This window comes from Nicotiana tabacum, chromosome 6, assembly GCF_000715075.1.
Source record: "Nicotiana tabacum cultivar K326 chromosome 6, ASM71507v2, whole genome shotgun sequence".
NCBI classification, from domain to species: Eukaryota; Viridiplantae; Streptophyta; class Magnoliopsida; order Solanales; family Solanaceae; genus Nicotiana; species Nicotiana tabacum.
In genome coordinates, this window is record NC_134085.1 from 184,069,207 (window position 1) to 184,141,295 (window position 72,089).

At 39.9% G+C, this 72,089-nt stretch overlaps 1 long non-coding RNA gene across 1 annotated transcript; it reads right to left on the reverse strand.

Moving 5' to 3' along the window:
* Positions 1 to 19,140: 19,140 nt before the first annotated feature.
* On the reverse strand, positions 19,141 to 34,539 carry LOC142182135 (uncharacterized). The gene is made up of 2 exons (XR_012711047.1): positions 34,011 to 34,539; positions 19,141 to 19,315 (listed from the first exon to the last, which is right to left on the reverse strand). It is a non-coding gene; the product is annotated as an uncharacterized LOC142182135 (long non-coding RNA).
* Between the last annotated feature and the right edge of the window lie 37,550 nt (positions 34,540 to 72,089).

Sequence of the window (72,089 nt, forward strand, 5' to 3'; positions counted from 1 at the left end):
CTTATTTAAAATTAAACTAAGCTAAATGAAACTATATTCTTTTTTTTTTTAAACGTTTCTTTCTTTGTAAAATGAAAAATAAAACTAATACTTTAAAAATATGTAACTCTTTTTTTTCTAATTTTTAAATTATCTAAAATAAACCTATAAAAAGGTGAAATAAAACTACAATATTAAAATTAAACTTAAAATCTATTCAAATACTAAAAAGTGAGTGGAAAAATCAAATATGGTAAAAAATTAGGTGTTCATAGTTGTCCCTCTTTGCTTGGAAACATGAAGAGTTTTCAGGCAAAGACAAAGTGAGCCGTGTGAATAATTTTTGACCATATCATTATTCAAAAGACAAAGAAAATAAAAGAAAAAGGTGCAACCGAGTCCTAGTTTTGGACAACCTACATATCCTGGGTTATAAGGGAATCAGGTCGCGTGTAGTTCAAAAAGAATAATGGAGTGATGAGTTCGAGAGTCGAGTGAGATCGATGCTCCGGTCCTTGGTCCTGTTATTATATCAAAATCAAAATCTAAAAGAACTAAACAAGCCTATTAGTTACGAGTTACAAGATTCCTATCTATAAGTCTTTTGAAGCTTGATCTTAAGTCTTGAACGATTCTTCATGCAGACATTGATTTGAACCTTGATGCTTGCTAGCTGCAGGTGTTGGTTCATTCCTTTTTCAACTTCTCGGATCAAGGCAGGACATGCAAAGCTTGTGACTTCAATCGCGTCTTGAGCAGTCCACATCTTTTCTCTGCTTCTGCACTTTGAGTTCATTTCTTTTTCTTTTTTCTTCTTTTTTTTATTCTGGATTTAGACTCTTTCTTTTGATCGTCTTGAACCCTATGCCACGAGGTATAACCTGCTCAGGCACCAAAATAAATGAACGCACAAAATTTTTCTGCCCCAGTTTTTACTAGGAAAATTTTGTGAGTTATTTGTAACCAAAACTCTATACTACTTCATTATTGAAAGCAATAAAAATCAGGATTGTGTATCCTTGGGAAAAAGAGATTAGGGAGTGGAGACCCTTTATCTAAAATGAAATCAACTAGGGATTGGAGATCCCATTGTTGGAAAATTATCAACCTGGGATTGGTGACCCTATGTTGACATCAACTAAAGAGTGGTGACCCTATGTTGGCATCAGGTTATGTTGGCATCAACTAGGGAGTGAAGACCCTATGTTGGCATCAACTAGGGAGTGGTGACCCTATGTTGGCATCACCCTACGTTGGCATCAACTAGGGAGTGGTGACCCTATGTTGGCATCAGGTTATGCTAGCATCAACTAGGGAGTGGAGACCCTATGTTGGCATCAACTAGGGAGTGTTGACCCTATGTTGGCATTAGGTTATATGACATCAACTAGGGAGTGGAGATCCTGTATTGATATCAACTAGGGAGTGGTGACCCTATGTTGGAAAAGGAGACTAGGGAATTGCGTACTTTATGCTAAAACGAACCAAGAAGAATTTTTTTCCCAAAGGCATGACCGAAAAAATGCAGACATTTTTTTTAATTATCCTAAGAGAAAATTCATCAGACTAGGTTTTCTAATTTATTATATTAGGAGAAAGATTCATCAGACTAAGATTTTTATCCTAGGAGAAAAATTCATCAGACTAGGGTTCCTTATCTTAGGAGAAAGATTCATCAGACTAAGATTTTTATCCTAGGAGAAAAATTCATCAGACTAGGTCTTCTATCTTAGGAGAAAGATTCATCAGACTAAGACGTTTATCCTAGGAGAAAATTCATCAGACTAGGTCTTCTATCTTAGGAGAAAGATTCATCAGACTAAGGCTTTGTATCCTAGAAGAAAATTCATCAGACTAGGTCTTCTATCTTAGGAGAAGGATTTATCAGACTAAGTCTTCTATTTTAGGAGAAATATTCATCAGATTAAGATTTCGATCATAGGAGAAAATTCATCGGACTAGGTCCTTTTTTTGTTATTTTAGGAGAAAGATTCATTAGACTAAGATTTCTATCCTAGGAGAAAATTCATCAGACTAGGTTTTCTTATCTTAGGAGAAAAATTCATCAGACTAAGACTTCGATCCTACGAGAAAGTTCATCAGACTAGGTCTTTTTTTTGTTATCTTAGGAGAAAGATTCATCAGACTAAGATGTTTATCCTAGGAGAAAGATTCATCAGACTAGGTTTTCTTATCTTAGGATAAAGATTCATCATACTAAGATTTCTATCCTAGGAGAAAGTTCATCAGACTAGGTATTTTTATTATCTTACTAGAAAGATTCATCAGACTAAGATTTCGATCCTAGGAGAAAATTCATCAGACTAGGTCTTTTTTTAGTTATCTTCGGAGAAAGATTCATCAGACTAAGATTTGTATCCTAGGAGAAAGATTCATCAGACTAGGTTTTCTTATCTTAGGAGAAAAATTCATCAGACTAAGACTTCTATCCTAGGAGAATATTCATCAGACTAGGGGTTCTAATTTTTATCTTAGGAGAAAAATTCATCAGACTAAAATTTCTTATTAGGAGAAAAACCCATCAGACTGGAATGTATTACCTTAGGAGGAAAATGTAAAGAGCAATGGCATAATTTTATGCGTACTAATAAGACAAATAAATGCAAAAATTTGAGAAACTTCCCTTCGACGGCTCTTCTCTTCTTCTTTTTTTGAACCACTTTCTTTGCACTGCTTTGTTCCTATTTCAACAAAGAAAATTTTGTCAGTTTTGAAAGTGGTGGTCGGTTTGTGGCCTCGAGTCTTGGGCAGCTTGGCTTCTGCTCAACCAGCTTGAGTCGATTTCAAGAGACTTTTGCTTTGCATCAACCCTGATTGTTTCACACTCGGTACCATTTGTATTTGTACTTAATCAGCCTTATCCAAACTGGAGATCTTTGCTTAGGTGACCTTTTCTGATCTTGAATGACTTCCTGCTCTTTGAGAGATTTGTCTGTCAGAGAGAATCACCAATTATTTTTGCTTGTGTCAAGTAGGCTGACAAGAGTCTTTTTTGGGGGGAGGGAACCATTTTCATGAACCCTCGAGGCTTGTTAACTGTAACAGCTGAGTGTGCAGGCCAAATTTACTTTGTACGACTGAAAAGATGGTAGCATATTTTAAAATCTTTTCTTGCTTGTTTTGACAAGGAACAACTCAGAGTGAAGGACACAATGACACAAAGAAACAATATTAACAAGAAATTGCCCATGTCGAGAAGAATAGAAGATAAAGTTTTTCTTTATTTTTTTAATTTATTTTTGTAATGACTCGACCGGTCGTTTTGAGCTCTAGCGCGTCGTGTTCCGCAGTTTGAGGCTAGGTGCAGCTTCACTTAAGGTATTATGACTTGTATACGTGGTCAGAATTGAATTTCAGGAAGCTCATAGTTGATTTGGAAAGAGAATTCTCATTTCAAAAACTTTAAGTTGGAAGAACTGACCAAGATTGGATTTTTGAGTAAATGGCCTCGGAATCGAGATTCGAAGGTTCCAATAGGTTTGAATGATGATTTTGGACTTGGGCGTATGTCCGGATCGAGTTTTTGGAAGACCTAGGAACGTTTCAGCACCTATTGTGGGAGTTAGAATTTTTTGAAAGAATTTTGTAAGGTTGGGTTGAAGTGCTTTTCAGTATTATCGATGTGCGTTTGGGATTCTGAGTCTGGGAATAGCTCTGTATATTGATTCTGGTGTTGGGAGCGCGATCGGAAGTGAATTCAGAGATCTGTGGGTCATTTTGAAGTCAATTTGCTGAAGATAGAAATTTGAAGTTTTTTGAGGAATTTGACCGGAAGTGGACTTTTTAATATTGGGGTTAGAATCCGATTCCGAAAGTTGGACTAGGTCTGTAATGTCAAATACGACTTGTGTGCAAAATTTGAGGTTAATCGAACGTGATTTGATAGCTTTCGGCATCGAATGTAGAAGTTTGAAATTCTAAAGTTCTTTAAGCTTGAATTGGAGTGCTGTCACACCTCCTTTTTCCGCACCCGCGAGGGTGCAAGGGAGTTTTTCCAATTAAAGGACAATCGAGACGGGATTGGTTTATTTATTTCAGAGTCGCCACTTGGGAGATTTAGGGTGTCCCAAGTCACCAATTTTAATCCCGAATCGAGGAAAAGAATGACTCCATATTACAGTCTGCGTACCAGAAATCCGGATAAGGAATTCTGTTAACTCGGGAGAAGGTGTTAGGCATTCCCGAGTTCCGTGGTTCTAGCACGGTCGCTCAACTGTTATATTCGGCTTGATTGTCTGATTTTATACAAATATGAACTTATGTGCAAATTTTATCTTTTAACCGCTTTATTATTATTGTTTTTAAAAGAAATATGAACATCGCTTAAAACACGTCTTTGGACTGCGTTACATGAAATGCACCCACAATCCGGAACACGTTTTATTTGATGTTTTGGGATTTGGATTCGGGTCACATGAAATGCACACCCAGGCTTAAGAAAGTAAAATATTAAACACGCGCCTAAAGAGACTATCGCGTTATTATTTTGGGGAAGACCGTGAAATTCGCTAAACGGTCCTTCCGAATTCTAATTAAACCATACATTTTGTGAGGGCCCCGCAATCTATACGTTTTATTTGGCGAGGCTCGTCTCATTTTTATTTTTACAGGATAAACCTACAATGACTATATTTTCTATTAAGTTCGTCTCTAAGCTAAAAGAAAATCTCTTAATTATTTACATGCTGAAAAACGTAACTTATTAGTTATTAGTTTACGGCTAATGCGAATGGAAAATTGCGATCGAGTTTGTACAAAGAAAAACTGCTTTCATTTTATATTCTGTTATTCAATAATACTAGAATATGAGATTGACCATAATATCAAAACAGATTAATTATTCTCCGTAATTTAAACTAACATTATTAGATGAAGAAAGTATATATATGCAACCTCATTATTCATTAATCATTCAACTACATCTTTATACGAAGAAAGAAAAATTATATTCAACCACAAATCTAAACAGGAGGAATTCAACAGGAACAAAGCCTGATTAATATTTCATTTTTTGCTTCAAGCCGAGATTGTACAAATGTGTACCTGGAAACAGCAGTACAAGAACAAAAGAAGGAGAAGTCAGCAGCAGTAATAACACAGCAACAGCAGATTCAGCAACATCGCAAACCAGTACAGTAGGAATAGCAGAAAACCCAGGAGACTATAAACGACTCCAAGTATAGTGAAGAAGTAAAAGGCAGGAAGGTTCTGACTATTTCAGATCTTAAGCGAGGCAATGAAGCAGTAACTATTTTTTTCAACTTCAAAACTCTCCAAAATGAATTCTGCCCCTGTATATTCAGTGTATACAGAATGTATATCGGGTGTATACTTCTCACTCCGCCCCCTCTTTTTTTCTTCTCTCTATCTAGTTTTTCCTCTCTTTTTTTCCACCCTTCTTCCTAAATTTTCTCTTCTATTTATAGCAAAATTTTCGAAATTTTCAGATTTGTTTTTTATTATTTTATTATTTTTTTAATTAAAAGAAATCCCACTTACAAATTGCTTTTATTTTTTTAGAAAAAGAAATCCCACCTTTATTTACTTTTATTTTTAAAATTCCAACTTTAATTACTTTATCTTATTTAAAATCCCACTTTTTATTTTTTTAAAAGAGAATCTCACTTTATTTAACTTTTCTTTAAAAAATAAACCACTATCTTTTCTTTTTCTTTTAAAAATGCTACTTTCAATTACTTTAAATTTTTTAAATTTTCAGATATCTTTATATTTATTTTTTAATTCCAACCTTCTTTTACTTTTAAATTTTTTAAAACTTTTTACTTTTTTTTTAAATTTTCTACATTCTTTTACTTTTTTTTATTTTTTTTATTTTTTATTTTTTTTAAAATCATATTTCCGAAATTACTATATATATATATTTTTTAAAATAAAAATAATAAATAAAATAAAATATTTTCGGATTTTTTTTTATATATATAAAAAAAACAAAAAATAAAACTATTAATAGTGATAATTCACTTTTTATTTTTATTTTTTTATTTTTTTGGTTTTGTTTTGTGTTGGACAAAAATGAAGAAGGGGTGTTGGGTTAATGGACTGGGTCGACCCAGTTCGAAATGGACTGGGTCGTAGGGAAGATTGGGCCATTTTTTGGGCCTATAGCTTGAAATTGAAGAAGAGGCCCCATTCCGACTTTCTTTATATTTTCGCTCTCTTTTCTTCTTTTATTTTTCTAAAACTAAATTATAAAAATACTTAAACTATTATTAAGAACTAAATTAAGTTATAAAGGCGCAAATTAACTCCCAATAACAATTAACGCACAATTAAGTATTAATTAAGCATAAAATTGTATATTTGGACATTAAATGCTAAAAATGCAAACGATGCCTATTTTTGTAATTTTTAATTTTTGTAAAACAATTTTAATTACTAACAATTGTAGAATTAAATCATACATGCAAAATGCGACTTATTTTTGTATTTTTTATTAATTTAGCGAATAAACACGCACAGACAAATACAAATAATTCTTCCAAATATCACAAAATATCACAAAATTGCACACCAAAGAAAAATCATTTTATTTTTGAATTTTTTGGGAGTAATTCTCATATAGGGAAAAAATCACGTGCTTACAGCTGTCCCTCTTTGCCCGGAGACACGAAGGGTTTTCGTGCAAAGATAAAGCGAGCGATTTTTGCCCATCCGAGTACTCCGTTGAAGCATTTTTTTGAAAAAGATTTGACCGAACCTTTGCTTCAAAGGTTTCCTACATATCCTGGGCTAAAAAGGAATCAGGTCAATGTAGTTCGAGAAATTTTGGTAGCTGGGACTACCGTTGGACTGCAATGTTACTGTTGTTGCATGCTATTACTACTGCTTACCGATCTCCTTGTTACACCGTGCTTAAAAAAACAAGAAGCTAGGCTAGAGTACAATTTGTTTTTGTTGCCTTGCTTCCTTGTCGCCTTGCTTCTCTTTCGGTGCTTTACTTCTTTTGACACATGTACTTGAGTTTGTACTGTGACCTCTTGTTGCAACCTTCTGTTTCCCGGTGCCGGGGAATTTTATTGTTTCCTGCTGGGGATTCCTATTGTAACCCTCTGTTTTATTGTCCTCTGACTTGATTTTGAAATGTATGCCTCTGTTATCTGGGCGGGCTCCCAATTTTAATACTTGAAAATTAAAGACTTGAAATGTATGCCTCTGTTATCTGGGCGGGCTCCCAAGTTCAATGCTTGAAAATTAAAGACTGAAATGTATGCCTCTGTTCTATGGGCGGGCTCCCAACTTCAACAACAACTTTAAAAATGAATGTCATTCCTCTCTTCAACCAATACATCGCCATTCTGTTCTTCAGGGGGGCTCCTGATTTCAACAACTTTAAAAAATAAAATCCTATTCGAGGGCGGATGAACCCGAAATATCCTATTCGAGGGCGGATGAACCCAAAATATCCTATTCGAGGGCGGATGAACCCAAATACCCTATTCGAGGGCGGATGAACCCAAAATATCCTATTCGAGGGAGGATGAACCCAAAATATCCTATTCGAGGGCGGATGAACCCAAAATATCCTATTCGAGGGCGGATGAACCCAAAATATCCTATTCGAGGGCGGATGAACCCAAAATATCCTATTCGAGGGCGGATGAACCCAAAATATCCTATTCGAGGGTGGATGAACCCATATATCCTATTCGAGGGCGGATGAACCCAAAATATCCTATTCGAGGGCGGATGAACCCAAATATCCTATTCGAGGGCGGATGAACCCAAAATATCCTGTTCGAGGGCGGATGAACCCAAAATATCCTGTTCGAGGGCGGATGAACCCAAATATCCTATTCGAGGGCGGATGAACCCAAATATCCTATTCGAGGGCGGATGAACCCAAATATCCTATTCGAGGGCGGATGAACCCAAATATCCTATTCGAGGGTGGATGAACCCAAAATATCCTATTCGAGGGCGGATGAACCCAAAATATCCTATTCGAGGGCGGATGAACCCAAAATATCCTATTCGAGGGCGGATGAACCCAAAATATCCTATTCGAGGGCGGATGAACCCAAAATATCCTATTCGAGGGCGGATGAACCCAGAATATCCTATTCGAGGGCGGATGAACCCAGAATATCCTATTCGAGGGCGGATGAACCCAGAATATCCTATTCGAGGGCGGATGAACCCAGAATATCCTATTCGAGGGCGGATGAACCCAAAATATCCTATTCGAAGGCGGATGAACCCAAAATATCCTATTCGAGGGCGGATGAACCCAAAATATCCTATTCGAGGGCGGATGAACCCAAAATATCCTATTCGAGGGCGGATGAACCCAAAATATCCTATTCGAGGGCGGATGAACCCAAAATATCCTGTTCGAGGGCGGATGAACCCAAAATATCCTGTTCGAGGGCGGATGAACCCAAAATATCCTGTTCGAGGGCGGATGAACCCAAAATATCCTGTTCGAGGGCGGATGAACCCAAAATATCCTGTTCGAGGGCGGATGAACCCAAAATATCCTATTCGAGGGCGGATGAACCCAAAATATCCTATTCGAGGGCGGATGAACCCAAAATATCCTATTCGAGGGCGAATGAACCCAAAATATCCTATTCGAGGGCGGATGAACCCAAAATATCCTATTCGAGGGCGGATGAACCCAAAATATCCTATTCGAGGGCGGATGAACCCAAAATATCCTATTCGTGGGCGGATGAACCCAAAATATCCTATTCGAGGGCGGATGAACCCAAAATATCCTATTCGAGGGCGGATGAACCCAAAATATCCTGTTCGAGGGCGGATGAACCCAAAATATCCTGTTCGAGGGCGGATGAACCCAAAATATCCTGTTCGAGGGCGGATGAACCCAAAATATCCTGTTCGAGGGCGGATGAACCCAAAATATCCTATTCGAGGGCGGATGAACCCAAAATATCCTATTCGAGGGCGGATGAACCCAAAATATCCTATTCGAGGGCGGATGAACCCAAAATATCCTATTCGAGGGCGGATGACCCCAAAATATCCTATTCGAGGGCGGATGAACCCAAAATATCCTATTCGAGGGCGGATGAACCCAAAATATCCTATTCGAGGGCGGATGAACCCAAAATATCCTATTCGAGGGTGGATGAACCCAAAATATCCTATTCGAGGGTGGATGAACCCATATATCCTATTCGAGGGCGGATGAACCCAAAATATCCTATTCGAGGGCGGATGAACCCAAATATCCTCTTCGAGGGCGGATGAACCCAAAATATCCTGTTCGAGGGCGGATGAACCCAAAATATCCTGTTCGAGGGCGGATGAACCCAAATATCCTATTCGAGGGCGGATGAACCCAAATATCCTATTCGAGGGCGGATGAACCCAAATATCCTATTCGAGGGCGGATGAACCCAAATATCCTATTCGAGGGCGGATGAACCCAAAATATCCTATTCGAGGGCGGATGAACCCAAAATATCCTATTCGAGGGCGGATGAACCCAAAATATCCTATTCGAGGGCGGATGAACCCAAATATCCTATTCGAGGGCGGATGAACCCAAATATCCTATTCGAGGGCGGATGAACCCAAATATCCTATTCGATGGCGGATGAACCCAAAATATCCTATTCGAGGGCGGATGAACCCAAAATATCCTATTCGAGGGCGGATGAACCCAAAATATCCTATTCGAGGGCGGATGAACCCAAATATCCTATTCGAGGGCGGATGAACCCAAAATATCCTATTCGAGGGCGGATGAACCCAAAATATCCTATTCGAGGGCGGATGAACCCAAAATATCCTATTCGAGGGCGGATGAACCCAGAATATCCTATTCGAGGGCGGATGAACCCAAAATATCCTATTCGAGGGCGGATGAACCTAAAATATCCTATTCGAGGGCGGATGAACCCAAATATCCTATTCGAGGGCGGATGAACCCAATATATCCTATTCGAGGGCGGATGAACCCAAAATATCCTATTCGAGGGCGGATGAACCCAGAATATCCTATTCGAGGGCGGATGAACCCAGAATATCCTATTCGAGGGCGGATGAACCCAGAATATCCTATTCGAGGGCGGATGATCCCAAAATATCCTATTCGAGGGTGGATGAACCCAAATATCCTATTCGAGGGCGGATGATCCCATTTTCAACATCTTGGAATTGTCTTACCTCCGACTGTTTTTCTCCAAATCTTGTTGTCTTGCTATCTCTTAAAACTTGAATTGATTTCCTTGTTCTTCTGAGAAAATTTTCGACCATGGTAGAAAATCTTCTGCCCCAGTTTTGATGCTTTTCCTTGTTCTCCAGGTGGACGCCTGACTTCTGATATTTCAACTGTTCTTCCTTGTTCTCCACGTGGACGCCTGACTGTTAATTCAATTCTTCATCCTTGTTCTCCAGATGATTGCTATTTCTTTTCTTCATCCTTGTTCTCCAGGTGGACGCCTGATTGTTGTTTCTTTCATTGCTCTTCCTTGTTCTCCAGGTGGACGCCTGATTTCTGATATTTCATTGCTCTTCCTTGTTCTCCAGGTGGATGCCTGATTACTAATACTTCAACTACTCATCCTTGTTCTCCAGGTGGATGCCTGATTGCTGTTTCTTTCATTGCTTTTCCTTGTTCTCCAGGTGGACGCCTGATTTCTGATATTTCATTGCTCTTCCTTGTTCTCCAGGTGGATGCCTGATTACTAATACTTCAACTACTCATCCTTGTTCTCCAGGTGGATGCCTGATTGCTGGGGATAATACCACTGGGGAGTCTCCTTTCTTTCCTTCCTTCAAATTCAATTTTTTTTTCTTTTTTTTTTCTTTTTCTTAACACTGTTGGGGATAAAAGTGTTATCTTCTTGGGATAACGTTGTTGAGGATAACGCTGCTGGGGAATTTTATCCCTTCAAATCGATGCTTCATTCTTCTGGAAGCTGCTGGGGAGGATAATGGCTCTTTGCTTTTCTGAGCACAAATGTCATCTCTTTGTTTTGTCTGCTGGGGATCAACTTCCTCCATTGGAAGTTTATTATGTTGGGGGAAACCCTGGTTCAAAGACCACTTCCTTGGTGCTATCTTTATTCTTCCCCAAATGGGTACCTGATTTCCAGAAAATTTTCTAACTGAAAAGAAAATTTTCTACCCCAGTTTGCATTTTCCCTTATGGTCTTCACTGCCATTCCATTTACCTGTTTCAAACCAAACAAAATTTGTTAGTTTAAAAACCCGGTGGTTGGTTATGATACTCCTACTGGGATGGTTTTTCCCTTTCTCCCTTCCCCACTCTATGTTGTCCAACCCTCTTGGAACTTGGTCGAAAATCTGTTGGGGATGCTCCTACATCTCGATGATCTGTCGGGGGCCCTCTTGGAATTAGGTCCACAATTTTCTCAACTGTTGTTTTCCTGTTTTTCTCCAACTTCCCCTGGAAATTTGGTCCTATTGGGATCTAGGCCCCTTTCATCATTTGGTCTTGCGACCAACTTCTTTTCTCTTTATCGCCTTATCTTTGGCGTGTCCTATTCGCATTTTGCTTTGCATCATTTTGGCAACTGGTAGTAAGCTCTGAAAATCCTTTTCAAAAACAAACTGCTGGGAAGGTAAGTCTTTTAAACCAAGAAATGAAAAAGTGATGATTTCAAAAAATAGAAAAAAGAAGAAGTCTTTCTGAACAAATGCTAAGGAAAAGGAAAGAAAAGAACTTATCTGAATGATATAACCGATTCCAACGTTCATGTCGCGCATTCCGGATTAATCAACCCAGTCTATTTGTATCAATCAACCTTCCAGACGGCCTCATGTTGCTGGGGATAAACAGGCACTCAACTCTTTGCGGATTCTTCCCGCCAATCTTGTTTTGTCGCCTCATAGTGCCCTTCGAGGGGTTTTCACTAATAAGACTCTCTCATTTCTCTCAACTCCTGTCGCCTTATGGTGCCTGTGAAGGTTTTCACCGATAAGACTCTCTCATTTTATTTTATTTTTCAGCTGGGAATTGGAGTGTTGCCGATATGACTCTCTCTGTTGGGGATTCTTTTGGCTATCAATTCAGTTCCAGCTTATGATCTTCTTCTTTGCTGGGGATCAGAGTGTTATTCCCGACTTCCATTTGCATTGACTTAGCACTTCTCAGATACTGATCGGGAGGTCTTTTTTGGACATCAATAGGGATTTTTGTGTATGGCTGAAAGGAGAAGGGGGTATCAAAAGTTCAAAAATAATTTTTAGGGGTAAAATAGTACAACTCTTGGAATCAAACTTTCTTGCCAAAATTACAAGCGCCAACTTCTGCCCCAGTTTTTCTTGCTTGGGGATTTTTATTTTGTCACAATATGTTACCTTATGCACACTATGTTACACTATGACCGAGCCGTGAGGCGCCTACGTATCCTTCTTTGAGGAATCAGGTCAAACGTAGTTCCCATTCCTTTGTTTTTTTTCTTGACTTTTCTTTTGTTCTTATTATCATTACTTTTTTCGTTTTCATTACAGATTCCAAAAGAGGGGTATGAAAGAGTAAATAAGGCTCAAAAGGGGAAGCAAAGGTCAAAGTGTTTGGATAGAGGAAAGAATTGCCTCTGTCATTTCATTCTCTGATAAATGCTAAGTACAAACAAACAACAATTACAATTACCAGAAATCATAATATCTCTTAACTGCGTCAGAATTGATAGCCATGTCGACGCATTTCCCTTCGATATCTGTGGATCATAAAGCGTCGGGCTTGCTCTGTTTAGATTGCGATGATCAACACATACCTCGGATTTTCCTTTTTTTTTTTTTGGCACCACATTAGCCCACCAATCAGGATATCGAGCGGCCCGAATAACCTTAGTATTCAGCTGTTTGGTCACTTCTTCCTTAATCTTCCCACTCACGTTGGTTTTGATCTTCCTGAATTTTGCTGGACGGGGGGTAATGCCGGGTCAGTGGGCAATTTTTGAACCACTAGATTGGTGCTTAAGCCCGGCATGTCGTCGTATGACCATGCAAAATGTTTTGAATTCAGTAAGTGCTTTGATTAGTTCTTCCCTGATATTTGGTTCCATGTGGATGCTTATCTTAGCTTCCCTGATGTCATCCGCATCCCCTAGATTGACGGCTTCCGTGTCATTTGAGTTGGGCTCTTTTTTTTTTCAACTTGGCTCAACTCTCTGTTAATTTTTCTGAAGGCTTAGTCCTCATCGTATTCCGACTTATCATCACAATCTTGTACTATAAGTTCGAAATCAGATTGATTGATTTCTTTTTTTAGACTAGGTTGAAGATCCGTCGTGCATGCCATGTCATTAGAATCAGTAGAAAGAGAACTGTTCAGAAGACAAAAATAAGAAGAAAAATTAAAACAAAATAAGGAATGAGGGAAAAAAACTTTCACTTTATTAAAATACGGGATAGCAAGGTTTCACACTTTGGCGAGCACAAGAAAGATTTGGATTACAACCCTGGAATAATCCAGACAACAAAAAAGAAAATCAGAGCCCACTACCAAGACTCCCTTCGTATAGGAAGAGGAGTAGCCATTCAATTGTTGATTTTTGCTTTCAACCCCACAAACTGTACATCTGCCTCATTGGACCCTTTTCCCAACACCATAACTGGCTTGTTATCCACCTTTTCCAACTATACCACCGTTTTCCCACTGGTTAACATTTATTTTGAACCGACACGGATCATCATCACTGTTTGTGAGGGTTTCTTTAGCTTCCCTCCTTCGTGCATTAGCTCAATCATGTGGGTTTCAAGTTGTGCCGGCAACGGGTTCTGATTGATGTTGGGTGCCTCTGGTGTCTGAACCTCAATCTTGTTGGTGTCAATAAGATTTTGTACTGCATGTTTCAACTTCCAACATTTCTTGGTATCATGACCGAGAGCCCCCGAACAATACTCACAACTTACCGAGTGGTCCATATTTTTGGGAAAGGGATTTGGCAATCTGGGCTCAACAGGACTCAACAAGCCTAACTGCCTTAATTTGTGGAACACGGCAGTATAGGTTTCCCCTAACTCAGTGAATGTTCTTTGTATTTTTTCATTTCTGAAAGCCTGATTTCCCCGGAAACCTACCCCTGGAGGGTTCTTGTAGGCTCTTGGTGGTGAATAGGTGTTTTGCAGTGGTGTATGTGTGTTCTGGGGAGCCGGTGCGCGCCATTGCGAGCGAACCGGAGGCTGAGTATATGTTTGGGCTTGGTTAATGGAAGAATGGGGCTCTGTAAGGTGATAGTAGTGTTGGGATGAATTGTGGTGGTAAGTTGATTGGCGAGGTCGTTGTTGATTATAGTAAGGCGGTGAACCTCTGGGTCCCGACCAAATTCCTGAACCAACTACCGCTGCTTCCTCTCTCTTCTTTCTTCCGATTTCTCCTACCCTGCCTTGAATAGCTTGAGTAGCTGCCTTAATTGCTGAATAGCTCATAATTTTATTTGTCTTGAGGCCTTCTTCCACCATACCTCCCATCTTCACTACCTCGTTGAATGATTTCCCTACCGCTGAAACCAAATGGGCATAGTAAGTTGGTTCCAAGGCTTGGAGGAAGTAGTCTACCATTTCACTCTCATTCATAGGAGGATCCGCTCTTGCTGCCTGTTCTCTCCACCGAAAACCATACTCTCTGAAACTTTCATTATGTTTCTTCTCAAATTTTGTCAAAGATAATCTATCTGGGATGATTTCCAGATTGTATTGGAAATGGTATGTGAATGCCTGTGCCAGGTCATCCCAGGTGTACCATCTCCCATGGTCCTGGCGTGTATACCACTCCAAAGCTGATCCGCTTAGACTTTGACTGAAGTAAGCCATCAATAATTCATCCTTTCCCCCAGCTCCTCGCATCTTGCTACAGAAACCCCTTAAGTGGGCTACTGGGTCGCCGTGCCCATCGTATAGGTCAAATTTAGGCATCTTGAAACCAACTGGTAATTGTACATTTGGGAACAAGCACAAATCCTTGTAAGCTACACTGACTTGCCCACCTAATCCCTGCATGTCTCGGAATGATTGTTCTAGACTTTTGACCTTCCTGAACATTTCTTCTTGTTCAGCATTTTTGGCTGGCTTGTCAATTTCGGTTGGGATATCAAAACGAGGAGCAGTTGAATGGATTTCGGAGGCTTTGAGGGTGGGCTCCGGGGGGTAATATTGGTTGTCCTGGGCCTGGAATGTAGGCTCACTAGGAGATTTGTGGAATGTAGCCGGGGGAGGTGCTACGAAAACAGGAGTCACAGGTGGAGGAAAGTATGAAACTGGTTTTGGAGGTGGAGACTGCGGTGTTTGAGAGGTGGTTCCTCGGTAGTGTTGGTAAATGGGGAAATTTGGGGATAATTCAGTGGTAATATTATCCTGAGTTTGGGTCATTGATGGAGCAGGGTTAGTTGGGTAAGATAGGGGTAACTGCCCTGTAGACCAAGCCTGGTACATTTCAGCCATTTGCTGTTTGAGTTTAAACATCTCTTCTTTCATTTTCCCGACATCCATCTCCTCTAGCTCAATACCTGTGTCAACATCTGGGATAGACATACTTTCGGGTATTCGTCCTTTTGATCTCGTGTGATAATGATAATATGCCAGTATACTCTTTAGAGAAACTAACTGCTTGAATTCTGGAAATGAACAAACTTGTTAGTTTTGAGAATTTAACACATATATAATTACACGTTGAGATGCAATGCTCCTAGACAAATATCCCCTTTCTATTATGCATTTGCTCGACTGCTTGTGTCGTCCCAGTTTTCTTGAAAATTTTATTCACTTATATTTTATTTTATTTTATTATATATATTTTATTGTGGTGGTCGAATCTTATAGAGATTGCCTACGTATCATGCCCCTGCATGAATCAGACCTTGCGTAGTTCGGACCAATAAAAGATAAGCAATACTAATCATTTTTTTTTCAATTTTCATATTGGGTTTCAAAGGTTTAAAAATGACTTACAAACTAGAAAATCAAACGACCCACATATTATAATCAAAAGTTTTACAAACTCCAAAACAAACGGCCAGCTTCCTTTCTCCGTTTGACAAATGCAACCAAACGGTTATTTTTGCAAATGTGGCCCCGTCCAAATTTTGAGGCCGGAGAGGATTATTTTATGACACTTTACACACTTGTCCGTTCTTTTACGAAAATAGCCTTTCGACAACTGAAAGATACTCTGAGGCTATTTCGGCAAGAACGGTTTAAGACGCGGCCGAAGCTGGCTCGGCTTATTATGACAAAATTCAAACGGTATTCACCTGACCGCCGACTATTTATTTTTTTATTTTTTTAAATTACAATAAAAACCTGGTGTTGCAAACACGGCCCTTCAGCGCCTCGGGGACGAAGATTTTTAAGGCTGTGTGGGTCAACTAGACCAAAATCCTAAACATGACCCAAAAGGTGGTTGTTTATGCAAAGTCGGCCTTCTGGCGTCCCATTCGGGAACATTCGGCTATGTCTTGATAAAACAACGTCACCCAACTTCTTTATGACTCTTAAAATTCGACATATTTTTTTTTTGGCTATTTTGTTTTAGCAAAAAGTGGAGGCTGGACACTGCCCGACTTATTTATGAAAAAAAATTAAAATTTTGACATGTTTTTTATTTATTTATTGGTTTTTGGCTATTTTAGCAAAAATGGGGGTTGGACCCGATGAGGGTTGCCTACGTATCTCACATCCGGTGAGAATCAAACCCGCGTAGTTCGGGCCGGTCATGAATAAAGTAAATAAACTGATTTTAAATTATGATTTTTTTTGTAAAAGAACTGCTTTAAAAGAAGAAAGGAAGTATTTTTATATTTTTTTTGGATTTTTGATTGATTTTCTTTTTGAAAGAAAGATTTCTAAGAATTCCTTTTCTTTTGATTTGAACTTTGAGAATTTCAAAAGTAAAAGGAAGATATTTTTTTTCTTATTCTAAGAAGAAAGAAAATATTTTTTTTTGGAATTTTACCTTTAATAAAAGAAACGCTTTCTAAAAAAAATATTTTTTGAATTTTGAATTTTCTTTTCAATTTTTAAAGAAGAAGGAAAATATTTTCGAATTTATTTTATTTTATTATATATATATATATATATATTTTTTAATAATTAAAAAGACTTTCTAAAGAAGTCAATAACGGAAAAAAAAAATTTGGATTTTTTTTTGTTTTGAAAATTGAGAGTCTAAAAAAAACTTTTCTAGACTTTTGGCACGACAAATATTTTTGCAACAAATAAAGATATATATACATTTTTTGGAAATAAAGAACAACTTTTTTGGATTTTTATATATATACATATTTGCAACAAATAATAAAACCACTTTCGACGCGACTCTTTTTATTTTATTAGTTATTTTTATTTTGGTATCTAAACAAATAAATAAATAAAAACTCATTTTAAAACAAGACTTTTTTTCATTTTCATTTTTTTTATGGCAAGACAAACTATTTTTTTTCTAATTTGTTTTTTAAAAACAAGACAGAACAACGACTCTTTTTTTTCTTTCTATTTTTCCTTTGCTTTTAATAAAACAAACTAATAAAATATTTTTTTTTTTCGTTTTCTCAAAATTTCGGCAGAGTTTTGACAGTTATTTGGGCATTGTTTTTTTTTTCCAAAAATAAACAATCAATTCCCTAACCGCTATTTTTTTCAATTTCAAAATATTATTCCTGATATTCAAAAGTCAGTCAACACAAAAGTCCGAATCAAATAAATGCGCAAATAGCAGCAAGTAAGATGCATCAGGATGGTCATTTTTATTTTTTGGTACACCTGTCCTAGACAGACCCAACCCCTGTGTTGAGCCTCCAAAGTCAAATGCACGTGATGCAAACAAACGTTCCTACTAGGGATCCGGCATGAAGCTGAGTTATTCTAAGTGAAAAAAAACCTGAGGCATATTGTTCTAGCCCTGGCTTACCCAAGTGGACAGCTTGAGCCGAAATGGGGGCAACGTACCGGGAGCACGAAAGTCTGCCCGGCCTAGTTACTTGTCCCAACTTCGTCTTATTTGGTATGACTTCTAACAGAAAGGTGGGTCACGCGCACGTGTACACCATAAATTTAGAAGACTCAGAAAGAAGAAGAGTTTCGTAGCAGTTTTATACACAATTCAGATAATATTAAAGCGGTAAAAGCATCATTTAGCATATTAAGCATAAACATGTAAAAATCAGATAATAAATAAAGCCAACTATAACAGTTATTTTAAGCTCGAATTTCTAACCCTGAACCAGTGGTTCTGGGCCAAGTCCCCAGTGGAGTCGCCAGAGCTGTCACACCTCCTTTTTCCGCACCCGCGAGGGTGCAAGGGAGTTTTTCCAATTAAAGGACAATCGAGACGGGATTGGTTTATTTATTTCAGAGTCGCCACTTGGGAGATTTAGGGTGTCCCAAGTCACCAATTTTAATCCCGAATCGAGGAAAAGAATGACTCCATATTACAGTCTGCGTACCAGAAATCCGGATAAGGAATTCTGTTAACCCGGGAGAAGGTGTTAGGCATTCCCGAGTTCCGTGGTTCTAGCACGGTCGCTCAACTGTTATATTCGGCTTGATTGTCTGATTTTATACAAATATGAACTTATGTGCAAATTTTATCTTTTAACCGCTTTATTATTATTGTTTTTAAAAGAAATATGAACATCGCTTAAAACACGTCTTTGGACTGCGTTACATGAAATGCACCCACAATCCGGAACACGTTTTATTTGATGTTTTGGGATTTGGATTCGGGTCACATGAAATGCACACCCAGGCTTAAGAAAGTAAAATATTAAACACGCGCCTAAAGAGACTATCGCGTTATTATTTTGGGGAAGACCGTGAAATTCGCTAAACGGTCCTTCCGAATTCTAATTAAACCATACATTTTGTGAGGGCCCCGCAATCTATACGTTTTATTTGGCGAGACTCGTCTCATTTTTATTTTTACAGGATAAACCTACAATGACTATATTTTTTATTAAGTTCGTCTCTAAGCTAAAAGAAAATCTCTTAATTATTTACATGCTGAAAAACGTAACTTATTAGTTATTAGTTTACGGCTAATGCGAATGGAAAATTGCGATCGAGTTTGTACAAAGAAAAACTGCTTTCATTTTATATTCTGTTATTCAATAATACTAGAATATGAGATTGACCATAATATCAAAACAGATTAATTATTCTCCGTAATTTAAACTAACATTATTAGATGAAGAAAGTATATATATGCAACCTCATTATTCATTAATCATTCAACTACATCTTTATACGAAGAAAGAAAAATTATATTCAACCACAAATCTAAACAGGAGGAATTCAACAGGAACAAAGCCTGATTAATATTTCATTTTTTGCTTCAAGCCGAGATTGTACAAATGTGTACCTGGAAACAGCAGTACAAGAACAAAAGAAGGAGAAGTCAGCAGCAGTAATAACACAGCAACAGCAGATTCAGCAACATCGCAAACCAGTACAGTAGGAATAGCAGAAAACCCAGGAGACTATAAACGACTCCAAGTATAGTGAAGAAGTAAAAGGCAGGAAGGTTCTGACTATTTCAGATCTTAAGCGAGGCAATGAAGCAGTAACTATTTTTTTTCAACTTCAAAACTCTCCAAAATGAATTCTGCCCCTGTATATTCAGTGTATACAGAATGTATATCGGGTGTATACTTCTCACTCCGCCCCCTCTTTTTTTCTTCTCTCTATCTAGTTTTTCCTCTCTTTTTTTCCACCCTTCTTCCTAAATTTTCTCTTCTATTTATAGCAAAATTTTCGAAATTTTCAGATTTGTTTTTTATTATTTTATTATTTTTTTAATTAAAAGAAATCCCACTTACAAATTGCTTTTATTTTTTTAGAAAAAGAAATCCCACCTTTATTTACTTTTATTTTTAAAATTCCAACTTTAATTACTTTATCTTATTTAAAATCCCACTTTTTATTTTTTTAAAAGAGAATCTCACTTTATTTAACTTTTCTTTAAAAAATAAACCACTATCTTTTCTTTTTCTTTTAAAAATGCTACTTTCAATTACTTTAAATTTTTTAAATTTTCAGATATCTTTATATTTATTTTTTAATTCCAACCTTCTTTTACTTTTAAATTTTTTAAAACTTTTTACTTTTTTTTTTAAATTTTCTACATTCTTTTACTTTTTTTTATTTTTTTATTTTTTATTTTTTTAAAATCATTTCCGAAATTACTATATATATATATATATATTTTAAAATAAAAATAATAAATAAAATAAAATATTTTCGGATTTTTTTTTATATATATAAAAAAAACAAAAAATAAAACTATTAATAGTGATAATTCACTTTTTATTTTTATTTTTTTATTTTTTTGGTTTTGTTTTGTGTTGGACAAAAATGAAGAAGGGGTGTTGGGTTAATGGACTGGGTCGACCCAGTTCGAAATGGACTGGGTCGTAGGGAAGATTGGGCCATTTTTTGGGCCTATAGCTTGAAATTGAAGAAGAGGCCCAATTCCGACTTTCTTTATATTTTCGCTCTCTTTTCTTCTTTTATTTTTCTAAAACTAAATTATAAAAATACTTAAACTATTATTAAGAACTAAATTAAGTTATAAAGGCGCAAATTAACTCCCAATAACAATTAACGCACAATTAAGTATTAATTAAGCATAAAATTGTATATTTGGACATTAAATGCTAAAAATGCAAACGATGCCTATTTTTGTAATTTTTAATTTTTGTAAAACAATTTTAATTACTAACAATTGTAGAATTAAATCATACATGCAAAATGCGACTTATTTTTGTATTTTTTATTAATTTAGCGAATAAACACGCACAGACAAATACAAATAATTCTTCCAAATATCACAAAATATCACAAAATTGCACACCAAAGAAAAATCATTTTATTTTTGAATTTTTTGGGAGTAATTCTCATATAGGGAAAAAATCACGTGCTTACAAGTGCGATTCATGGTTTTAGTATTGTTTGATGTGATTTGAGACCTTGAGCAGGTCCGCATTATGTTTTGGGACTGGTTGGTATGATTGGTTGGGGTCGCGGAGGCCTCGGGTGGATTCCGGATGGTTAACGGATCAAAAATTGAATTTGAAGAAGAATTGAAGCAGTTGGTATCTGGTGTAACCGCACTTGCGAGGTTTTGGCCGCAGGTGCGGAGCTGCAGAAGCAGCCATGGTGTCACAGAAGCGAAAATGGCTGGGCTTGGTTGGGGGCATAGGTGCGACGCAACTTCTGCAGAAGCGGTTCTGACCCTGCAGAAGCGGTCGTGGGCGAGTTAGCAGAGACCGCACCTGCAATGGAGATTTCTGCAGGTGCGGAGCCGCAGAAACGGCAGGTGGACCGCAGGTGCGAGAAGCGGGCTTGGCAGTGTGTTCTTTTAAAAGCGAGGGTTTGGCTCATTTTCACCATTTTCCTCTATGGGAGCCGATTTTGGAGCAACTTGGGAGTGACATTTTTATCATCAAGCATGAGGTAAGTGGTTTCTACTAGTTTTGAGTTAATACTTGGATTATATGCGGATTTGAGCATGAAAGTTTGGTAGAAATTGTGGGTTTTTGGTAGGAGACCTAAAAATTTATATTTTGGATTTTTACCAAGATTTTGGGCATGAAATTGAGAGAAAATCATATAATTGAGTTCGTGAGGTTATGGGTAAACTTTATCTTTGAAATATTTCAAAATTCGGGCACGTGGGCCCGAGGGAAATTTTGTCAACTTTCCAAGCGGAGTTGGTATTTTATATAAATTGAATTGTTATGAGTATCCAGGCATATTTTCATTGGTTTGCCCATTATTTGGTTAGTTTTGGAGCACTAGGGCATCGATTTGAGTCGTCAGAAGTGCTTGGAAGACGATTTTGGAACTTCAGAGCGAGGTGAGTCTCCTTTCTAACCTTGTAAGAGAGAATTATCCACATATGTGAGTTAATTAGTTATGTTCTCCTATTTGTGGGGGCTACGTACGCATAAGGTGATGAGAGTCCATGCGTAGCTACTATTATGCTTAAGTCCGGGTAGTCTAGGGCCCAAAAGCATGCATTACTAGTAATATTTCAATCTTGTTGTCAACTTAAAAATGCTTAAAACATATTGAACGTATAAATAAATTTCTAAAAGGCTAGACATCATTTCTTGACTTTTAAAAGAGAAGCTTGGCTTTTCCTGAATAATTGCTCCTTGATGAATTCTTGATTGACTGCTTGAATGTGTTTATTTATTTTGGAACGGTCCGAATGCCTCGGTAAATTAAATAGATGCATCTATGGTTCGCGTCATTCGACCTCTTGCAGTGCACAGTTTAAATATTATTGGATCGGGTCGTACAACCTCGGCATGATTTACGCATACTTGTATTGCTTGCCTTGAGATTTATAGATGTTGATATTTGCTCTCTCTTACTTGAGATAAATATATAAATGATGAAAAATGAAGTTGGAAATCTCCTAATAATGAAAGAATTGCTTACTTGCTTCATGCTTTTGAGTTGCAGCCATCTTTATGAAAATTCACGATTTACTATATTATTGGTATATTATTATTGGACTACTAGTAAGTGTCGAAGTCAACCTCTCATCTATACTTCTTCGAGATTAGACGGGATACTTACTGGGTACACGTTGTTTTCGTACTCATACTACACTTGCTGTGCATTTTTGTTGCACAGGTTCATGTGTGGCTAGTGGCTTAGTGGCATAGCGGCATGGTTGATGCGGAGACTTAGGTGAGCTGCATTTATTGAGATGACCCGCAGCCAGCAGAGTCTCCTTCAGAGTATTGTACTGTATTTTTATTTCTGTCCACTTTGTATTCTGGATAGTTACTGTATTTTATTTCATTCCCTAGTAAATGCTCATGCACTTGTGACACCAAATTCTGGGATGATTATGGGGTATCTTGTATTAACTTCTTAACATTTATATTTAATTTGAAATGATTACCTGTTACTAGTAAAATTGAAGGAAAATCATAGTTTTCAAAATTATTAAAATGAGAACTGAATTACGTATTTTGGTTGGCTTGCCTGACATCGGTGTCCGGCGCCATCACGACCCTTAGTGAATTTTGGATCGTGACAACGTGGTATCATAGCACTAGGTTCCCTTAGGTCTCACGAGTCATGAGCGAGTCTAGTAGAATCTCGGATCGGTACAGAGACATCTGTACTTATCTTCGAGAGGCTACAAGGCTGTTAGGAGTACTTCTCTTCTTGATTCCTCATAGTGCGATTTGATTCGTTTAAGGCTTATGCCCTTGTTTCCTTCCTACTTGATCTTACGCGACGTGAAGCGCTTATTATAAATCGAGAATTGAAGAATTTTAATGGTGCTACAGATGTGGTATGTGATGTTTCTCCCGACACAGTTGGTTAGGCTATTATCGTCGCCTTGCGGAAGGATATTCTGTCATTTCAGCTCGGTAGCTGCACTCTTGAGAGCTTTGAGGCTATGCGCATATTTCTATAATTGCTCATGATTGGTTATCGCACGGTATAGACGTGATGGTAGGATGCTTACCTATATGTTAGGGTAGTGAATGACTTGAATGGATACTCAGTGCACGATTTAGAGATTCGATATTTCATTTCCGACGGAGGAAAAGAAATTTGGCCTAGGAATGTCTAGATTTGGAGTGATGGGGTAACAAGACTTAGTGATTTCATGTGTGATGGGATTTTTATCTGCATCGTGGTGTCGTCGTCCGCGATTAAATATGTTAAGTTCGCCAGTGTATGGTTCTCTTCAATTCACCTTTGGGGCAGGGTATTGTGAAATGGTATTGGAGAAGCGACTGTCAGAGTTCGCAGGGTGTGGTGGTGTAGGATTGAATCGGTATTTCTAATGCGGATGGCTCAAGAAAAACGATCCTCAAAAAGTTAAGGTTAGTGACAATCTGTTGGTTCAAATGTTTCAGAGATAGATATTGGATTAGAGCAATAACTCAGCAACAAAGGATGAGGAAGGACGTGTGGAGAGTGTCAGGAGGTGGTTAAATTTCTAGAAGGCCAGGTATAAGAAGCGAGGGTCGAGTAGCTGATTAAAAGAGTGAGTTTCGCCAAAGTGGGAGAGTGGCGGAGTTGCATATGGGTTTTGTGGTAGGATGACTACGCACCCTTGAGGAAAGTTCTAAATGATTTGGGAATGTTAATGGGCAGTGATTGGGTCTACGGATTTAATTTGAATTATTGGCTATTATGCGGTGGGAGGTTGGATATGACAGAAGGGAGTTGCTTGATATGAAGAAGGATACAACATGACTTAGGATGAAAGGATATTGTCGTAGATTTTATTTATGTCCACGAGAAGTGAATAGACTTGTGCATCTGGCGAATGAGAACGGGCTCAGGATGGGTTATCGATGTCGTAGTAGGTAATTTCCACATGTGGGTTATCCCCTGTGAGCAGGTTAGCGGTCACGTGGTTGACGAATCTTCTGCGAAGGATTTTACTGGTCATCCGGCAAAAGGTCGAACATGTGGTTATTGATGGAGATTCAGAGTGTTCATGAAGTTCTAACGGAAGGATTTCAAGGAATCTGACGGTTTGATTTTGCTAAGTCATGTCAATAAGAGGTAAAGACATTGGTGGGTTCTAGAGTCGTGTAATGGTGGGTTCAAGCTAAGTGTGAGAGTCCCACCGCCTATGGTTGGATTGCATGATCGTCCATTGGTGAGATTTCTTGATTTTAGCATATTGGTAGGCTATATCAGCAAAGGGAAGAGGGTATAAGTGGTAATTTGAGCAAAGGAAGTGTTAAAGGCGTGCCAAGGTTGGCCTTATTGACCCATGATTAGACTTGGGGAAGGTTCGGGATTAATGCTTTGTATAGATGCGGGTTTCAAGGAAAGTGATTCAGCCGCGTGCTTCGTTGAGAGGGTATTCATGTGCTAGGAGATTTATGGAGTTGATTATATTCGGGAACCAAGTAAGAGTGGGTGGCTCTCAACAACGGTCCTAGTGAATTCAAAGGTTAAAAATGTGGTGCCTAGGGATTTAAGCCCACAGTATGGTTAAAACGAGCTTTTGTAGCAGATTATAATAAGAGGCTCGGAATGATCCAAGATGCTTTTGACTTGCAGTATAACCTCGGGAAAAATGGGAGGAAAGGAGTTTGGATTCATTGAGGGATTATCAGAATGGGTGTATCAGTTGAAGATGCGAATGTGCGTGCAAGGAGGGTATGAAATGGTTTACGGGTTTGGAGACAATGTGGTCTCGTGGAATGGGGTCACTCAAGAAGACTGCGGATTTAGATTGGTGACGTACGGAATGGAACTAATACTATCTCTAAGGCAAGTTAAGGATGAATTAGAAGAAGTTGGATTCGTTGGCCATGGTTGAATTGGCATAATGGCGGCGGTGATCAGTTCCTTTAGCATGATTAAGTTATGCATGTGATTTGTGGCGGTACGTACGAGGCTTGATGGCCTGCGTAATTGATTCCATTTGGAAATATTCAAGTATTATGGCCCGTGATGTGTAGGCGGATCCCGGGAGGATTATGGCGGTTTAGACCATTGCTTGAGGATTTGAATGTTCTAAGGTTATGAGAATTCACTTGCGTGATGCTATGGTTCTATTGGAATGAGTTAAGTAAAAAGTTTTATGTGATGAAGTGTTCACCCTATTAGTGGTACAGGAGTCAGGATGAAATTTTTTGTGCTATCACATATTAGCATGTTGGGTGCAGTGAGTGGTATGGAATTTGAAAGTGAGGATCAAAGTTGCAGTTCGGTGTTGACAAGGATGTCACGAGCTCGGATGAGCAGGAAAGGGATTTGAATGTTTAGATTAAGTTGGCATTGTCTTCAACGTTGCCTGAGATTGATGTTTTGCGAAAAAGGCTTTGCTTCCTAGTTATGGATTGTTGATTGCTTTTCCGCGCTAGTGCGGTCGGTGGTATGAATGTACCAACCTGTTATCTATTACAAAAGGTCGTAGGAGCGTGCCCCACGGGAAGGTTGTATAAGTGTGGCATGCAGTCACTTAATTGAGTGAAGAATTAAACCAAGTTTGAAGATTGTGTAGATATCGTTAATTTGAGAATTCATGCCTGGAGGGCACTCAATTTATTGGGTTGTGGACTGTGGAGGATTACTCCGGTTATGATGGTTGATCTGGTGTGTTATGGGAAAAAGAGGATTATTATGGACCCAGGAAAGATTATGGACCTAGTGCGGTACGATTAGAATCGGTTTGAAGTCTGTGAATGGATTTAAGTATTAATATGGACTCTATATCAGGTTGGAGGTGTTCATTTCAGCATAGCGCTCTTTATGGAGGAGTATTCAGACGTGGGATATTATTTCATCGTCGACTATTTCATGTAGTACTATATTGTGCCGTGTGAGTTGTGAACGGCTCGATAATTTTCTTATGTGTTGAGGTTCCGCGTAGCGATGGTGTTAAGTGAGAAGGATGACTCTTTAGTTTCAGAACATATATTGCACCTCAGTTGTGCTTGAGTTTGTTAGCTTATGGCGCTATATGTCTCCCCAGGGATGGTATTATGCACTTAGCGTGCTTGTGACCGATATTCAGTATTTTGTTCTAATGAGCAATTTAGCTCGGTGTGTATATCCTTATAAGAATTTTATGTGTGGATCGGGTGGCACGCCGCAATGGGTATGTTGTTTGGATCGGTTGCACTCCAACAGTGTGATGTTAAATACAGTTTTCATATTTTATCTTATGTGTGTTTTGATTCCCATTTTCTAAGGAAAGCTCATATCAGCTGCGTGAGTTGAGTAGTCCCTTCCAGAATCCATTTTCCTTATGTGTCACGTTTAAGTCTGTAGCCTATTGGCACATTGTGGCATCATGTGAGACTTTTTGGTCGTGTCTGGGGTGGCTTATTGCATGAGCAGTTCGTACTGGGTGAGGCGAGATTATTGGATTTAGGATCAGTGCAACCTGATTATATGAAGTATATTAAGGAGCTAATACCACTATTTGGTTCTGAATGAGGTGATGATTCTTGTTAGAGGTATAGACTCAATGATTTGTTGACTTGGTAGTTGGCTATAAATTTCTACATGTCTCTTCCATCGTGGCGGTATTGTGAGAGTCAGAGCAAGGCCTATGCATGTCATGAGGTGCAATGTGAGCATCAGATCCGTGGAAATTCGACTATTATGCTCAGAGAATGTTATGGTGGTCGTGTGAATAAAGTTGTGCAAGGTGTGAATTCAACAAACGTATGCAGTCATGTTCTGGTACATCATGTGGTGATTGATACGGTGTTCGTATGTTGGAAACAGGACTGACTGAGAATTTTGAATGTTGGAATTGGGCTCTAAGGCTTATTTGCTTAAGTGAAAAAGGATATCTCCAGATTGATAAAACTAAGATGCCCATCTGAGTTGTGGTAGCACGGCTAGGTGCTCGAGGTGTTAAATAGTGATTTCAGACAACTCCAACGCAGTTCTCAGCACTATCGAGAATGAACGTATGTTTAAGTGGGAGAGAATGTAACGACCCGACCGTTCATTTTGAGCTCTAGCACGTCGTTCCGTAGTTTGAGGACAGAAGCAGCTTCACTTCAGGTATTATGACTTGTATGCGTGGTCAGAATTGAATTTCGGGAAGTTCAGAGTCGATTTGGAAAGAGAATTGTCATTTCAAAAACTTTAAGTTGGAAGAACTGACCAAGATTGGATTTTTGAGTAAACGATCTCGGAATCGGGAAGGTTCCAGCAGGTTCGTATGATGATTTCGGACCTGGGCGTATGTCCGGATCAGATTTTTGGAAGACCTAGAAACGTTTCAGCACCTATTGTGGGAGTTAGCATTTTTTGGAAGAATTTTGTAAGTTTGGGTTGAAGTGCAATTCAGTGTTATCGATGTCCGTTTGGGATTTCGAGTCTGGGAATAGCTCTGTATGGTGATTATGGTGTTGGGAGCACGATCGGAAGTGGATTTGGAGGTCCGTGGGTCATTTTGGAGTCAATTGGCTGAAGATAGAAATTTGAAGGTTTTTGAGGAATTTGACCGAAAGTGAACTTTTTAATATCGGGGTCGGAATCCGATTCTGGAAGTTGGAGTAGGTCCGTAATGTCAAATACTACTTGTGTGCAAAATTTGAGGTCAATCGGACGTGATTTGATAGGTTTCGGCATCGAATGTAGAAGTTTGAAATTCTAAAGTTCTTTAAGATTGAATTGGAGTGTGATTCATGGTTTTAGCGTTGTTTGATGTGATTTGAGACCTCGAGCAGGTCTGCATTATGTTTTGGGACTGGTTAGTATGATTGGTTGGGGTCCCGGAGGCCTCGGGTGGGTTCCGGATGGTTAACAGATCAAAATTTGAATTTGAAGAAGAATTGAAGCAGTTGGTATCTGGTATAACCGCACCTGTTTGGTTTTGGCCGCAGGTGCGAAACCGTAGAAGCGACTATGTGCCACAAAAGCGGCCATGTTGTCGCAGAAGCGGAAATGGCTGGGCTTGGCTGGGGGCGCAGGTGCGATGCAGCTTCTGCAGAAGCGAGACCGCAGATGGAGTCTGGCCCCGCAGAAGCGGTCGAGGGCGAGTTAGCTGAGAACGCACCTACGATGGAGATTTCCATAGGTGCGGAGCTGCAGAAGTGGCAGGTGGACCGCAGGTGTGAAAAGCAGGTTGGGCAGTGTATTCTTTTAAAAGCGAGGGTTTCACTCATTTTCACCATTTTTCCTCCTTGAGAGCCGATTTTGGAGCAGCTTAGGAGTGTCATTTTCATCACCAAGCATGAGGTAAGTGGTTTCTACTAGTTTTGAGTTAATACTTGGATTATATACGGATTTGAGCATGAAGGTTTGGTAGAAATTGTGGGTTTTTGGTAGGAGACCTAGAAATTTATATTTTGGATTTTTACCAAGATTTTGGGCATGAAATTGAGAGAAAATCATATATTTGAGTTCGTGAGGCCATGGGTAAACTTTATCTTCGAACAATTTCGGAATTCGGGCACGTGGGCCCGAGGGCAATTTTGTCAACTTTTCGAGCGGAGTTGGTATTTTATATAAATTGAATTGTTATGAGTATCAGGGCATATTTTCATTGGTTTGCCCGTTATTTGGTTAGTTTTGGAGCATTGGGGCATCGATTTGAGTCGTCAGAAGTGCTTGGAAGCCGGTTTTGGAACTTCGGAGCGAGGTGAGTCTCCTTTCTAACCTTGTAAGAGGGAATTGTCCCCATAGGTGAGTTAATTGGTTATGCGCTCCTATTTTTGGGGGCTACGTACGCATGAGGCGACGAGAGTCCATGTGTAGCTACTATTATGCTTAAGTTCGGGTAGTCTAGGGCCCAAAAGCATACTTTACTTGTAATATTTGCAACCTTGTTGTCAATTTAAAAATTCTTAAACACATACGTTCAATATAATTCTTAAACTAGCGTGTAATATTTACAGTGCCCGTGAGGGTTTTCACTAGTAAGACTCTCTCATTTTTCTTTTTCTTTCCCCTTCTTTTTTGTGAGCAACTTAACAGTGTTCTATGTCGCGTGACAATCGTTGTTCATTGCATACTTCTCTTTGCATTCTTGAAGGAATATCAGGAGGTCTTTATTTGGAATGTTTTTGGATAGAGCTGGAAAGAAGGATCGGCATGAAAGCTCAAAGTAGACTCAAAATGAAGGGTTGTAGACTTACAATTCTTGGAATCGACTCTTTCAAAAGTGAAATAAAATCTTTGCCCCAGTTTCAGACACTGAGGATTTTTGTTTGGATTTTTTTGAACTCTTATTTGGTTGGACCGAACCGTGTAAGGCTGCCTACGTATCCTTTTTTTAAAGGAATCAGGTCTAACATAGTTCAAACATCTGACCTAACTATTTTTCATCTTTCTTTCTGTTTCTTTTTTTTCTTTTTTTTTCAAACCAAGTCACCCTAACTTCTATTTTCTGGGGGCATGGACCTTTGTCTGTTTTTTTTTTCTTCTATTTTTTTTCACTTGAACTTTCTAAGGGTTGTCTTAGTTTGTACTATTGGGGTATAGACTTTTCTTTTCATTTTTCATCTTTTTTTTGACTTTTATCACGAAACTTGATTCAAAAAGAGGATGGTCAAAGAAAATAACACAGACTCAAAAGGGGTAACAAAGGGTATAAAGTATTTGTGTAGCAGAAAAAAGGCTTCCTAGCCTCAAGAATGCCAATCATGTTAGCCCTTCACAAACACGGCATTGATGAACATGTTGCTTTCTGAGTCATTTTTAGTGTAAATCAATATTTTCCTCGCAGTGAATGACCCTTGTCAAATTGGGTGACTTTTTCTGGATTTTTGTCTTGATATAGAAGATGCATTTTGCCACTAAACTGATCCATTTAAGTTGAATGAGATACACCTTCTTTTGAAAAACACTTTCTATCTCTTAGTGCTAAATAGACTTCAACCCATCTGATCATCCTTAAGCCCGATCTTCTCAATGATTCAAAAGGTGGAGATTCTTAACTTCTATGAGCATAACTGCTTTGGTTCCATGTAAACTTGGCTCATGCTTATTTTTCAAATGTTTCACTTCTCTATTCATCTTCAAAAGTGTCTCTTTTTCACTTATCCAATTCGAGACTAAATCAGTTTTCTAAGATCTGGCTAAAAATTCCGCAGGCATGTCATGTCACTAGAACTAACATGAAAAGAACTATGCACAAAATGGGCACATAATGATTGACTGCCTTTTTTATTGAATAAAGGATAGCAGGGTCTGATAACACAAAAAGAAGAAGAAAAGACGACAAAATAAGCTATCATGGCTAAAGGAGGAGTGACTTTCCAGTTACTAAGTGACATCTTAGCCACAAATTTGCACATCAGCACTACTACGACATTCAACCCTTGTATTCCTTTTGATTCAGCACTCAAATTTTGGCTTTTTGATCAAGATATTCCCAATATTGGCAGTCGGATTTCAGGACTGACGACATGAAAAATTTCAGAGCAACCAACTTACTAAAGGACTTGGAAGAATTCTCACATCTCCTCATCATCAAATCATCCCGAATAGGCCATGTCCTATTGCTCAAATCTGGTAAAGTCAACCCCACATTTGCCTCAATTTTTGATTTTCACTTCCAACTTGCCTACTTGCCTTTTTGTGACCTCGGATCAACAACAGTGGTGCTTGTTCCATTAGTTGAGAAGATGTTTTTATTTCCGAGGGATCTTGGATTGTTTTTTGTAACTCGCCATTGCAAACCAACACACCGACCACCTTTAACTAGCTTTTATTTCAAAAGAACAAGCATGATAGAATAATCTCTGTTTTTTTTTTCTTTCTTTCTTTTCTCACTTTTTTTTTCCTTTTTTTTAAACCAGTCGATCGAACCTGATGTGGGTTGCCTACGTATCATGTGGGAACATGAATCAGATCTTGCGTAGTTCGGAAAGATTAGGAATAAAGTAAATAAACTAGCTTTTTTTTTGAATTATTTCTTTTTTAATTTTCGAAAGAAAGACTTATAAAGAAGAAAGAAAAATATTTTTGGATTTCGATTTGTTTTTTTTAAAGAACTTTTGAAAAGAAAGACTTCTAAAGAAGACAAGCAACATTTTTTTGAATTTCGAATTTTTTTTTTCTAGATTTTGAAAGAAAAACTTCTAAAGAAGAAAGGATATATTTTTAGATTTTTGGACTTATATTTGAATTTATGAAAGAAAGACTTCTAAAGAAAAAGAATTTTTTTTTAATCTTGAATTTTCTTTTCAATTTTCGAAAGAAGAATAAAAATATTTTTGGATTTTGAGAAGAAATTAAAAGAAAATATTTTTATATTTTTTTTAAAAAAAATTGAGGTCTAAAAGAAAGACTTTCTAAAGAAAGAAGTAAAGAAAAATATTTTTGAATTTTTTGAAAATTAAGGGTCGGAACCGATGAGGTTTGCCTACGTATCTCATATCCAGTGAGAATCAGACCCGCAAAGTTCAGTCAATTTGGCGGAACACGGGAAACATGACTTTTGAAAACAATCGTTTATTTTCTTTCTTTTTTTTTTTTAAAAATTTCGGCAGAGTTTCAGGTTACCTACCTCACTCTTGATTTAGTTCGATTCTCTTAGCTAATCAACATGCAAGCTGAAACAAACAGATACACAAGTAGCACGTAAGATGCATTAGGATAGTCTTTTGATTTGGGTACAAACTGTCCTAGACGGACTTAACCCCTGTGTTGAGCCCCCAAGATCAAATGCACGTGATGTAAACAAAACGTTCCTACTAGGAATCCGGCATGAGGCTATGTCAGTCTAAGTTTAAAACCTGGGCGTATTGTTCTAGACCTGGCTTACCCGAGCAGACAACTCGAGCCGGGAGGGAGGGGGGAGGCAGCGTACCGGGAATACATAAACTTCACCGGCTTTGCAACTTGTCCCAACCTCGTTCTAAAATTAGGATATGACTCTAACATAAAAGAAGTCACGTGAAGCGCACGCTCCCTAAAAGATTTAGAAGACTCAGAGCGAAGGAGGGTTTCGTAATAGTTTTATATACAATTCAAACAATATCAAAGCGGTAAAAAGCGGCATTTAGCATACCATGCTCAAATACGTAAAAATCAGATAATAAATAAAAGCCAACTATAAGAGTTATTCTAAGCTCAAATTCTGAACCCTGAACCAGAAGTTCTGGGTTCTTTTCCCCAGCAGAGTCACCAGAGCTGTCACACCTCCCTTTTCCCGAGGGGGATAGGGGAGTTTTTCCAATTAAAGTGACAATAATCGAAATAGGATTATTTAATTGATCAGAGTCGCCACTTGGAATAATTTATGGTGTCCCAAGTCACCAGTTTATTTTAAATCTCAAATCGAGAAAAAATGACTCTATTTTTGGTCCGCGAACACCGAAGACCGGGTAAGGAACCTTTGTAAAGCATTTTCTTCTCCGGAAAGGCAAAGATCCATGGCATGATTTTGGTCTTGCCACGCCATTTGGTGATGAAGAGTGGCTTGGATAGAATCTTTGGTTTTTAGGGCACCTTGGATTTGGACTTGAATTTTTAGTGCTTCGGTTAAGTATGGATCATAAAGGGACATGCTGAAATTTGAAAGGATAGTTATGAAGACAGTCCCAACATTCAGGGTGACTTCTGCAGTACCCAAATTTACAAGTCGAGCTATAACAGGTTGACCCAGGAGAAGGTGTTAGGAATTTCCGGGTTCCGTGGTTTTAGCATGGTCGCTCAACTATTAATAATTGACCTAATTATCTGATTTATTTCATGTTTTAAACCTATTCTGCATTTTTAACTTTTATAACCGCTTTTATTTATTTATGGAGTTATTTCTGGAACAAGTCACGATTGTTGTACACTTGTCGTTTTGGTACACATTGCAAGCCGCACCACATGAAATGCACTCGCGATTTACGACATATTTATTTTTGTTATTATTCGGAGTTATGGCTGGGTCACATGAAATGCACACCCGAAATTAGATTTATATATCGCAACTATGCCACGGGAACCGTACCCATACCCACGATGATTTATTATTAATCGCGCCTAAAGCAACTAGCGCCTTTGAATTATTTCCTAATCTTTGAGATTGTTGTAATGCCGAATTTATGGACAAGATATTATATGGGAGTAAATAGGCTAGCTAGCATGATCTATTACTTGGCCCAAATTCCTTTTGGTTCGAGACCCACCTTATGGCCCATATGAATGCGTTAAGCAACTTAGGCCCAAATTGTCTTTTAAGACGAATTGACCACTAGCAATTTGTATGGCTAAACAAATGGAGCAGTAAAACCTACATAAAACCTAGAAACAAACTATTTCTCTAAACCACACACACTTTCAAAATTAAATTGAATCTAACAAATGAGAAAACATAATGGAAACAAAAAAATTGTATCAAAAGCAGCGACAATCATGAAAGAAAAACAAAGTTATCATGCTTTCTATTTCAAGAACAAATAAGGTGAGATCTGGGAATAAAGTTCACAAATTGACAAATCAAATTAGCCTCAAAACTCAATTTATCATCAAGAATACCATAAAGTTATAACAAAGATGAAGGAAAACTGACGGGTTGCAAATTTACCATACAAATAGGCACTAACAAAGACAAGTAACACCATTAATAAGATGGAAGTTAAAGAAAGAACCTCAAATTTTGATTCTCAAACGTCAATATTGTCGGAATACAAGAATTGACGTACGAGTTGACAATCAAGACTCCGGATTGAACCTTTCACCGGCAACCTCGAACGTCGACTTAAACTCGGCTGAGCAAAATAAAGCGCCTCTGTTTTTGACATTGAAAACTAATTCGAGAAAGAGATCCGTTCTAAAGAGAAACACCATCACAGCGTAGGATATCTTTAAGGTTGCAGACAAAACCTCTTATCCCTCTTGGATTTTTGGATTATAGCAAGACTTGCTTCAAACTGGAATGAACACTTTCTGAACAAGTGAAAGAGCTTTTGGCACGGTCAGAAGGCATTGGCATCAATTTGGCAAACAATTGAATGAAACACGGGAAGTTATGGGAAATTTTGATAAAAAATGACAAGGAGAAGAGGAGGCGTTCGATTTTAGATGAGCAGCTGCTCTCTTAGCTATCCTTTTTTATTCTTAAGGTGTGTCCATGTGAGGGGTGCGGCTGCTTTCTTTTGGTGGAGGAAAATCTGATCTATTTTTTAGGTCTTTTTTGTGTGTAGATATATAGGTGTAGGTATGGGGATTAATTAGTGGAAGAGATAAGGATTGAGAGTGTGATTGTCTCGGGTAAGTGTTATTTGTAGGAATTTTCTAGGAAAGTGCATGTGAATTAGTTATAGATGATAAGAGAGAATCTTTTTCCATGTGACAATTTTCCATTGGCTCTTTTTTTCTCTTCTTGATAATTTATAAAAAAACTTTTGTCACAACCCAAAATCCACTAAGGGTAGTGATGGCACCGGACACCGCTGTCAGGCAAGCCAACAAAATACTCAATTAAATTCTCATTTTAATAATTTTTGAAAATTACGATTTTCCTTCAATTTTACTAATAAAAGGTAATCATTTCAAATTAAATATAAATGTTAAGAAGTTAATACAAGATATTGCATAATCATCCCAGAACCCGGTGTTACAAGTGCATGAGCATTTATTAGGGAATAAAATAAAATACAGTAACTGTCCGGAATAGAAAGTGGACAGAAATAAAAATACAGTACAATACTCTGAAGGAGACTCTGTTGGCTACGGGTCGTCTCGATAAATGTAGCTCACCTAAGTCTCCGTATCAATCATGCCGCTATGCCACTAAGCCACTAGCCACACATGAACCTGTGCGACAAAAATACATAGCAGGTGTAGTATGAGTTCGAAAACAACGTGTACCCAGTAAGTATCCCGTCTAATCTCGAAGAAGTAGAGATGAGATGTCAACTTCGACACTTACTAGCGGTCCGATAATAATATACCACTAATATAGTAAATCGTAGATTTTCATAAAGATTGGTGTAACTCAATAGCATGAACCAAGCAAGCAATTCTTTTATTAATAGGAGATTTCCAAATTCTTTTTTCATCATTTATACATGTATCTCAAGTCAGGAAGAGCAAATACCAACATCTATAAATCCCAAGGCAAGAAATAAGAGCATGCACAAATTATGCCGAGGACGTACGACCCGATCAAACAATATTTAAACTGTGCACTGCCAGAGGGTCAAATGGCGCGAACCATAGATGCATCTATTGCCCCGCTCGCGAATCATACATGCGACGTGGTCAAATATAAATAAACACAACAATCAGTCAATCAAAAATTCATTAGGGAACAATTATCCAAGGAAAAGCCAATTCTCTTTTAACAATTCAAGAAACTGAAGTTTAATCTTTTTATAAATTCATTTACTAATTCGATGTGATTTAAGCAATTCAAACTGTCAATACGATTACAAATATTCCAAGTATAGCATGCTTTTGGGTCCTAGACTACCCGCACATAAACATAATAATAACTACGCACAGATTCTCATCACCTCTGCGTACGTAGCCCCCACAAATAGGAACACAAATCCAATTAATTTATCTATGGGGACAATTCCCTCTTACAAGGTTAGAAAGCAGACTCACCTCGCTCTGAGGTTCCATAACCAGCTTCCAAGCCCTTCCGACGACTCAAATCGATGCGCAACACTCCAAAACTAGCCAATAAATGAGAAAATCCATAAATATAGGCTCTAATACTCACAACAATTCAATTTAGATAAATTCCTAACTCTGTTCAACAGGTTGACAAAATATCCATCGAGCCCACGTGCCCGAATTCCAAAAAAAAACTCATAAAATCCGAAAACTCATTCCGATACGAGTTCAACCATATCAATTTTATCAAATTCCGGCAACGAATCGACCTTCAAATCTAGAATTTTCTTTTTTAAACACATTACAAATTTTCTCCAATTTCTTCCATTATATTCACTAATACTTGATGAAAATAACCATGGAATCATTAAATATAATCACTTTTGGATATAGAACATTTACCTCAATCCATATGGTGAAAATCGCCTAAAAATCGCTTTAATCCGAGCTCCAAAGCGCCAAAAATGAGTAAAAATCTCGGACTACTCGATTTATACACTGCCCACCATTTTCGCACCTGCAGTTACTGTTCTCGCAGTTACGGTACTGTTCACGCATCTGCAAAAAATACAGCAACTGCCCAAAAATTTCAACAGCTTTTAATTTCATAAAAAAAAACTCTAACACCATCATACGAACTCAGAATTCGACGATTCTTGTTCCTATGAGTCACAACTCACAAATAATAATAATACGAACCTATTCCTTCAATCAAAACTCAATTCAGAGCTCATTTACTCAATGCGATACCAATTTCGCTCGTTAAATAATTAACTCATGTTTTGTGCTAAAAACTCAATCGCGACTTTCCAGATCACTCCTATAATTCATTATCAAAATCTCGGAAGTCTCGAAATCGAGTTTCGATCTCTAGAAATAAAAATGGACCTTTGGATCATTACATGCATATGCTCAAAACGCCAAACTCTTCCAAAAACTCTTCCAAAACTCATCCGAGCCCCATGGGATCCCAACCAAGTCTCATAACATGACACGAACTTAGTCGATGCATCAAATTATGTTGAACAACAATAAAATATGAATCGCACTCCAATTCAAGCTTAGTGAACTTTAGAATTTCAAACTTCTTCATTCGACGTCGAAACCTATTAGGTCACGTCCGATTGACCTCAAATTTTACATACAAGTCGTATTCGACATTACGGACCTACTCCAACTTCCAAAATTTCATTCCGACCCCGATATCAAAAAGTCCACTTCCGGTCAAACTCCTTAAAAACATTTAAATTTATATCTTTAGTCAAATGACTCCAAAATGACCTACGGACCTCCGAATTCACTTCTGATCGCGCTCCCAACACCAGAATCACCATACGGAGCTATTCCCAGACTCGAAATCCTAAGCAGACATCGATAACACTGAAATGCACTTCAACCCAAACTTATGAAATTCTTCCAAAAATGCTAATTTCCACTATAGGCGTCGAAATGTCTTGGGTCTTCCAAAACCCGATCCATACATATGCCCAAGTTCGAAATCATCATACAAACTTGTTGGAACCTTCGAATCCCGATTCCGAGGTCGTTTACTCAAAAATCTAATATTAGTCAATTCCTTCAACTTAAAGCTTCCGAAATGAGAATTCGCTTTCCAATTCAACTTCGAACTTCCCGAAATTCAATTCCGACCATGCGTACAAGTCATAATACCTGAAGTGAAGTTGCCCATTGCCTCAAACTGCTGAACAAAACGCTACATCTCAAAAAAATTGGTCGGGTCGTTACATTCTCTCCCACTTAAACATACGTTCGTCCTTGAACGTGCTAAGAATTGCGCTGGAGTTGCCTGAAACCACTATTTAACACCTCGTGCACTTATCTGTGCTACTACAACCCAGTTGAGCACATTAACTCGATGAATTATGAAGATATTAACTTTTATTCAAGCAAATAAGCTTAGAGCCCAATCCCAACATCCAGAATTCTCAGCCAGGCTTGCTTCCAATTTATGAATATCGTAACAATCACTACACGAGGTACCAGAACATGACTGCATACCTTTTCTAAATTCTCACCATGCACCACATCATTCACAGGACCATAATAACATTCTCTGATCATAATAACCAACATTCCCCGAATCTGATGCTCACAATGCACCTCAAGATATATATATATAAGTCTTGTTCCAACTCTCGTAATACCGAAGAGATGTGTAGAAATTCATAACCAACTGCCAAGCCAACAAATCATTGAGGCTACACTCTTGACAAGAACATTACTTCATTCTGAACCAAATAATGTCCTTTGCTCTTTAATATACTTCATACAATTCAATTGCACTATTCCTAGATCCAATAATCTTGTCTCACTCAGTACGAACTGCTCAGGCAACAAGCCACCCCAGACATGACCAAAAGTCTCGTATGATGCCATAATGTTCCATGGCTGCCAACTCGAACGTGATACATAAGGAAATCGAACTCTGGAAGGGACTACTCAACTCACGCATCTAATATGGACTTTCCTCAGAAAATGGAAAACAAGACACACAAAAATTAGATTACAGAAAACTATACTCAACATCAGGTTGTTGTAGCGTGCAACTCGATCCAAACAACATACCCATAGCGGCGTGCCACTCGATCCACACATAAAATTCACATAAGGAGATACACACCGAGCTAAATTGCTCATTACAACAAAATACCGAATATCGGTTCCAAGCACGCTAAGTGCATAATACCATCCCTGAGGGGACATATAACGCCATAAGCTAACAAACTCAAGCACAACTGAGGTGCAATATATGTTCTGAAGCTAAAGATCCATCCTGCTCACATATCACCATCGCTACGCGGAACCTCAATACATAAGAAAATTACCGAGCCATTCACAACTCACTTGGAACAATATAGCATAACATGAAATAGCCGATGACAAAATAACACCCCACGTCTGAATACTCCTACATAAGGAGCTCTATGCTGAAATGAACACATTCGACCTGATATAAGGCCCATATTCATACGTAAATCCATTCACAAACCTCAAGCCGATTCTGATTGCACCGAACTAAGTCTATAATCTTTCCTGGGTCCATAATAACCCTCTTTTTCCCATAACACACAGGAACAACCATCATAACCAGAGTAATCCTCCATAGTTCACAACCCAATAAATCGAGTGCCCTCCAGGCATAAATTCTCAAATTAACGATATCACCACAATCTTCATACTTGGTTTAATTCTTTAATAAATCGAGTAATTACATGCAACACTTATACAATCTTCCCATGGGGCACACTCCCACGACCTTTCGTAATAGATAACAAGTCTGCACATCCATACCACCGGCCATACTAACGCTGAAAAACGATCAAGACTCCATAACCAGGATGCAAAGCCTCTTTCACAAATCACCGACCTCAGGCGACGCTGTAGACAATACCAACTTACTCCAAATATCCAAATCCCCTTCCTGCTCATCCGAGCTCGTGACATCCTCGTCAAACACGGACCGCAACCTTGATCCTCACCTTCAAATTTCATACCGTCTACTGCACCTAACAAGCCATGCGATAAAACACAATTTTTTATCATAACTCTGGAACCACTAATAGACTAATACTTCATCAAATAGAAACTTTTCACGTAACTCAATTCAGGAGAACCATAGCAACACACAAGTGAATTCTCATAACCGTAGAACATTCAAATCCTCAAGTAGTAGCCTAAACCACCACACCCTTCCGGGACCCGCCTACACATAACATGCCATAATTCTTGAATACTTCCAAACATTATCAATTACGGTAGTCGTCGAGCCTCGCACGTACCACTATCACTATGCCAATTCAACCATGGCTAACCAATCTATCTTCTTCTAATTCATCTTTAACTTGCCTTAGAGATAATAATAGCTCCATTCCTTACATCACCAACCTAAATCTGCACTCACCTTGAGTGACCCCATCCCACGAGACCACCCTATCTCCAAACCTATGAATCGTTTCATACACTCTTTTCACGCATCTTCACATCTTCAATTGATACACCCGTTCTGATAATTCCTTTACAAATCCAAAGTAAACATTCTAAGCCTCTTATTATAAGCTACTACAAAAGCTTAATTCTTAACCATACTACAGGTTTGAACCCTTAGGCACCGCATTTTTGACCTTTGAATTCACTAGGACCGTTATTGAGAGTCACCCACTCTGACATGGTCCTGAATATAATCAACTGCAAGGCTCCGTTAGCACATGACCACCCTCTCAAAGAAGCACCCGACCGAATTACCTTCCTTGCAACTCACTTCTACGCGAAGCATAATTCCTGAGTCTTCCCAATGCCCAAACATGAATCGATGATGCCAATTATAGAACTTATTATTCAATTCCTTTGCTCAAATTACTATTGATGTTCTCTTTCTTTAGTCGCGCTAACCCATCAATATGTCGATATCTAGAAATCTCACAAATAGGCGACCAGACAATCCAACTGTAGGTGGTGGGACTCTCCCACTTAGCTTGAACCCACTATTACACAACTTTGAATCCCACCAAGATTCTTTATCTCTTATTGACATGACCTTGCGCAATTAAACCGCCAGATTCCTTGAAATCCTTCCTTTAGCAATTCATGAACACTCTGAATCTCTAGCAACATTCACACATTAGACCTCTTACTGGATAGTTAATAGAATCTTTCACCAAAGCTTTGCTAACCACACGACCGCTGATATGCTCATAGGATACATCCCCAAAATTTGGAGACTATGCCCCGACATCTTCCAATGTTGCAACACGGGGTACAATTAGTACTACACCAATAATCCATCCTGAGCTCGTGCTCATCCACCAGCTGCACAAGTCCATTCACTCCTCGTGAACATTAAATAAATGTGCGACAATATCTTCCAATTCAAAGTTATGTTGTATCCTTCTTTATATCAAGCAGCTCCTTTCTGTCATATCGGATCTCCCGCCGTTAGGCTAGCCAATATTTAAAATTAAGCTCGTAGACCCAATCACCGTCCACTAAAAATTCCCAAATCACTCCAACTTTCCTCAATGGTGTAGTTATCCTGCCACTGAATCCACGTGCTGCTCTACCACTCTCCCACTTTGGCCGGACCCTCTTCTTTAAGCAACTATTCAGCTTCCGCTTCTTACACTTCGTCTTCTAGAAATTTAACCACTGCCTGACACTTCCCACATGTCCTTTCTCATCCCTTGCAGCCCAGCTGATGCCTTAGATCAAAGTCTAATTCGGTAGCACTTGAACCAATAGACCGCTACTAACTTTTAAACCTTTCCGAAGACCATCTTTCTCGAACCGTCAGCATTAGAATTACACATTAAATCTTGAACCACCGCACCCTACAATCTCTGACAACCGCTTCTCCAATACTATCTTACAATATCTTGCCCCAAAGGCAAATTGTTGAAGGTCTTAACACCGGTGAACTTAGTACATTCAACAAGGACAACGGCACCTCATCACAGGTGAAAATTCCACCACGCTTGCAAATACCAAGCCTCGTTACTCCATCAACCCAAATCTGAACATCTTTAGCCCAATTGCCTTTCCCCCACTAGGAATAAAATACCGAATATCTAAATCATGCACTATGTAAACCTCCCTTCAGGTCGTTCACTACCCCGACACGTAGGCAAGCATCCTACTATCACATCAATACTGCGCGACAATCGTTCATAAGCATAATGGCAGCTTGTGTCTAACCTCAAAGCTCTCAGAAGTACAGTTACTAAGCTGAAACAACAGAATATTGTTCCAAAAGGCGACAACAATAGTCAAATCAACTACGCCGAGAAAAGCATCCTATACCACCTCTGTAGTACCTTTAAAATTTCTCAATTCCTGATTTATAATAAGCGCTCCACGTCGCATAAGATTGAATAAGAAGGAAATAAAGGAATAAGCCTCAAAGGAATCAAATCGCACGATGAGGAATCAAGAAGGGAAGTACTCCTAACAGCCCTGTAGCCTCCCGAGGATAAGTACAGATATCTCCATATCGATCCGCGAGACTTTACTAGACTTGCTCATGACTCGTGAGATATAAGGGAACCTAGTGCTCTGATACCATATTGTCACGACTCAAAATCCACTAAGGGTCGTGATGGCGCCTGACACCACTATCAGGCAAGCCAACCAAAATACTCAATTAAATTCTCATTTTAATAATTTTTGAAAACTATGATTTTCCTTCAATTATACTTGTAAAAGGTAATCATTTCAAATTAAATATAAATGTTAAGAAGTTAATACAAAATACCCCATAATTATCTCAGAACCCGGTGTTACAAGTGCATGAGCATTTACTAGGGAATGAAATAAAATATAATAACTATCCGAAATACAAAGTGGATAGAAATGAAAATACAGTACAATACTCGGAAGGAGACTCTGCTGGCTATGGGTCATCTCGATAAATGTTGTAACGACCCGGCAAGTCGTTTCATGAGTTGCCGCTCTGTTTCCCTCATTTCTGCTTCTTATTGCCTTGTTCAGCTGTATTTTGTGTTACCGGGTTGGTTGGTTCGGGTTCGGTGAGGCTTTGGTAAGGTTTGAGACTTAGTCTCTTTTGAGGAAGCTTAAGTTGGAAAAGTCAACCGGATGTTGACATGCATTAAAGGGCTCGGACGTGAGTTCCGATGGTTCGGATAGCTTCAAGAGGTGATTTGGGAATTAGGAGCGCTATCGGAATATGTTTTGGAGGTCGGATAGCTTCACTTAGTCTCTGAAATTCTATCAGGGTGAATTTCCTTTTAAGTACCTGGAGTACCTTTAAGTGCTAGAGGATATCTGTATCACAATGCCAACCACTGATAGAGAAAATCCTGAGTTGAATTTAGACCTGGACTTCGAAATACCTCTTATATGCAGGAAAACTGCAACTGATCAAAACTATACTACTCTCTATACAGATATTCTGGTCACCGATTTTTGTATTACCAAAGAAGATCCCAAAGAGGCTAGAAGCTACATGCAGAAGCTATCTATGGACATATGGGACAGAAAACTCAAGCAAGGTTCTATCATCATGGGAGAAGACATGTCTACCAAAAACAGCTGGAGGATTCAATATTATGAGTGTATATACTTGGAACAAGGCTGCCATCCACAAACTATTATAGAATATCAGCAAAAAGAAGGATAAGTTGTGGGTCCAGTGGTTGCATATGTATTATTGAAAACAACAGCCAATCTGGATCAAGGCATCCAAGCAAGATTTGTCACACCTCCTTTTTCTACCTACACCCGCAAGGGCGCAAAGGAGTTTTTCCAATTAAAGGACAATCAGAACGGGATTTAATTATTAATATTCAGAGTCGCCACTTGGGAGATTAATGGTGTCCCAAGTCACCGGTTGTATCCCGAACCGAGGAAACGTATGACTCTGTTAACAGTCCGCGAACCAGAAATCTGAGTAAGGAATTCTGTTAACCCGGGAGAAGGTGTTAGGCATTCCCAGGTTCCGTGGTTCTAGCACGGTCGCTCAACTATTGTATTTGATTTTATCTGATTTTAACATATGCTAACTTATTTGCCTTTTATTCGTAAACCACTTTTTATCATTATTTATTTTAAAAGAATTGCAACGTCGTGAAAATGCATTTCGAACCATGTCACAATCAATGCACCTGTGATTGTCAACTCATTTCGACTTCGTCGAGATTTAGATTTGGGTCGCATCAATGCGCACCCGAGTTTAAGGAAGTAATTTTATTAAAAACGTGCCTAAAGATTCTAACGTATTATTATGTGGGGGAAGGCCGTGAAATTCACTAGTCGGCCCTCCCAAATTCTAATTATTTTATGTAACCATTATTGAGGGTCCCGCAATTTATTTACTTTGTTTGGTGAGACTCGTATTGCTTGTTTCAAAGACAAACCAAAGGCAACTACCATTATCTACTTAATTTATCTCCCAAAAATCCTGATTAGCTAAAGCCACACCTTCCAATCCCGAGTTCAAACATAAAAAAAATGCGAAGAAAATTGGTCTTGAGACTAGAAGGCCCAAGCAGATAATGCATATGATGTGAGCTCAAACTCCCACAGCTCCAGGCATTGGGTCTAATGCAGGCCAACATTTCGAACCCACGACAGGCATCTGTGAAGCCCAGGGATCAAGCCCTTGGGGACATCTTTTATATTTAATTAGTTGTTTCAAGCTATTGAGGCACCCAGGCCCAATTCAAATTACTACTTGACCATGACAGACCTGGGCTGCCTATTAATGCATCCAGGCCCAGATGAAAAACTGGCAGCCCAGTGGACGTAGATGGCAGCTCAGGCAAATGTGATGCCAAAGTCTGGGATCAAATCCCAACCGGAATGACTACAAAAATTGGCTACGAAGCCAACGTCGAGCCCAAACCACAGCCACGAAGGGGCGTGATGGAGAGATGTTACTCCAAGTTAGGAAACTAATTAACAATTATGATCAGAATTACTAATAGCTGATATGAATACTGCCATTCTAATCCAGGGATTCAACTTCTACTGACATTTAACCAAATTAAACAATATTAACGATTGACCAGTTCAGATGCTCGAGATGAAATTTCCAGGTAATGCAACATCTTGACACATGTCCTAATTATACCTACTTGATACACAAGCTAAGCTAACAGTCCACTAAGCTTCACAAAATAGAAAATCACTAGTTCGACCGGAGTTCAACAGTTCACATTACAGACTATCAGATCCGTATCAGTTGGCAACAATAATTAAACAAATCGGAACTCAAACCAATAAATTAGAACTACATCAATTGGCTGCAACTATGAAGGTTCCATTGCATTCGAATCTAAAATGAGCATTGGTTTCACTCCAATTTTGTCATTACAACAGGGAAAGTTCGAACATGTACCTGGAATGAGAGCACAAATCAGAAAAGGAAGAGGATCAACAACAATTGTCAACCCTAGCAGATTGGCAACCACAATAAACAGCAACCGAAACACAGCCCAGGAAGAAATTTGAAACCACTGAGAAATCGACTCAAACCAAAATCAGAATGGACCAAATAACCTTGACAATTATCCTGCAAATTCCTTTTATGTCCATTCAAAACCAGATTCAATCGAAATCCAGCTCAATGAGTCTTACAACCCTTAGAAATCAGCAGATGCAACTACTAGGCCTTGAACTCAAACACTGCTGGGAGTTTAAAATGGAAATTTCAATAGAATACTAACCTATTTTTTTGGTTTTCTATCAGATTTCTACTGTATTTTTTGGGTTTTGAAATTTTGAATTTCAGCTTTCAGAACTAAAAATGAAGAGAATTTTTGTGAGGGATCATTTTTATGGCTGGAAGTTTTTTTTTCCTCAAGGCAATGGTCATGCCTTTTATAGGCAAAGATGAGGTGCAAGTCAGATTTTCAGATTTTAAATTCAGTCCCTAGTTTATTTCAGATTAATCCCTCATTTCTTGACTTGTTTCCCAAGCTAGTATCCTAAGTTGGCTGAAATCTACACTAAAGACCTATTCTAGAAGGCCCTAGGGTGTTCTTCTACCTATACAGTACCTATACTACCCTTTCATTACTTTGAAATTACTATTCCTATCAGAATTACACTTTTCCATGCCCAAACTACCCCTGAAAGCTTCTCAAAGTTACTGATTCTACCCACATTCTCAACAGCTATAACCAATCCCCTAAATTTATTCAAAACTAACTAGGACTGATTAATTAGAACTCAGAAATTAACTAATTGAACTAACCAATCCCAATTGTTCAATCATACAAACTCAAACAAACTAGGAAAACCAGAAACCAGGATCAATCAAAGCAAAGCTTAAGCCAATAGTCAACATTAAATGAAATTAAACTAACTTTTAACCAATAAGCTCACAATCGACCATTCGAACATCAAATTCAGAACTAAAAAGAAATTGAAATTAACCTGAACATCTTGCTAACATTTAATGGACAGGATGGTATCGAATCCAATCTAATCAATTATGCCGATTCTGAAATTAAAACTATGATTAACTAATAATGACACATGCATCAAACTAAAACAAAACTAAAAATGCGTAGATGCTTCACTGATTAAAACAGGTGGAACAAGGAACAAAGAAAATTTAAACTATACTAATACACAAAAATAAATCGTAAAATTAACAGAACACTTAATGAAATCAAGACTATAACTAAAACTTCAACCATGCAAGTAAAAAGAAACAGGAAAACTCACTGAAGCATGAGAAACTCCGGCCAGTCGCTAACGTCCGAATCTTTTCAGATTTTTGACACGCAACATCCCTAACCATGTGTTCTTACAAGAGAACACATGGTTAAGGATATTACGATTCGAAATCATAAAGATTTTGGTTTAGGGTCTTGGCCAGAAATTCTTAGATCTGAAATTCGAGCCGCTTCACAGAGATTTGAAGGAAAATAGTCATGGATTTGGGTTGAGGGAAGTCCGGGGATTGTGTGGTATGATTTTGGGCTGGTTTGGATGAACTTGCGACTTGGCAGGAAAACTTCAAACCGAGATTCGACGAACTCTGGCAACATTCTAGGGAAACCAATAACGGGAATGGAAAGAGGGATTCATGGGGGATCTATGGTGTTAATTTGGGTTTGAACGGTGTAAGTTGCACTCGCCGCCGGCGAGGATTTTGGGGAGGCTGGGATTAGGGTTTGCACAGAGGGGTAGGGTGAGGAAGGTGAAGGACCGGGGTGGGGGGTAAAGTTTGGACAGTTATATAGTGTGGGAGTGGGGCTTCCTAGCCGTTAGATCATGGGACCTCCACGGCTTGGATCTAACGATGCCAAACGGCGTCGTTTGGCTAAGGAACAATGGACCGGGTGGAAAATGGTTTTGGGCTGGACTGTATAGGTGTTTGGACCAGCGGATTAGGTGCAAAAGTGGTCCAAATGTGGCCTTTAATTAAAGCCACTCCCTTTGTATTTTCATTTTCTTTTTAATAATAATATTTTTTTCATTTTTCATTTTGTAATTTTGTATTTATTTTTCTAATTTTTACAAAGATGCAAAATTAAACTAACAATTAAACTAAAACCAATTAATGCCTAAAATTTACTTAATAACTATTTGCGACCGTTTCACAATTAAAATAATAAAAATGCTAAAGTGAACTATTTTTGTCATTTTCTTCATATCCTATTCTAAAACAAATTAATCCCTAATTAATACTAAAGTATGAAATTAAATCCTAAATGCAAATGCATATTTTTATGTATTTTGTATGAATTAACATGCACTAATAAAATGCAACAATTATCAGAAAATGACACCAAAATGCACAAAAAATGAAGAAAAATCATTTTGCTTGAATTTTTTGGGAATAATTCACATATAGGGCAAAAATCACGTGCTCACAGCTGCCCCTCTTTGCTTGGAAACACGAAGAGCTTTCGTGCAAAGAATAAGTGAGCAACTACGAGCGATTTTTGCCCGTTTTAATATTCCACTGTAAAGCATTTTGAAAAGTTTGACCGCATCCTGCTTCAGAGGTTGCCTACATATCCTGGGCTAAACAGGAATCATCGGGAATGTCTGGTAGCTGGGACTACCAGGAACTGTGATTTCACTGCGCTTGCTGCTGTTACTGCTTGCTGACCTCCCTTATTACACCACGTCAAAGATAAAAGAAGCTAAACTAACTATGCTCTATGAATTACAAAAATCCTATCTAAATTCTTCAAACTTGCTCTTGTACTTCCTTGCTGCCTTGTTGTCTTGTGTTTCCTTGTTGCCTCATTGTCTTGTGCTTTCTCGATAAAATTCCCTGTTGCTATTCCCCTGGTTAATTGAGATGTTATTCCCTCTCTCCAAACTGCTGAACTTGAATAAACTCGAATGTATTCCTCTGTTATCCAGGCGGGCTCCTGACTGCTGAACTTAAAATTGAAACTACTCCTCTATTATCCAGGCGGGATCCTAATTGCTAATATTAAATTGTATGTCTCTGTTCTCCAGGCGGACTCCTGACTTCTAAAATTTAAACTGTATGTCTCCGTTCTTCAGGCGGACTCCCGACATCAAACTTGAAAAGTATGTCTCTGTTCTCCAAGCGAATTCCTGATTTCTGAATTTGAAATTGAATGTCTCTATTCTCCAGGCGGACTCCTGACTTTTAAAATTTAAACTGTATGTCTCCGTTATTCAGGCGGACTCCTCACATCAAACTTGAAAAGTATGTCTCTATTCTCCAGGCGGACTCCTGACTTCAACAAAATAATCAACCGACGAAAATTTTCTGCCCCAGTTTTGAAGCTGGGTGTATGGGTGAGTGTTGAACTGAATCATATTATCACATGTTACTAAGAATTGAAAGCTAAATCCTATTATCCGGGGAGGTCCTGACAACTCCACATAATTACAAACCTAAGGTATTACCCTCACTACATCATGTTATCTACAAGGGTTTAAACTACATCCTTTTATCCAGGAAGATCCTGACAACTCCAAACAATTATGAACCTAAGGTGTTACTTCTCACTATGCCATGTTATCTTACCCGGGTATTTGAATTACGTCCTATTATCCAGGAAGGTCCTGACAACTTGCATTTACCCTAAACATGCGAACTTTGCAACCAAATTATATTCCCCTATGTTATTCATGATTATCTTGTATTTAATCAAACCGCACTTTGCGGTCAAACCTGATTACTGCTTGTTTTTCCCTCCTGGAGAATTCCTCTGCAACAGCTAACTTTTCTGCCCCTGTTTTAATCGAAGAAAATTTCATCAGTTTAAAACGGTGGTTAGTTGATGGCATTCTTGCTGAAAAATTCTTCCACTGCCTTGCTTTGTATTGACTGACTTCCACGTACTGACCCTGAACCGCTTGACTTTCTGACCAACTTTTGAATTTCCCAACATCTGGCGACCTAAATGTTTTACACCCCTACTGTTATATCATTTTTCTGACCTTTTTGTTTGAGCTTTTGCCCTTCCCACGACATTCCCCAATCATTTCACCGATGAAACTTCCGTTAATTCCCTGTATTCCACTTGGCATCAAGTTGTTTTTGACATGCTCTGACCACGTTGTGCTTTACAATTCTAGAAGCTGGTAGTGAGCTTTGAAGTCCTTTCTTCTTGCATTGAACAAAACTGACACTGAAACATCTCAGCTAGATAAAACCCTCAAAAGAAAATGAAATGCAATGATTTTTGAGTTAAGGATAAGAAGAATCCAAAACTAGATGACTGTTTGAAAAGAGAAGGAAAAGAAACTCACCTGAGCGAGACAACTGGTACCAATGGTCATGACATGCATTTTGGATTAATCAGCCCAATCTGTCCAACCAAACAACTCTCAATTGTCGTACCTCATTGCCCAGAACTTCCATCACTTGTTTGATTTACCCAGACCTTAACCTTGTCTCCTGCGGTACCACGAAACGCTTTCCATCAACAGACCTTTCTCAGTTTGCCATTTCTTACCTCACTTTCGCCTTGAGGTGCCCGTAAAAGTTTTCACCAACAAGACTCTCTCATTTATTTTTATCTCAGCTCTCGTTGTCTTACGGTGCCCGTGAGGGTTTTCACCCATAAGACTCTCTCATTTTTATCTTTTGTTCTTCTTGCTTGAACCAGAGTGTTGCCACTGCCACGAATTACCGTTACCTGCTCGACTTGGCGTTTCCTAAAAATTGATCAGAAGGCCTTTCTTTGGACCGTAATGTAGGCTTTTGGATTGGGTTAGAAAGAAAGGTATAAAAAGGCTTAAAACAATTCAAATGGGTTCGAATTACAACTTTCGGAATCCAATTTTTCACAACAATCACAACCTCTGCCCTAGTTTCTTGCTTGGGGATTTTTGGATTTTATTTTGGTATGACTGAACCTCGGAGTAAGGCTGCCTATGTACCCTTTCGGGATCAAGTCAAACGTAGTTCACTGTATCATAATTAACTTTGTTGTTGTGTTTTTCTTTCTTTCCTTTTCTTTCTTTTTCTTTTCTTCTCTTTCTCTTTTCCTTCACTTTCATTTTTCCTTTCTCTTCTTTTCTTCTTCTTTCTTTTTCTTTTTCTTTTCTTTCTTTTTCTTTTCTTCTCTTTCTGTTTTCCTTCACTTTCATTTTTCCTTTCTCTTCTTTTCTTCTTCTTTCTTTTTCTTTTTCTTTTCTTTCTTTTTCTTTTCCTTTGTTTTTCTCTTCTTTCTTTTATGTTCGGCACCTGTGTTCCCTGATAGTGCCATTGATTCCGAAAGAGGGGTATAAAAAATAAGTAAGGCTCAAAGGGGATGACAAGGGATAAGAGTGTTTGGATAGCAGGACAAAAACGTCTTCATCATTTCAATCTTTAAGATATGCCAAATACAAACAGATACATTCAGAAATAGAGAAATCATACATAATATCTCTTGACCGCATCAGAATTGATGGCCATTTTTATACATTTCCCTTCTACATCTGTCAAATACAATGCTCCGTTAGACAACAATCTGGTTACTACAAATGGTCCCTGCCAGTTTGGGGCAACTTTTCCTTTTGCTTCAGCCCAATGAGGCAAAATCCGCCTCAGTACCAACTGTCCGACTTCGAATTTCCTTGGACGCACTTTCTTGTTGTATGCTCTTGCCGTTCTTCGTTGGTACAATTGGCCATGACACACTGATGCCAATCTCTTCTCGTCAATCAAACTCAACTGCTCAAGACGGCTTTTCACCCATTCATCATCATCGATCTCAGCCTCCGCAACGATTCACAAAGACGGGATTTCCACCTCTGCGGGTATTACTTCCTCGGTGCCATACACCAATGAATAAGGAGTCGCCCCCACCGAGGCACGAACGATGGTGCGATATCCTAACAATGCAAAAGGTAATTTCTCATGCCACTGTTTAGATCCTTCAACCATCTTTCGGAGTATTTTCTTTATATTCTTATTGGCTGCTTCAACCGCACCATTAGCCTTGGGACAGTATGGAGTAGAATGCCTATGGGTAATCTTAAATTGCTCATATGTCTCCTTTATCAAATGACTATTAAGATTAGCCCCATTATCCGTGATGATTACCTTCGGGATCCCAAACCGACAGATGATATTTGAATGCACGAAGTCGACTACAGCTTTCTTAGTCACAGACTTGAACGTCTTAGCTTCCACCCATTTGGTAAAATAGTCTATAGCTACCAGAATAAACCTGTGCCCATTTGACGCTGCTGGATCAATTGGCCCAATAACATCCATGCCCCACGCAACAAAAGGCCATGGTGCGGACATCGTATGTAGTTCTGATGGTGGAGAGTGAATCAAATCTCCATGCACTTGGCACTGATGGCACTTATGCACAAAACTGATACAATCCCGCTCCATGGTGAGCCAATAATAACCTGCTCGGAGAATCTTTTTTGCTAGAACGTACCCACTCATATGCGGTCCACAAACTCCAGAATGTACCTCAGTCATAATAGATGTAGCCTGTCTCGCGTCCATGCATCTTAACAACCCGAGATCTGGAGTTCGTTTGTACAACACTCCTCCACTAAAGAAAAACCCGCTTGCCAATAGCCGAATTGTTCTTTTCTGATCACCGGTGGCCTGTATTGGATATACTTCCACTCTAATGTACTCTTTGATATCATGGAACCACGGCTCGCCGTCAATTTCCTCTTCTATCACATTACAGTAAGCATGCTGATCACGGACCTGAATCTGCAATGGATCAACATAAGCCTTATCTGGATGATGCAACATCGACGCCAAAGCGTCGGCAACCTCATTATGAATCCTTGGAATGTGCCTGAATTATATGGCCTGAAACCGTTGACAAAGCTCATGCAGACACTGCCGATATGGTATAAGCTTCAAATCCCGTGTTTCCCATTCTCCTTGAATCTGGTGTACCAGTAGGTCTGAGTCACCCATGACCAAGACTTCCCGTACACCCATATCCACAGCTAATCTCAATCCCAATATACACACCTCATATTCTGCCATGTTGTTCGTACAGTAGAAACGAAGCCGAGCTGTAACAGGGTAATGCTGACCGGTTTCAGAAATAAGTACCGCTCCTATTCCCACACCTTTCATATTTGCAGCCCCATCAAAGAAAAGTTTCCATCCCGGCTTCTCGGCTTGTTCCAATTCATCAATGTACATCACCTCTTCATCAGGGAAATAAGTTTTCAAAGGTTCATAATCTTCATCGACGGGATTCTCAACCAAATGATCGGCTAGTGCCTGTGCTTTCATCGCAGTCCGTGTCACATAGATAATGTCGAACTCTGTAAGCAGGATCTGCCACTTTGCAAGCCTCTCTGTGGGCATGGGCTTCTGAATAATATACTTCAACGGGTCCAAGCGAGATATGAGGTAAGTAGTGTAGGATTACAAATAATGTTTCAACTTCTGTGCCACCCAAGTTAGAGCGCAACATGTCCTTTCCAGATGAGTATACTTAACCTCGTAAGATGTGAACTTCTTGCTGAGATAGTAGATAGCATGCTCCTTTCTACCCGTAACATCGTGCTGCCCCAGTACACAGCCGAATGAATTATCCAAAACCGTCAGATATAGAATTAAGGGCCTCCCTGGTTCTGGCAGGACCAACACGGGTGGTTTCGACAAATACCCCTTTATCTTATCAAAAGCCTCCTGACACTCATCAGTCTATTTGACCGCATCGTCTTTTTTCAACAATTTGAAAATCAACTCACAAGTTGTCGTGAGCTGAGCAATGAACCTGTTGATATAGTTCAATCTTCCCAACAAACTCATCACCTCGGTTTTGTTTCTTGGAGGTGGCAGTTCCTGAATAGCTTTGATCTTCGACGGGTCTAATTCAATACCCCGCCGGCTGACTATAAACCCCAGCAACTTCCCAGATGGCACCCCCAGCGCACTTTGTAGGATTGAGCTTAAGATTGTACCTGCGAAGCCTTTGAAAGAACTTTCTCAAATCTCTGACATGGTCGGATTGCTTTCTAGATTTCACGATCACATCATCCACATACACCTCGATTTCTTTGTGTATCATATCGTGGAATATGGTTGTCATGGCCCTCATATAAGTTGCCCCAGCATTTTTCAAACCAAACGGCATGACCCGATAACAATACGTTCCCCACGGCATGATGAATGCCGTCTTTTCTGCATCTTTCTCGTCCATTAGAATCTGATGATAACCCGCGTAACAATCCACAAAAGAGCCAATATCATGTTTGGCACAATTGTCAATCAGTATATGGATGTTGGGCAGTGGGAAATTATCTTTTGGACTCGCCTTGTTAAGATCTCGATAACCGACACACACCCTGGTCTTGCCGTCTTTCTTCAGCACAGGCACAACATTAGCTAACCAAGTGGGGAACCGTGTAACCTGAATGACCTTTGTCTCAAAATGATTTGTAATCTCTTCTTTGATCTTCACACTTATGTCCGTTTTGAACTTTCTCAACTTCTGCTTGACAGGGAGGAGTGCCAGATCAGTGGGTAATTTATGAAAAACCAAATCGGTGCTTAGACCTGGCATATCATCATATGACCATGCAAAAACATCTTTGTACTCATGTATTACTTTAATTATCTCCTCCTTGAGTTGTGGCTCCAGATGAACTTACTTTAGTTTCCCGTACATTGTCTTGGTCCCCTAGATTAACTGCTTTTGTGTCCTTTAGGTTAGGTTTGGGTTTTTCTTCAAAAGGACTTAATTCTTTACTAATTTCCTCATAAGCTTCATCGTTGTTACAATCTACCCCATCATTACACTAGATTTCTTGTATTATTACTTCCGAGCTAGATTGGCTTTTAAAACTGGGCCGAAGATTCCTCATGCATGTCATATCATTGATATCAGCATAAAAAGAACTGTACAAAAGAAAAGAAAAAATGGAAAGAAAATTAGGAACGAAGAAAATTGCATTTCATTGAATGTAAAGATAACAAGGTTTTAACTCATCCAAACAGACGGAACATAGCAACTGGATTACAAATCCTAGAATAATCCAGGTGACAAAAGGAAAACAAAACCCACTATCACGACTCCCTCCGAATTGGAAGAGGAGTAGCTTCCCAATTGTTGATGTTAGCATGTGGTCCGATGTACTGTATATCTGCTCCGCTTGACCCTTCCCCGGCCTCAACCATGTTCACTTCAGCAAATACTCTCTCGAACACCTTATCCAAATTCCCCTCTGCCCCAATCAGTGAACCTGACACCTTTGCCAATGACTGTTTCTTGCTATCCGGCCTGACGAAGGACCTGGACAAGCGTGGAATTGGTTTGGGAAGAACCCAAGCTTTCTTTTTCAATTTACGGGCCCTTCTAACATCTGACGTTGTTGGTTTGAACCCCAATCCGAAGGTGTCCAGATTTTTGGGAAGAGAAATAGGTTGAACAATGCCCTGAAGTTCAGCCCCCAGACCTTTTCCTAGCACGAACCCGTTACTCAGCATTTTTGATACTACCATGACGGTCACAGCTGCCATCCTGGGACATGGAATGCTTTTACCCTCGGGCACTCTGCTCACCGGGACCGTGTCGAAGACCTGATAAACCCATGGTCCCTTATCATCTTCGGTTTCTATAAAGGGCACAATGGCATCACTCATGGCGCATGTGGGATCTTCCCTATATAACATAATTTCTTGTTTGTCCCACTCGAATTTGACCATTTGGTGCAGTGTGGAAGGCACTACTTTGGCCGCGTGGATCCATGGTCGACCCAACAAAAGATTGTAGGACACTGCAACATCCAACACCTGAAATTCCATAGTGAACTCGACCGGGCCAATAGTCAATTCGAGTATAATATCCCCTACTGTGTTTGTTCCCCCTCCGTCGAACCCTCGAACACAAATGCTATTTTTGCGAATTCTATCATCATCAATCTTCAACTTGTTCAATGTGGACAACGTGAAAATATTAGCACTCGACCCGTTATCGATCAGTGCCCGAGTAACCATTGAACCTTCACACTTGACCGTCAAATAGAGAGCTTTATTGTGTTCTGTGCCTTCCACAGGCAATTCATCATCAGAAAATGCTACCATGTTCACTTCAAAGATCTTGTTGGCAATTGTCTCCAGATGGTTCATTGAAATTTTGTCGGGCACATGAGCTTCATTCAATATCTTCATCAAAGCTCGGCAATGCTCGTCAGAATGGATCAATAACGACAACAACGAGATTTGGGCCGGTGTTTTTCTCAATTGTTCAACAATGGAATAATCTTGCTCTTTCATCTTTTTCATAAACTCTTCTGCCTCTTCTTCCGTCACAGCCTTTTTGACTAGCACTGGATTGTCTTTAACGCCCTTACCTTTTCTCAAATCTTCGGGAGCAAAACAACGTCCCGACCGAGTTAGTCCTTGTGCTTCACAACTCTCTTCCTTAATTTTCTTTCCTTTGTATGTCACCACTACCTTGTCATATTTCCATGGTACAACTTTGCTATCAACCACGGGTAATTAGACTATCGGTTTTATAATGACTGGTTCTATGTAGGCCCCTTTCACAACAACCACGGGTGCAGATGATGACCCTAGTACCACTAATTTGACTGGCTCTGGCCTTTTTGTAGCAACAAATGGTCCTTTTCCCATTACCAAGACTGGCTTATCTTTTATTGCTTTTAGCTGAACCACTGGCCTTGCGCTCACTATCTTTCCTTTGACCTTGGCTTCCGTAGAACGAATCACCATAACCACCTGCGAGGGGTTTTTAGGCTCTGTCCCCTTATGTATCAGTTCGATCATATTGGCTTCATAATGCGCTGGTAATGGATTTTTATTGATGTTTGGGGCCTCTGGAGCCTGTACTTCAATACGGCGATTATCAATGAGCTCTTGTATCGCGTTTTTCAACTTCCAACATTTTTCAGTATCATGCCCCGGCATCCCTGAGCAATACTCGCAGTTAACAGAATGGTCCAGGTTTCTGGGAAGGGGGTTTGGTGCTTTGGACTCAATTGGGGTCAACATTCCCAACTGTTTCAATCTATGGAAGAGAGCAGTGTTTGGGTCCCAGCGGAGTAAACGTTTTTCTGTTTGGGTCCTTCTCACTTCTAAAAGCTTGGTTTGGGCGGAAGCTGGTTCCTGGTCTGTTTGCCCTGGGAGGTGGATAGGTGTTTTATGGGGGTGGATGCGTGTTTTGGGGATTCGGTGCACGCCATTGCGAGTGCACCGGAGGCTGAGTGTATGTCTGGGTATGGTGGATAGAAAAGTGTGGTTCTGGTGGTGGATAGTAGTGTTGCGATGGACCATATGGGGTATATTGGTAGTTTGGGTGGTAGGGTCTGGGTCGGTTGTAGTAGAGTGGAGGGTTATTGGGCCTGGACCAAGCACTAACTTCAACCGTAGCAACTTCTTCCTTCTTCTTCTTTCCAAACACACCACCAGTACCGCTTTGGATGGCCTGGGTGGTTGCTTTCAACGCCGAGTAGCTCAAGATCTTGTTAGATTTCAATCCTTCTTCAATCATGGCTCCCATTTTTACCACTTCATTAAACGACTTTCCGACAGATGTCACTAGATGACCAAAATAGGTAGGTTCCAATGTTTGCAAGAAGTAATCTACCATCTCACTCTCCCTCATCGGAGGATCAACCCTTGCTGCTTGTTCCCTCCAGCGGAAACCAAACTCTCTAAAACTTTCCTCGGGCTTCTTTTCCAGTTTCAACAATGACAGACGGTTGGGGACTATCTCAAGGTTATATTGAAAATGTCCAATGAATGCCTGTGCCAAATCATCCCATGTATACCATCGGCTGTGGTCCTGTCTCGTGTACCATTCTAGTGCGGATCCGCTCAGGCTTTGACCGAAATATGCTATCAATAATTCATCCTTCCCCCCAGCACCTCTCATTTTGCTACAAAATCCACGCAAATGGGCTACTGGGTCACCCCTCATACAAGTCAAACTTCGGCATTTTAAACCCCGCAGGCAACTGAACATCAGGGAAAGGGCACAAATCTTTGTATGCGACGCTGACTTGGTTACCTAAACCATGCATGTTCCTGAAGGATTGCTCCAGGCTTTTGACTTTACGAATCACTTCCTCTTGTTCTGTATTCTTAACCGGTTTCTCAACCTCTCCCGGGATTTCAAATGGGGAGAATAGGTATATGGCTCAGGCGCTTTGAAAGTGGGTTCGGGAGGGTAATATTGGGTGTCGTGAGCTTGGAATAGCGGCTCACTGGACGATCTATGTAATGGGGCTGGGGGAGGTGCCACAAAGACTGGAACCATGGGTAGGGGAGGGTTCTGTTTGGGGGGTGGAGCTGGGGGAGCGTATGAAATGGTACCATAGCCCTGGGCGTGATAGGGGAAGGCTGAAGATGCGTGGGGAGTGGTGGGCTCCTGAGCTTGAGCCAGGGGTGGGATGTAAGATGGATTAGCGGGATATAGTGGTGTCGGATGTCCCTGAGACCATGCCCGATGCATTTCAGCCATTTGTGCTTTTAATTTCCTCATATCTTCTTTCATAGCACCCACATCTGTTACCTCAACTTCATTTGAAGGGTCTACGATGCTGATTTTCGAATCCTGCCATGTCATTTTTACTTGATCTTTCGACCGGGTGTTGTACGGGTGAGTTACCAGAATTGCCAATCAACTAACCACCTGCCTGAACTCACACATTTAGACAACCACTTTGTTAGCGATTAAGTTTTAACAGATTTGATAACCGCACGTTGGCATGAATGCACTTATACAGTTAATCATTTCTATTATGCGTTTGCTCGATTGCATGCGTCATCCCGGCACTTCGTTCCTTGTTTATTTTTACCCTTCTTTCAAATTTCCTCACCTCATCCCTCTCTTGTGCTCTTCTCTTTCTTTTATTTCTTTCTCTTTTATGTTTCTGTTCATTTCTTGCTTTCTCTTTCTCTTTTTGTTTTTCCGCTCTCTTCTTTCTTTTTCTTTTTTTCGCTTCCTTCTTTATCTCTCTCTCTTTCTTACGTTTTGTTGTTATGACTACGGTCGAATCTTATGGAGATTGCCTACGTATCATGACCCCGCACGAATCAGACCAAGCGTAGTTCGTGAAAAATAAATGCAAAAAATAAAGGGTGGAAATAAGAATTATTTTTTGAAATTTTCAATTTTCATTACTAAAACAAACTATTACAAACTAAACATTTTTCGGAATGAAACTAACAGACGCAAATTAAAAGCAAACACAGACTCTAAGACTACAAACATACTTGACCTGAAAAGATAACGGACAGACGAAAGACAGACTCAAAAGATAGAAAACTACAGACATGGCCTATGCATACTCTAGTGCTTCAAACTTAGGTGTCCGCGGGGCGTCGTTCGGCCTCGCCGCGGGCCTAGGATCCAAATCCCTTTCAAACTGCTCTAATTCATTCATGGTTCATTTCACATAGATCATCATTGCGGAGACAAAACTAGTAGGGGTCATGTCTTCACAAACCCGGCATCTCCTGAAAATGGCATGAGCAATGGCTCTAATTCTGTCTTTTGTTTGCTTCTTTTCTATAAGCAATCGTCGTATCTGATCACTGTCACACCTCCTTTTTACATACCCGAGAGGGTACAAGGAGTTTTTCTCAATTAAAGGACAATCGAAACGGGATTTATTAGTTTATTTCAGAGTCGCCACTTGGGAGGTTTTAGGGTGTCCCAAGTCACCAATTTCAATCCCGAATCGAGGAAAAGAATGACTCTATATTACAATCTGCGTACCAGAAATCCGGATAAGGAATTCTGTTAACCCGGGAGAAGGTGTTAGGCATTCCCGAGTTCCGTGGTTCTAGCATGGTCGCTCAACTGTTATATTCGGCTTGATTAATCTGATTTTATACAAATATGAACTGATGTGCAAATTTTAACTTTTTACTGCTTTCATAATTATTATATTTTTTTATAGGACTTGCAACGTTGTGAAAACATATCTCGAACCACGTTACATCAATGCACCCGTGGTTATTGACATATCTTGACTCGGTTGAGATTTGGATTTAGGTCACATAAATGTGCACCCGAGTTAGGGAAAATAAATTATTAAAGGCGTGCCTAAAGCAACTAGCGTATTGTTATTTTGGGGAAGGCCGTAAAATTCACTAAACGGCCTATCCCGAATTCTAAGTATTTTAACATATATACATTTAGAGGGCCCCGCAGCTTGTGCAATTTTTGTTCATCGAGGCTCGTCTCATTCATTATTAAAAAAAAGAATTTGCAACGTCATGGAAATGCATCTCAGACCACGTCACAATCAATGTACCCGTGATTAGAGACACATTTCGATTTCGTTGAGATTTGGATTTGGGTCACATAAATGTGCATCTGAGTTTAAGGAGATATCATTATTAAATACGTGCCTAAAGTGACTAGCGTATCATTATTTTGGGAAGGCCGTGGAATTTTGCTAAACAGTCCATCCCGAAGTCTAAGCAATTTTGAAACAAGTATTTACTGAGGGCCCCGCGATTTTGTATTTTTCGGCGAGGCTCATCTCATTTTTACTTTTAAGGATAAACCTACAACAACTACACTTTTTCTATTAAGTTTGTCTCTAAAAAACAAAAGAAAATACCTCGATTAATTACATGCTGAAAAAGGTGTAACTTATTAGTTATTAGTTTACGGCTGACGTAAATGAGAAATTGCAGCAGAGTTTGTACAAAGAGGGATTGCTTTCGTTCTATATTCTATTATTTAACAAAAACTGAAACATGAGATTGACGCACAATAATATCGAAGCAGATTATTTTTCAGATGAAGAAATTAGACGTATGCAACCTTATTTATTGACGGGCATGCACATGAGGTTCAGTTAATGATTCCTTACATACTTGACACTAAAAAAGAATGAAACAACTGAAACCGAACCTATCTAACTTAGCGCGATATTGCTATATGTTTGACTACACGATTTTTCCCTTTTTACTATAACCCAGATTGCCTAGTATGCCTTCGAAATATACATTATCTACTGATGAGTTAAAGTGAAGCAAATGTGATTACTGCATTTATTTCAACAGACCCTATGTGGAACCATTGTTGGCCGAGTATCATTACTATCCAGCTAGCTTCTTTCTGACTAACATACAATGATAGATTACCAGACCAAACTCCTTATGGACTGAAAACTGTTTTATTACATAGTTTGAAAACCAAACTTTACAAGTTAAACACGCAAATATTCTAAACTACAAACAGCAGAATAATGGTAACTATGCTAATGTTTGGACTGCAATACTTCTTATGCTCTTATTCAGCTCCAAACTCATCATTACATCAGTGAATTTAGAATGTGTACCTGGATGTTTGGACAATAAGAAGGAGAAGAAGAAAAGTATCAGCAGCAGGCAACCAAACAGCAACAACACAGCAACAACAACCAGCAACAATGTCACCAATAGTCCACAACCAACCAACAGCAGTTTCAACAACGAGGAAACCCACAAGGGTCGAGCACCAAGCAAACAATCCCAGACACAGAGTAGTAAAACAGTCAAGACAACCAGAATATTCAATGCAATAGCAACAGTAGTTCAATAATGACAACCCAAGGTGGTCGAGCACCACAAAACAAACCCAGAAACAGAGTTGCAACCAGCAGGAAAAACCCAGAATACTCAATGCAATAGCAGCAGCAATCCAGTAATCACAAAAAAGATCGGCAAATAACCAACAACAATTGGCAAATACAGCTTGACCAACTTAAACTCTTATGCAACTTTCAGACAGTGTTTGGTTACAATATTCTGAAATTTTCTTTTTGTTTTTCCTCTGAAGACTAAGAAATGTCCAGCCCTTTTAATGTTCTAAAACAGCTTATTTATAAGCTAATCCAGGTCAGTCAAGCTGCCCGGATCCCTGCAAGTTGTAGTCTGCCCATACCCCTTAACTCCCCATGCCTAAAGGCATTTTTCTTGAAGTAAACTCATCAGCCCCCCATGCTTTGTCCTATTGCTCTAATCAAGAGTTATGGGTTTAAAGTATTCATTTAATTCTCATGCTCTTATGTTTTGTTCCCCATTGTCATTAGGTTAATAGTACTTTAATTACCACTTGACATGCTCTTAAGTTAATGCCTGACCAAACTCTGTTTAATGCCAAAATTACCCTTAAACCTTGCATATTACTGTATTACCCTAACTCCTAATAGTCAGTATATAAACCCCTCTGATTTTAGCCAATCCCTGACTACTAACTAATCAACTTAAACTCAATACTGCTTTAGGCTGATCTGTTAGATTTCTGCAGCTAATAGCCAATTCTCTGCCTAAGTTCAGGCAATGATTCAAACTTAAACAAACAGGGGTGCCAATCAAATGGTATGAGTTGGCCACATTGGGAGCCAAACCTGACCAACTCAAAACCAATTGATCCAATATGCAGTTAAGGATGCAAACTATGATCGAAGTGCTACTATATCAGACCTACAAGTATCATCATAAATAAAAGAACAGGCACAGTAATCATACTGCAATGCAGGCTCCTGATTTTTTAATCTTTTAAGTGAATTCAGTTGACGACACTTATTTAGACGACTACACAAACTATAATGTACAACAAACAATCAATAAAACCAAACAAACAAACTAAATATTAACTCAAAACTCACACATATGGATAGACAAGTCAGAAACCAAACCAAACCAGAACATGAAAGACAGATAGAAATTAAGAGGACAAAAGAAAAGGGAAAATTACCTCAGGGATATGAAATTAAGACTGAGTCAAAACTCGGACTCGGATTCGACCATTTTGGGGTCAAATGGACCTTAATCGAAGTGTTCTCAACTGAGAACACCTCAGTTAAAGTCTATTAGACCCCGATCCCTTGTTGGTTTGGACAGACACCCATAAATCTAAGTTCTAGGGTTCTTGGTGATCTGATTTGGGATCTGTTCAGTTCCGGTCAGATTCGAACGGAACCAAAGTCATTCAGGGGGTAAGGAAGGTCAGGAGGTGCTGTGGTATGAGTTTGGAGTCGGTGAGTGTAGATCTGGTTTTTGCTCGAATCTTCGATTGAATATTCGAGAGGCTATGGGGTGATTCGAGGTGAATGGTTAACGGATTCGTGTTCAGGGTGGTTGGGTGAATCGGGGGTGTTATTTTGGTGGTCATCGGAGTCCGGGTGGCCGGGTTTACGGCGGGGAAACCTAAAGCTGCTAGGGTTTGAAAGGAGGGGGCTTTGGGACGATAGTGAACAGTGGCTGAAGAGGGGGGTCTGGTTTGGGGCGTGGGGTGTTAGGTTAGGTTTATATATGGGGAGGGTGGTTCAATCCTGGCCGTTGGATTGATTACAATTGATGGCCAGGATTGGGGAAGCTTAACAATACGGTACCGTTTGGTTAAGTAGGGGGTCGGTTAAAAATGGGAATGGGTCAGGTCATGAGGGCCAATAAAGGCCATTGGATCAAAGGAGATGAATGGCTCAGATTAACCGTACTTGAAACGACGTAGTTTTGGTGTTGAACTACGTCATTTTGATGGCCTGGGGACGGGTCGCTTGGGCTGGCTGATGTGGGTTGCTTTTGGGCCTCAATTTAAAATGAAAATAGGCCCAAATCCGATTTTCTAAACAATTTGCACTTTTTCTTTTGTTTTCTAATTTTAAACACAATTAAAAATAAAAACGAAATTAAAACACCCATTAATTAACACTTAACAAATTTATCACACACATGTTAAAATATTTAAATAGGTTAAATCACATCCTAGAATAAAAGATGCATATTTTTGTGAATTTTCTTTTAATGACCGAATTATGGTTTAATTACACAAGACATACATATTTTGTATTTTGTTTGATAAGATTAAATAAAAAATGGACAGAACCACAAATGACTACCAACACATGTCACGTAAAAATCGAAAAATTGTACAGCGAGGCCATTTGCCATTATTTTTGATTTCTTTTTGGAGTGATTGTCCGCGAAGCAAAAATCACGTGCTTACAGCTGCCCCTCTTTGCCCGAAGACACGAAGGGTTTTCGCGCAAAGATAAAGCGGGCGATTTTTGCTCGTCCGAGTACTCCGTGTGAAGCATTTTTTGAAAAAGATTGGACCGAACCTTTGCTTCAGAGGTTTCCTACATATCCTGCGCTGAACAGGAATCAGGTCAATGTAGTTCGGGAAGTTTTGGTAGCTGGGACTACCGTGTGACTGTAGTGTTCGCTGCTGTTGTGTGTTGTTACATGCTGCTGTAAGATGTTACCGCTTACCGATCTCCTTGTTACATTGTTCTAATAGGAAAAACAAGAAGCTAGGCTAGACTATGGATCATAAGATCTCATCTATCTTCAACTTGTTCTTGTCGCCTTGCTTTCTTGTCGGCTTGCATTTTCCTCCGATGCTTTTATTTTGTGAACTTGAGGGATGATACTGGCCCTTCGCTTTTTTGAGTACCAGTTTTCATCATTTTGCTTGGTCCGCTGGGGACACGGCTTTCTTCATTAAGCTTTTCAATGGTTCCCCTGGTGGTACGGCTCTCTTCATCAGATTTGTTATGCTGGGCATGATTTAATGTTCACCAACTGCTTTCTTCCAGGATCCGTCTTTCTTCCTTTTAACTCATGCGCCTGAGTTTGCAACCTTCTGCTTCCCGGTGCTGAGGATTTTTATTGTTTCCTGCTGGGGATTCCTGTTGTAACCTTCTACCTTCCTGTGGGGTTACTGATTTCAAAATCTGCAGTATAAGACTAAAAAGTATTCCTCTTGTTATACAGGTGGGTGCCTGAGTGTGAAGGTATGAAATGTATGCCCGCATTATACTGGTGGGCGACCTAGAACATGAATGTATTCCCGCATTATACTGGTGGACGACCTAGAACATGAATGTATTCCCGCATTATACTGGTGGGCGACCTAGAACATGAATAAAAAGACAGAAATGTATTCCCGCATTATACTGGTGGGCGACCTAGAACAGAAAGTATTCCCGCATTATACTGGTGGGCGACTTAGAACAGAATGTATTCCCGCATTATACTGGTGGGCGACCTAGAACAGAAAGTATTCCCACATTATACTAGAAAATGAAAAGACAGAAATGTATTCTCGCATTATACTGGTGGGCGACCTAGAACAGAATGTATTCCCGCATTATACTGGTGGGCGACCTAGAACAGAATGTATTCCCGCATTATACTGGTGGGCGACCTAGAACAGAAAGTATTCCCGCATTATACTGGTGGGCGACCTAGAACAGAAAGTATTCCCGCATTATACTGGTGGGCGACCTAGAACAGAATGTATTCCCGCATTATACTGGTGGGCGACCTAGAACAGAATGTATTCCCGCATTATACTGGTGGGCGACCTAGAACAGAATGTATTCCCGCATTATACTGGTGGGCGACCTAGAACAGAATGTATTCCCGCATTATACTGGTGGGCGACCTAGAACAGAATGTATTCCCGCATTATACTGGTGGGCGACCTAGAACAGAATGTATTCCCGCATTATACTGGTGGGCGACCTAGAACAGAAAGTATTCCCGCATTATACTGGTGGGCGACCTAGAACAGAAAGTATTCCCGCATTATACTGGTGGGCGACCTAGAACAGAAAGTATTCCCGCATTATACTGGTGGGCGACCTAGAACAGAATGTATTCCCGCATTATACTGGTGGGCGACCTAGAACAGAAAGTATTCCCGCATTATACTGGTGGGCGACCTAGAACAGAATGTATTCCCGCATTATACTGGTGGGCGACCTAGAACAGAATGTATTCCCGCATTATACTGGTGGGCGACCTAGAACAGAATGTATTCCCGCATTATACTGGTGGGCGACCTAGAACAGAAAGTATTCCCGCATTATACTGGTGGGCGACCTAGAACAGAAAGTATTCCCGCATTATACTGGTGGGCGACCTAGAACAGAATGTATTCCCGCATTATACTGGTGGGCGACCTAGAACAGAATGTATTCCCGCATTATACTGGTGGGCGACCTAGAACAGAATGTATTCCCGCATTATACTGGTGGGCGACCTAGAACAGAATGTATTCCCGCATTATATTGGTGAGCGACCTAGAACAGAAAGTATTCCCGCATTATACTGGTGGGCGACCTAGAACATGAATGTATTCCCGCATTATACTGGTGGGCGACCTAGAACATGAATGAAAAGACAGAAATGTATTCTCGCATTATACTGGTGGGCGACCTAAAACAGAAAGTATTCCCGCATTATACTGGTGGGCGACCTAGAACAGAATGTATTCCCGCATTATACTGGTGGGCGACCTAGAACAGAATGTATTCGAATTTGTTTCCTCGTTCCTCCGAGAAAATTTTTGACAACGACAGAAAATTTTCTGCCCCAGTTTTGGTGACTTTCTGGCATCGCGTCCTTCTGCCATCATCAACCTTTATTTTCCTGCAGCAGACAAAAGGATTTTGTTAGTTTTAATCCTAGTGGGCAGCGGTGTCTTTCCCGCTGGGGGATGGTTTTTTTCTCTCTTTTTTCTATATTTTTTTTTCTTTCTTTTTTTTTCTTTTTCTTTCTTGCTCTGTGCCCCCACAATTGGTTGGTGGACAAAGTTGCTTGCTGGGGGTGCCCTGTCTGATGAGGATGGTTTTCCATTTATCCCCTTTTCTGCTTTTCTCTTTACAGAACAAACTGTGGGAGTCTGCTTCCCTCCCGAAACCACTCCCTTAGGAGTTTATTTCCTCCTAGAACTGCAAGGCATAGAACTTTATTGCCTGGGGATAACCTTTAGGATTGTTAGGGTTATCTTGAATCGGATTAATTTCCCTTTCCTGTGGAGTCCGACCACTTCGGACTTGGGTCCGTGCTTCATCGACATTCTGCGGGGAAACCTTCTCGGAACTTGGTCCACAGGTCCTTCTTCACCCATCATTTTCCACCCTCTTTATGTCACCCTTAACTTTCTACACAATTCGTCCTTTGGTTTTGCAACTGACGCCTTTTGTCTTATTCTCGGCTTTTGGCCTATCCCTTTTGTATTTTGCTTTTGTACCCCTTCAGCCTCTGGTAGTAAACTTTAAAAAATCCTTTTCAAAACGAATTTTTAGAAAGGAATGAAAAAGATAGAAAAGGAGAAAAATCTTTTTGAACCAATACTTGGTGGAAAAAGGAAAAAAGAAAAACTTATCTGGATGACATGACTGGTCCTTATGATCATGACGTGCACCATAGATTCCCGACCCAGTCTACTTGTATCAATCATCTTGCCTGATGGTCTTACTTGCTGGGGATAAATGGGTGTCCATTTCTTTGCGAACGTGGACCCTTTTGTCGATCTGTCGTGTCGCCTCATAGTGCCCTTCGAGGGGTTTTCACTAATGAGACTCTCTCTCTCTTTTCTCTCAGCTCCTGGCGTCTTATGGTGCCTGTAAAGGTTTTCACCGATAAGACTCTCTCGTTTTATATCTCTCATCTTTCGTCGCCTTGTGGTGCCTGCGAAGGTTTTCACTGCCAAGACTCTCTCATTTTATTTCTTCAACGGAGAATTGGAGTGCTGTCGATATGACCCTCTCTTCTGGAGATTCCTTTGGACTATCAATTCATTTCCAGTTTTATGATCCTCTTCTTTGCCAGGGATCAGTGTATTATTCTCGGCTTTATTTGCCTGACTTGGCACCTCTTGGAGGTTGATCGGGAGGTCTTTTTTGGGCATCGATGTTGGTTTTGGTGTGGGGCTAAAGAAAAGCTATCAAAAATTTGAAATAACTCTGACGGGTGAGCCACTACAACTTTTGGAATCAAACCTTTGCTGGAACTTTAAAACAGAACCTCTGCCCCATTTTTCTTGCTTCGGGGATTTTATTTTTTACACTATGTTGAGCTACGTGTGTTACGCACACTGTGCCTACTATGCACCCTTATGTACACTATGCACACTATGCCGAGCCGTGAGGCGCCTACGTATCCTTTTCGAGGAATCAGGTCAAACGTAGTTCCTAACGGTTTTGTTTGTTTTTTTCTTGTGATTTTTATCTTCTCTCTTTTTTTCATTTTCTTTTAAATTCTTCTTCTTTTCTTTCTCTCTTTTTTTCATATCTTTTCCATTAGTGATTCCAAAAGAGGGGTATGAAAGAATAACTTAAGGCTCAAAAGGGGGAAACAAGGGTAAAAGTGTTTGGATAGAAGAAAGAATTGCCTCCGTCATTTCATTATCCAATAAGTAACAAATACAAACAAACGAACCAATAACTACCATAATCAAAGAAATTACGCATAATATCTTTTGACTGCATCAGAATTGATAGCCATGTCGACACATCTTCCCTCGATATCCGTTAAACACAAAGCACCGTTGGACAACACTCTGGTCACGATATAAGGCCCTTGCCAATTTGGGGCGAACTTGCCTTTTGCTTCGACTTGATGCGGGAGGATCCGCTTCAACACCTGCTGCCCTACTTCAAACTTCCTGGGGCGTACCTTCTTATTGTATGCCTTTGCCATTCTCTTCTGATACAGCTGACCATGGCACACTACTGCCAATCTTTTCTCGTCTATCAAGCTCAACTGTTCCGGTTGAGCTTTGACCCATTCATCATCATCAATCTCGGCTTCAGCGACAATTCGGAGGGATGGAATTTCGACCTCTGCTGGTATTACGGCCTCAGTTTCGTACACCAACAAATAAGGAGTTGCACCTATGGAGGTCCTGACGGTAGTGCGATAACCCAACAAAGCAAAGGGTAATCTTTCGTGCCATTGTCTAGATCCTTCCACCATCTTCCGCAGTATCTTCTTGATGTTCTTACTGGCTGCTTCGACCGCTCCATTTACCTTGGGGCGATATGGGGTGGAATTACGGTGTGTAATCTTGAATTGCTGGCATACCTCTCTCATCAGGCTGCTGTTAAGATTTGCACCATTGTCCGTGATGATCACTTTTGGGATCCCAAATCTGCAGATGATATGGGAGTGAACAAAATCTACCACTGACTTTTTAGTTACCGACTTGAAGGTTTTAGCCTCGACCCATTTGGTGAAGTAGTCAATGGTCACCAGAATGAACCTATGGTCGTTGGATGCTGCCGGCTCGATAGGCCCAATGACATCCATGCCCCATGCAACAAACGGCCAGGGTGCTGACATCGTATGTAACTCTGTTGGTGGAGAATGAATCAGATCTCCATGTATCTGACACTGCTGGCATTTCCTCACGAAAGTGATACAGTCATGCTCCATGGTGAGCCAATAATACCCTGCTCGAAGGATTTTCCTTGCCAGTACATATCTGCTTATAGGTGGCCCACAAACTCCAGCATGTACCTCTGCCATAACCGTCGTGGCTTGACCGGCATCTATACATCTCAACAATCCCAAGTCTGGGGTTCTTCTATACAAAACTCCTCTGCTGAGGAAGAAACCATTTGACAGACGCCGAAGGGCTCTTTTTTGGTCTCCAGTGGCCTGTTCCGGATATATCCCCATTTTGAGGTACTCCTTGATATCATGAAACCAGGGCTCGCCATCTACTTCCTCTTCCATTGCGTTGCAATAAGCGTGCTGATCACGAACCTGGATGTGCAGAGGGTCAACATACATTTTGTCAGGGTGGTGCAACATTGATGCTAAGGTGGCTAATGCATCCGCAACCTCGTTATGAACTCTCGGGTTGAATTTCACCGATCGATATCGCTTGCTCAGATCGTGCAAGCATTGTCGATATGGTATGAGTTTCAAATCCCGTGTTTCCCATTCACCCTGAATCTGATGTACCAAGAGGTCCGAGTCTCCCAAGACCAAAACATCTTGGACATCCATGTCTGCAGCTAATCGCAGACCCAAAATGCAAGCTTCATACTCGGCCATATTATTGGTGCAATAGAAGCGTAGTTGAGCTGTAACATGATAGTGGCGTCCTGTTTCAGAAATGAGTACTGCTCCTATTCCAACCCCTTTCGCGTTCGCGGCTCCATCAAAGAAAAGCTTCCAACCCAGTTCCTCGGGTAACTCCAGTTCACTTGTATGCATCCCTTCTTCGTCGGGAAAATACGTTCTCAAAGGCTCGTATTTTTCATCAATGGGATTCTCTGCCAAGTGGTCGGCCAGTGCTTGGGCTTTCATGGCTGTCCTCGTCACATAGACGATATCAAACTCTGTGAGCAGAATTTGCCATTTTGCCAACCTCCCTGTGGGCATAGGTTTCTGAAAGATATACTTCAATGGGTCCAAACGGGATATGAGATAAGTAGTATACGAGGACAGGTAGTGCTTCAACTTCTGAGCTACCCAAGTTAGGGCGCAACATATTTTCTCGAGTTGAGTGTACTTGACCTCATATACTGTGAATTTCTTGCTAAGATAATAAATGGCCTGCTCCTTCCTTCCTGTGTCATCATGTTGCCCCAGTACACAACCAAATGAATTTTCCAGGACCGTCAGATAAAGAATTAAGGGTTTCCCTGGCTTAGGCGGAACCAACACGGGTGGATTAGACAGATACCCTTTGATTTGGTCGAAAGCCTCTTGACACTCTGTCATCCAACTTACCACAACATCCTTTTTCAACAGCCGAAATATGGGCTCACAAGTCGCTATGAGTTGAGCGATGAACCTGCTGACATAATTGAGTCTACCCAACAGACTCATTACCTCTGTTTTGTTCTTTGGCGGTGGCAAATCTCTGATGGATTCGATCTTGGATGGGTCTAACTCAATACCCCGTCGACTGACGATGAATCCTAACAGCTTTCCTGATGGAACCCCGAACGCGCATTTGGCCGGGTTGAGCTTGATATCATACCTTCGGAGTCTTTGGAAAAATCTCCTTAGCTCTGCTACATGGTCTTCCTGACGCCAAGACTTTATGATCACATCATCTACGTACACCTCGATTTCTTTGTGTATCATGTCGTGAAACACAGTAGTCATTGCTCGCATGTACGTTGCCCCGGCATTCTTCAATCCAAACGGCATTACCCGATAGCAGTAAGTTCCCCAGGGCGTAACAAAAGCTGTCTTTTCCGCATCTTCCTCGTCCATTAGGATCTGATGATAACCCGCATAGCAATCCACAAAGGATCCGATCTCGCGCCCAGCACAATTATCGATCAGGATATGGATGTTGGGCAATGGAAAATTGTCCTTGGGACTTGCTTTGTTGAGGTTGCGGTAGTCGATGCACACCCTGATTTTCCCATCCTTCTTTGGAACTGGTACCACATTGGCCAACCACTCGGGATATCGAGTGACCCGAATGACCTTCGCCTGCAGCTGCTTAATCACCTCTTCTTTGATCTTTACACTCATTTCTGTTTTAAATTTCCTTAGCTTTTGCTTGACCGGAGGGTATGCCGGGTCAGTGGGCAATTTGTGAACCACTAAATTGGTGCTTAATCCCAGCATATCATCATATGACCATGCAAAAACGTCTTTGAATTCCACGAGGGTTTTGATCAATTCTTCCCTGACATTCGGCTCAATGTGGATGCTGATTTTCGTTTCTCGGACGTTATCAGTGTCTCCTAGATTCACAGCCTCAGTGTCATTTAGGTTAGGCTTGGGTTTCTCTTCAAATTGGCACAGTTCTCGGTTTATCTCTTCGAAGGCCTTATCTTTGTCATACTTAGATTCATCGTCACAAACGACCTCTTGTATCATTAAGTCGGACTCAGATTGATTTATTAGACTAGGTCGAAGATCAGTTGTGCATGCCATGTCATTAGAACCAGTAAAAAGAGGATTGTTCAGAAAGAAAAAGAACAAAACAAAATTAAAATGAGACAAAAGAAGAGAACCTTATTAAACTTGCGGGATAAAAGGGTTCACACTTTTACAAACAAAAGTAAAATTTGGATTACACCCTAGAATAATCCGAACAAGAAAAAGCATAAATCAAAGCCTACTACCAAGGCTCCCCTCGGACAGGAAGAGGAGTAACCGTCCAATTGTTGGTTTTGGCCTCAGGCCCCACAAACTGTATCTCTGCTCTGCTGGAACCTTCTCCAGCTTCTACCATACTGACATTAGCGAATAGCCTCTCAAAACCCTGATTTAGGTCCCCATCCATCCCGATCAATGGTCCGAGAATCTTCATTTTCCGCGCTTGCTTTACATCTGCTGCGGTTGGCTTGAACCCCAACCCAAAAGTTTCCAAATTTTTAGGCAGGGAGACAGGTTGGACAATCCCCTGAAGCTCGGCTCCCAGGCCTTTTCCCGGTACAAATCCATTACCCAGCATTTCCGAGACCATCATGACTGTTGCGGCAGCTACCCTAGGGTGCGGGATGATCTCTCCTTCAGAAATTTTGTTTGTCGACACTGTATCGAAAATCTGGTAGACCCAAGGGCCTTTGTCACCATCGGTCTCTATGAAGGGCGCAATGGCGCCACCCATGGTGCACGCCGTGTCCTCGCCGTGTAGTACGACCTCCTGCCTATCCCACTCGAACTTGACCATCTGATGTGGGGTGGAGGGCACTGCTTTGGCTGCATGAATCCACGGTCGTCCTAACAGAAGGTTATAAGATACTGTGGCGTCTAACACCTGGAACTCCATGGTAAACAGGACTGGGCCGATGGTCAATTCAAGTACAATATCCCCCACAGTGGCTGTTCCATTTATGTCAAATCCTCAGACGCAGATGCTATTCTTGTGGATTCTTCCGTGGTCGATCTTTAACTGGTTCAGGGTGGAAAATGGACAAATGTTGGCACTTGAACCGTTATCCACCAATACCCGAGTAACTACCGAGTTTTCACATTTGACAGTTAGGTAGAGAGCTTTATTATGCTCTGTACCTTCCACCGGCAGATCATCATCTGAGAATGTTACCCTGTTCACCTCGAAAATCTTGTTGGCAATGGTTTCCAGGTGGTTTATAGAAATCTCGTTGGGCACATGAGCTTCGTTCAATATCTTCATCAGGGCCCGACGATGTTCCTCAGAATGGATTAGTAATGATAGCAGCGAGATCTGGGCCGGTGTTTTCCTCAGCTGTTCGACCACAAAGTAGTCCTGCACTTTCATCTTCCTCAAGAATTCCTCAGCCTCTTCTTCGGACACAGGCTTCTTGGTTGCAGCTGGGTTGGGTCTTCTCAGCTCCACCGGAGCAAAACACCGTCCTGATCGAGTCTGCCCTTGCGCTTCACAACTAACCTCCTCCACTTGTTTTCCTTTGTACATCACCACTGCCTTCTCGTATTTCCAAGGTACGGCCTTGCTATCAATCATAGGCAGCTGGAC